The sequence below is a fragment of the Acinonyx jubatus genome, chromosome B2, assembly GCF_027475565.1.
Source record: "Acinonyx jubatus isolate Ajub_Pintada_27869175 chromosome B2, VMU_Ajub_asm_v1.0, whole genome shotgun sequence".
In the NCBI taxonomy this organism is placed as follows: Eukaryota; Metazoa; Chordata; class Mammalia; order Carnivora; family Felidae; genus Acinonyx; species Acinonyx jubatus.
The window spans coordinates 2,218,155-2,289,552 of NC_069385.1; the positions used below are offsets into that span (position 1 = coordinate 2,218,155).

At 51.9% G+C, this 71,398-nt stretch overlaps 1 long non-coding RNA gene across 1 annotated transcript; it reads left to right on the plus strand.

Moving 5' to 3' along the window:
* The first annotated feature begins 14,073 nt into the window (after positions 1-14,073).
* On the plus strand, positions 14,074-40,919 carry LOC113598580 (uncharacterized). The gene is made up of 4 exons (XR_003419185.2): positions 14,074-14,469; positions 16,557-16,703; positions 34,863-35,302; positions 38,436-40,919. It is a non-coding gene; the product is annotated as an uncharacterized LOC113598580 (long non-coding RNA).
* The last annotated feature ends 30,479 nt before the right edge of the window (positions 40,920-71,398 follow it).

A 71,398-nucleotide genomic window follows, 5' to 3' on the forward strand; every position in this document is an offset into this window, starting at 1 on the left:
ATCGACGGAGCACGAGCAATATCGTCATGCTGCGCGTTACAAAATGCCGATGGGAGAAAAGGCGAAGGAAACGTGAAGAGTTCACCACGTTCCTGCACCGAGGAAGGTCTGTTCCCCACTGGACCCACAGATTGATCCGAGCAAGGTTTTCTTTTCTTTTATTTATTTTTTTAATGTTTATTTTTTTTTGAGGGAGAGAGACAGAGTATGAGCGGGGCAGGGGCAGAGAGAGAGAGAGACATAGAATCAGAAGCAGGCTCCAGGCTCCGAGCCGTCAGCACAGAGCCCGACGCGGGACTTGAACTCGTGAACTGCAAGATCATGACCTGAGCCGAAGTCGGATGCCTAACCGACTGAGCCACGCAGGTGTCCCAGCTAAAACAATTTTTAAAAAGAGAACCAAAATGGGAGGGATCTGCCGGATGTGAATGCTGATTGTGTAGCCATAGTAATCAAAAACAGGGTGGTGTTGGGGGAGGACCGGGTCCATGGCAGGGAACTCAGAACCCAGAAACGGTCCCACACCTATATGACCACCTGAATTTTGGCGAAGTTGCGAAAGCGATTCAGGGGGGGAATTGACAGACTTTTGAACAAAGGTTTCTGGAGCGACAGGACATGTCTAGGGAAAATATGGACCCTGACTGTGATACCTCTTGCAAGACAAGTATGAAAGCATCATGGATTTAAACGCCAAGTGTAGAACCATAACATTTTTAGAATAAAATATCAGAGAGAACCTATACATCCTCAGGGTTTTAGAATAGAAACCAAGCGCATAATTTCTAAAAGACAAAGTGATAAACTGGACCTCATTAAAATTAAAAACTTTTATTATGCAAAAGACAGTGATTGAGGAGGATGGGAAGAGAATATTGAATAGAATTAAATATTGGGGTGCCTGGAGGGCTCAGTCAGTTAAGTGTCCGACTCCTGGTTTTGGCGCAGTTCGTGATCTCACAGTTTGTGGGTTCGAGCCCCTCATCCAGCTCTGTGCTGACAGCACAGAGCCTGCTTGGGATTCTCTCCCTCCCTCAAAATAAATAAATAGACTTTAAAAAAAGAATTAGATGTTTGCAAACCACATATCCAGCAGATGCTTTTTATCTATGAAATATAAAGAGCTCAAAACTCAACAGCAAAAAAGCAAGACATACAATTAGAAAACGGGTAAATGACATAGGCAGGCACGTCACGGAACAGGATACACAGATGGCAAATAAGTGCGTGAAAAGAAATTCAACGCCATTGGCCACTAGGGAAGTAGAAATCAAAACCACAGTGACATATTATATCAGAATGGCTAAAATAAAAAATAATGATAATACCAAGTGCTGGCAAGGATGTGAGAAACAAAACTTACTCCTACGTTCCTGCTAGAAATATGGCACGGTCCCTCTGGAAAATAGTTCGGCAGTTTCTTAAAAAACAAAACAAAAACGGGGGTGCCTGGGTAGCTCGGTCGGTTAAGCGTCTGACTTCAGCTCAGATCATGATCTCACCGTTCGTGAGTTCGAGCCCCGCGTCGGGCTCTGTGCTGACAGCTCAGAGCCTGGAGCCTGCTTCAGATTCTGTCTCTCTCTCTCTCTCTCTCTGCCCCTCCCCTGTTCGCACTCTCTCTGTCTCTCTCTCAAAAATAAACATTAAAACAAAAACAAAACTAAACACGCACTTATCATATGACCCAGTAATTGCACTCTTGGAGGTTCATCTCAGAAATGAAATCTATGTTCACACAAAGCTTCGTGGAAGCTGTGCTCAGAATAATCCCAAACAGCAAGCAATCCAAATGTCTCCCGACAGATGCACGGCTGGACAGAGGGGCACATCCACCGTGTGGGACCCCCAGGTAGCAGTACCAGGAACAAACTATGGATGCATACAACTTGAACGGAGCTCAAGAAAATCCTGCGGACTGGAAAATCCCAATCTCGAAAGGCCCACTGTCTTATCATTCCACTTATAGAACATTCCTGCTGGAACAAGATCCTAGAGACAGAGACCAGATCAGAGGTTGCCAGGAGTGAGGAATGGGGGGGCGGGGGGAGGTGTGGCCGCAAAGGACGGGCGTGAAGGGGCCGCGTGGGGGGGGTAGAGGTTCTGGCTCTTGGCTGTGGCAGCAGGTGAGAATCTATACCTGTGATAAAATTGCACGGGCCCGGACACGAGGCCCGCCTTCTCCGCGTGTGGTGACACGGGGCCTGGGGCCACGCAAGAACAGAGAATATTCGGGGGACACAGATGGCAGGGAGCCACGCGCACGGACCCGCGGACGCGAAACTGGCGAAATCGGAATGAACCGCGGCTTGCAACGGTGTGAGTTTCCCGGGGGTGAAGCGGCACCCCAGTTACACCGCGTGTTCCCATCGGAGGACACGGCGAAGAGCTCCCTCTACGTGGTTTGTGGCTTCCTGCGAGTATGTAATTATTTCAAAAATTGGAAAGAAATACCACCCGGGGCAAGAAGAGGTTACGTGAAGAGCACATTGTTGAGACACTGACCCTGGGGTGTGGGTCACCCGAACAGACCTCCTTCGGGTCCCCTCCCACCGAGTCTCCAGGATTCTAGGGCTCATTGGAGACGGAACGTTTGGGGAAGGTCTGTCCCCACGCAGGGAGGCCAGGCCCCGCCGACCAGGCTGGAATGTTCTTATCGTCCTCCTGTCTGGTTGGGGGCGGGGGGTGCCTGGAGGGGGCGGGGGGTGCCTCGAGAGGGCGCAGGCCCTCCCTGAAGTAACCCAGATGCCCTCAGGGAGGCCGACGCCCTCGGTCCCCGGCCAGGATGTCTGCTCACCTCCGTGTGTGTGCACTGGGCCAGCGGGGCCTGATTTGCTTGCTGAGGTCAAAGGCCCCACAGCCAGAGCTCTCGACGTAGCCGGCACGGTGTCCCGACAGCAGGACCAAACGGCCCTGCTCAGGCTCTCGGCCCAGCTGTAAATCTCAGAAGCGCCACTGACATGCATTTGAAAGAATTCTTTAAAGCTTTTGAGCTCCTAAAAAATTTGCCCGATGAAAACTTTGGCTTTTTCATTTCAATTTCCAACTTAGACGCGTTAGTAGCAGACTTTGTGGCCCAGTTATCGATGTCCACACTGTTGTTCACTGCAGACGTAAAAAGCCGTAACGCCGTCCCTGACGTGTTGTGAGGGCCGGGCCGTGCAGCAGAAAACCCGCGGTCCTTACCAAGGATACGTTTTAGAGTCTCCATCGAGGTGGGAGTCAAGACGTACAGGGCTCCACGCACGGTCCCAGCTGCGTAGCCGCTTGTGTGAAGACACGACCTTCCCCGACAGGTGGCCACGGCACCAACGGGCTGATTCTTCAAAAGGTGCCGCGCGTGACCGCGTGCTGAGTGCGGGGGGTGGGGGGGCCTGGGCCGCAGCTCCCTCCCTGGGGCAGACATCCGATGAGCGTGTTCCCAGCTTTTTCCTCGTGACAAAGGGAGGGACCCTCGGCTCTCCCGGACTCAGAGCCGTACCTGCCAAGAGGGGCCTGGGATAAACCGAGACAGCTCGGGGATCAGAGGGCACGAGGGTTCCGGACGTGGCCTCTGGTTTCACTAACCAGCTGGGGTCACACGTATACGCATGCGTGCATTCCACACGCCCCCACACGTGGCCTGCACGTGCCCATCCCCCCCCACACACACACCACCCCCCACACCACCCCCGACACATGCACTCACACTCCACACCACATTCCACACATGCACGAACACACACGCACCCACACACATACGTGCACAGATAGGCACCTATATGCACACGCGTGCACATGTACACGCACGTACACGCACGCACGCACAAGGCAGGAACAGAAGAATAAGACCGAAGGTCTCGCCAGCTGAGTTTTGGGAGCTCATGTGAAATCAGTTGCTGTGTCCAGTTGAATACAGGGCTTTGGTGCCCCTGGAAGATATGACTTTTGAGGCCCCGTGGAGTTATGAGGAGCCCCAGGAGACGTAAGATCCTTCAAAGAAGCTTCCAGCAGAAGAAAAGCCGGGGCTGGGGGGCACAGGGCGGCAGGTGCGGGGGTGGCAGGGGGGAGGCGAGGAGGCCGTGTCCAGGGCAAGAGGAGGGCGAGGGCAGAGTACCCCGCGGCCAGGGAGGGCTCGCCGAGGAAGGAGGCAGGACGGCCACGAGCAAACGGCAGCAGACGGGTGCCGGGGGCCGGGGGAGGGCGAGCGAGCCGTCCGACAAAAAGGAACGGTCAGTTCTTCCCGGGGAATTCTCGTCGTCCAGGCCGGGTTCGTGAATACGGTTGAAGATATGTTCCCGCATATTCAGCTTTAGTGACTAAACTGGGCACGTTTTCTTAACCCAGACACTCTCACCCTCGGAGAAAACACGAATTTGTTTAGTATTAGTACTAAATTCTAAATAAATACTATAAATCGTAAACACCAAATTAGTAGGATTTCATCCAAAAATGAGTATGAAGAGCCTACTGTGCTCCAGGCCCTGTGGTCGCGGAAGCTGTGTGGAACGGGGGAGATGGCCGGAACCTGGGACCTGCCCTGCCCCTGCTCGTGAAGCAGCCGCCTGCAGGGAAGCGGGCCAGCCGAGGGAGAGCGGGGCTTCGCGGGGGCCGGCGCAGCTCTGCGCAGGGCGGGAGGCACACACCGGACGGAGAGGGTCGTATTCGCACCACACCTGGAAGAGGAGCGTGCACGACGTCCTCGCCCGTCCCGCAGAAGCTCCACAAACCGGCACCCTAACACAGTCCACCCGTATCCCCTCCCGGTTCTGGACGCCAGGAGCTCAAAACCACGTCAAGGCCACCCTAATGACCTCGTCTTGGCTTGATCGCATCTGCAAAGACCCTGTTTTCAAATAAAGTCACATTCACAGATCCTGAGGGTTAGGGCTGGGGCTTATCTTTCTGGGGGAAACAATGCAGCCAGAGTTTGCTTTGATGAACAGAAGGAAAGGCATGGTCATAGTAAATAGCTAAATGGATGCCACGTGGTGTCCCACAGCTCCCAGTAAAGAGGTGGCCAGTCACGTTCCCGAGTTCGAGCCCCAGCTGTGCTGACAGCTCGGAGCCTGGAGCCTGCTTCCCATTCTGTGTCTCCCTCTCTCTCCGCCCTTCCCCGGCTCACGCCCTGTCTCTATGTCTCAAAACTACGTAAACATTAAAAAGAAATCTGAGTTAAGAAAAAAAGATGGCCGGTCTCTCAAATGTATCTTCAAGTTGAATGGGGGAAACGGATGCATACGTTGATCCCTAAATTCCACAACGGTGAAAGAATTAAACTTTCAGATAACCGGGGAAGAGCATTGCAGACGGAGGGAACAGCAGTGCCAGGCTCAAAGCTGCACCCCCCTCAGCGTTTTCAAAGACAGCCCTGGGGCTGGAGCTGAGGGTGGGGGGTCGGGGTACTAAGATGTGGGACGGGGGAGTCCCTGCAGGACGTTGTAGCGGTCAGACTTGCTGGACGTCACAGACAGAACGTGTTTTTGCAGAGACTGATGTTAACTCTGAGGGTCGGCACCCTGGGGAGCACAGGTGCAAGTGCCCCAATCCCCCCCACCCCTGCCGGACACCTCCTGCTGAGTGTCCTGCTGGCCCTGCTTATTTCTGATCACAATTCACATTTTGGAAATGACTCACTCTTTTTAAAAAAAAATTTTTTTTGACGTTTATTTATTATTGAGAGACAGAGAGACACAGAGCACGAGCAGGGGAGGGGCAGAGAGAGAGGGAGACACAGAATCCGGAGCAGACTCCAGGCTCCGAGCTGTCAGCACAGAGCCCGACGCGGGGCTCGAACCACGAACTGTGAGATCATGACCTGAGCGGAAGTCAGTCGCCTAACCAACTGAGCCACCCAGGTGCCCCAAGGGAATACTCCTTATTAAAACAATATGGGAAATCTGATATTGGAGTTTTGAGTTGCATGTGAAACTTCACCAAAGAGTTTGCATCAATAGTTTAAAAGAAGAAAAGAACAGGCATAATAGTAGCCAAGGAGACACCATGCAATGTCCTCTATTCCCAGCGCAGAAATGCCAATGACCTCAAATGCGGTCTCAGAGCAGAACAGGGGAGGGGTATGTAGCCTAATATCTAAATCCCTGTTTTTTCCATCCCGTTTTATGATTTTGTAACATCTTCCAGCTCGCTCACCTTTTCATTTGGAAATAGTTGACTCAGCGGAGGAATTTATCAAACAATCAAATCACATCTCTGCATCAGTGCACAGCGGGCTGTGGTCCTAACAGCCCTCTGGCTCCAGGGTGCTTGGTGACGGCCCAGTCCTTATTCAACAAGTCTCCATGGAGAATAGACTGTGTGCCCAGCTTGGTGCAAAGGTCTGGGGGTATAAACGGAGAAAACTCTTCCCTGCCTTCGAGGTCTACCTGAGTAGGTGAGAAGCAGAGCAGGGGTGAGGATTAAGTCAGCTCTCCAGGGTAACCGCAGATGCGCTTGGATTGGGGGACAGGAAGTTGAGCTGAGGGGGACGGCAGGGTAAGTGTGCGTGGGCAGAAACAATGTGTCTTTGGGGCGCAGCCAGGGTGGAGCCGATGTCACGCTTCCACGTTGTTCTGGGAAAAGACGACAGATCCAGGCTGAGGACGACTCCTGGGGACCCTCTATGCAGGCAACACTGCCTACCTCGTGTGTTCTCAGAAAAGAATGGCTTTGTTTCTCTTGCTTCTAGAAACAAAGTCAACTGCCTGCAGACACAAAACCGCCTAGAAATCTAAGATGACACTTGTCAAACGTGAAGTGCACAGATCACCCGGAGATCTGGCAGAAATGCAGAGTCGGACTCAGCGGGTCTGGAGAAGCCCCGAGATTCTGCGTTTCCAGCATCTCTCATGATGCTGAGGGGCCTGGCCGGTGACCCCAGAGAGGAGCCAGGCTGTCGCCATCAGCCTGCTCCACGCGCGATGAGAAACCAAGGCGAGAGGAAGCTTGGCAAAGGGGGGCACCCTGGAGCCAACAGCAGAACCGGGGTGAGGACCAAGGCTTCCCGACCCTCCCGTCAGAAGTCGCGCGGTGGACGAAACCCATGAGGGTGACGGGGCTCCAGCTCCTGAAAGTCTGAATCCCTCAAATTCTTGCTGCTCTGGAATAAGCCCCGAGGGTCTTAGAAACCAAGCTCCAAGACATTTAAAAATACTACAGAAATTTTATTTTCAGAGTTAATATCATGCAAGCTGTCAGAGCATCTCAACCTCTGCTCATGGGGTAGAGTCCCATAGAATTCACACATTTCTTTCTTTTTTTTTTTTTCAATCAAAAAGTTCCCCCACGTTCAACAGATGAACACCATGAAAGCGTATTCCAGGAGGTGAAAGTAACAGAGAGTAGGGGGGAGGCCAAGGAGAATGGATTTCTGCAATCTTTGCACCCCTGTTTCCCCCCGGGAGCGTCCCTTTCTCCCCGCTCAGCTCCTAACATCTTTTCTCAGTCTGCCTGGGAGGGCGCTGCCATCGGGGGACCCCCTCCAGGAGTTCTCGCCCACGTCAGCCTGGGCTAAGAGCGTTGACCTCCTCTGAGCCTCAGGTTTTCCACTTGGAAAATGTAAATAATGACATTTCGTACTTGGGAGGGCTGCTGAGGTGGATGTAAGTGCAGTGGGGTTTAGAGGAACTCACGTCCTCAATTCGAGACTGACCGACTCTGAGGCCTTGAGGATCCTGAGTCCACAAGGGCAGCCAACCTGAGTTCAAGGCCGCGGACAAAGGCACTCCTGGGCAATAACCCCCCTGGGGCCTGTGCACCTTCAAGGCTTCCTTAGTGGAACCAAGAAAGGATAACCCCAGACTGGGTCTCCACTGAAGGCTCAAATATCTCCTTACTGTGAGGATATGTTTTGAGAACAATATCCTAACTTGGAACTCAAAGGACAATGAAATTATTTTCACGGGCTCTGCCCCATATAGGAAATTAACAGGAGAAAAGATTACCTTTCACTTCCTTTGGACTGTAGCAGGCCAAACCATCCACTTCCAAAATTACCTGCTTGAATGTTAACAAAGAATGAGACACGGCATTCGACTCAGCGTGCGGCTGGGATTTCTTCTTGCCCACTTACTGGTTTAGGCGGAGAGTCTGATTTGACCGATTTACATTTTGGGGGCCTCACCCGTAAAGAATGCGGACAGTCCATAAATGACCATCTTTACGGGACTCGGAGCGAGCTCTCTTATTTTAAATGGTCATAAAGATTTATAGTTTTTGTATCATCGTCTATGGTGCTGTTATTAGCCCTGGCTATGCTTCCCTGATGGTGAAACCAGGCCCAGGAGGGCCAGCCCCAATTTTAATCCGATTCCTATGGGAAAACGCATTCTTCTGTGCGGTTTGCTTGATAACGAGGATTTCATTAACACGTTGGAAGGAATGTGAAGCCTGCCTGGTGGAAATTAGGCCAGAGGGGCCCTCCCCTCAAATAGCGGGTGTTCCCCCGTCATCTGGAGGGCCAGGCTGTAGCGGAATATGCAGATTCCCCTTGCGGCAAGGCTGGGAAGAAAGAAAAAAGCTGAAATGCGGGAGCGGACATGGGCACTGCAGGTGCACCCTCCCTGCCCCCCAGAGCCTCTGTGAGTAATGAATTATGCAGCAGGGAGGGTGGAGCCCTGTTCTCTGAGTCCTGGCCCTTGTCCTGGCTTTGCAGGGCCCCCCAGCCTGCAGGCCTGGGGGGGGGGTGCTCTCCCACACACCCCTATGGAGTCTCCGCCTAGAAGGGGAGCTCGCTCTGTGCGCAGCAAGTAGGATCAGCGGCCCTGGCGGCCTTGGCAGATCTGCTCCTTCAGCATCCAGCCGGGTGGGAGGCGCCTGGCAGAAAATAGGCTTTGTTCTATTATTTACAAAAAGCACCAGGAAAAAAAACCCCAGTCACCGAGGCTGCCTGGAGACAGCCTTCCGCGCGGCCCCTCCCTCCCCGAGCACAGCACAGCAGGGGTGTGGTGCTGCAGGGGGGCTGGGGGATGGTGAAGGGGGCATGTCTGCTCCCCGCAGCACAGAAGGTGCCTGCCAAACGCCCACGGGGTGCGGCACAGGTGTGTGTCCTGAGCCCTGGGACCTGGAGGAAGGCAGGACGCTCAGTGGGCTGGCCCACGCCCGCCCTGCGCGACCACCGGTGGCCCTGGCCAGCAGGAGTCCCAGAGGCGTTTCCTATAGGCCCGTGAAGAACTTCAGTCTGGACGCAGGGTCTGGATTTTGCGGTTTCCTTCTGAGAGTTAAGGCTGCCACAGTGAGGCTGTGTTGGAGAATGAGTCAGCATCTCTAAGTTATATTTCAATTTCCAGGGCAACGTAAAATCCCCCATTAAGGAGGAATCAGAAAATTCTTTGCCCTGAGGCTTGCTTCCAGACACGGCGTCTGCACAGCGGCAAAGAGCTAAACACAGAGCGACTTAGAAAGTCGTGGTTTGCCCTCAACGTTTTTCTTTTTAAACGTTTATTCATTTTTTGAGAGACAGAGAGAGACAGAGCGTGAGCAGGGCAGAGAGGGAGGGAGACACAGAATCGGAAGCGGGCTCCAGGCCCCGAGCTGTCAGCACAGAGCCCGACGCGGAGCTCGAACTCACGCACCGCGAGATCATGACCCGAGCCGAAGTCGGACGCTCCACCGACGGAGCCACCCAGGTGCCCCAAGGTTTTCTTTTTTGTAGACATAAACAAGCTTATTGAAACACTTCTCCATCTTGTCCTTTGTCCCAACAGAGAAGGGCAGAATTATTTAGATAACTGAAAGAAGGGAAAGAGAATGGAAAAGGGACAAATGGAGAAGAAAACAAAATGGAAGATGAGACAAGGATGTGGTCTGTGAGAGGACGGCTACCTCCTTTCGGATCGGGGAGTGGGCACACAGCCCAGGCCTGCCAGGACTATGTTCCATCCCTGCCTGGTGCTTGGCTCAGAAACGGTCATGTGACCAAGTAGATCCAATCAGCATCTGTCCTGGGAATTTGCTCAGAGCAACCAGGAAGGAGGTGAGGACCGTGAGCCTGGAGCTGGTGAGGACGCAGGGAGGAAACAGAGGGCTTACGAAGAGAGGAAAGCCGTGTCGGGAGAAGTGAGAAGGACACTGCGAAGGATACAGACATCATCTGAGCTCGCAGATCCAACTGTCTCCAGACTCTCGACGGTGGGAGTCAGGGCACGACACTCTTGTCCAGCAGTCAGTCCAGGCTGGAAATTGGCTGCCAGCCTCCGGCAGTCCTGGTCTGTCCAACCAGGAGGGGGTTTCCTTGCCTTTGGCCGGGACGGGCCCGTCAGCCGTGGCGCGGGCAGAGAAGAGGGTGGCCTTGTCCACTGCTGTTCGGACAAACCCTCCGAGGTTCACTCCGGAACCACTACTCCTTCAGAGAAGGTGCTGCTGGGGATCCTGCTTCGTCAAGGCCCCTGGCACAGCACCCGCTTGGCGGACAGACTTCGTAGCAGCTCGCCCACCGGGGGTTCTTTGCGACCAGACATGCGTCCGGTCCTTTCTTGTTTTCCTGGAACAGTAGCATTTGCTGCCTAAGGGTCACCTGGTACTTAGCAATCGCGTACAGTTTCATCTGCTTAGGGCAGAAATACCAGAGGTGAAAAAGAGTCACACGACCAGTAAACACGTCATTTTTGTTCACTGTCGTGTTACATTGTCGATTTGGAAGTCATTAGCTTGACGATCGAGCACTTCATCTCCAGGGAAATCATTTTTCCGGGATCCTCTGATGCCAGTGATGAAGGGTAGGAATGACCCCCTTCTAACTCCCTAAGGGGTAGACGGTGTTGTTTTATTTTCGGAAGCAAGATCTCATGGAGAATATATTATACCTTATCTCAGTTACGATGACTTAAGCAGCAATGAAACATTAATTCAATAAATAATGGAAATCTTAGTTCTGACTTCCCTTTTATTCAGTCGAGTGCCTACAGTCTCTGAAAAATGTCTTCCTGGAATCTTCTTAAACTTTTTGAAATACAACACCGGCGTTTTCAGAACACTTTTCAGCGTGCCAGGCATTGTGTTAGGTACTTGGATTCAGATGAAAATATTGCCACTGTCTCTGCCTTTCAGGGGCCAACAAGTTAATAGGAAGGGGGAGGTGCGACTGGGAGGGAGTTGTAGCTGCAGAACAGAGTCATGGATGTGAGTACAAAGTGCTCTGGGGGCAGATATGGGGCGGGGGAGACCTTGGACTTCGAACGCACAACTCAGCCCCTGGGAGAACGCCAGAAAGAGGGTCCCCGTGCCGTACCTGATCGTCGAGCAGGAGAAGGAAATCGAACCACTCAGGCCCGGGCCCCTGTTGTCAGCATTTCCGTGGGGCCGGATGCTGTCCCAGGACGTCATCAACGTGTGACCCACGCAGTTTCAGTTTTCAGGCTGCTGTGGAGGGTTCTGTCGCCACGTGAGTGAGTGGCCTTGGTTGTGACTGGCTTCTGCCCACAAATACGTAGCCTCTCTCCTTGAACTGGGAAATGCTGATGTTTTTAATGGGGTCCTACTAATGATGCTAAGTGCTGCTTTAAACTGTCACATCAGGGGCGCCTGGGTGGCTCCGTCGGTTGGGCGACCGACTTCGGCTCAGGTCACGATCTCGCGGTCTGTGAGTTCGAGCCCCGCGTCGGGCTCTGTGCTGACAGCTCGGAGCCCGGAGCCTGTGGTCGGATTCTGTGTCTCCGTCTCTCTGCCCCTCCCCCGCTCGTGCTCCGTCTCTGTCTCTCTGTCTCCAATACAAATAAACATTAAAATAAGTAAATTAGAAAAATGTCAAGTCAGACCAAGAGACATTTATTTAGAAAGCAAGCTTCTGTGCCTCCAACATCCTCAAGAGGAGGATGAAAATAATAATGGACAATGCAAAGTTTCTAATGTAAGAAAAATTCTTACTCTGATTCTAGATGTTTCTGGAAAAGTAGAGCATTACCATGACAGTCATCCTCACTAGAATATCTATGCGTGGGCACAGTGGGGAGGAGGAGGATAAATCATAAATGTTTACTGGACCCGCGGGGCACAGTGGAGCACAATGGAGCGCGGCGGGAGCTTCCCTGCGGTTGGGAACAATTACACAAGGTATTTGCTGCAGCATGGGCACCGCTGTGTGCTGTGACACTGAGTCACATTGTTAAGAAATACATCAAAATATGTCACTTTTGGTAATAATCGATCGATCATTTTTGTGGAGATGTAAGCACATTTTTATTTTTTAACTTTCAATTTAAAAAATTTAATGTTCATTTATTTTTGAAAGAGAGGATGATAGAACATGAGTAAGGGAGGGGCAGAGAGAGAGGGGGACACCGAATCTGAAGCAGTCTCCAGGCTCTGAGCCGTCAGCACAGAGCCCGACGCGGGGCTCGAACTCATGGACCATGAGATCATGACCTGAGCCGAAGTCGGATGCTTAACCGCCCGAGCCACCCAGCTGCCCCGATATTTTTATTTTTTAAAGTTTATTCATTTGTTTTGAGAAAGAGAAAGAGAGAGACAGAGAAAGACAGGAAGAGAGAGAGAGAGCATGAGTGAGGGAGGGGCAGAGACAGGGAGAGAGAATCCCAAGCAGGCTCTGCACTGACAGTGCAGAGCCCGACGTGGGACTCAAACCCGTGAACCCTGATCGTGACCTGAGCTGAAATCAAGAGTCAGACATTTAACCAGCTGAGCCACCTGAGCACCCCTGAGCACTGATTTTAAAACTCAGTATTAATTACTGTGGGCATTGAAGTAGGATGTGCAGAAAGTCCCAGCTATGCTGGGACAGGACCTATCGAGCAGGGGCCTCGGGTGTAAAGGGAAGCATGTGCAGCTGTGTGGTGTGTGAGGAGACAGCCGGAGCTCAGGCAGCTTTGTTGGGGCACGAAGGCTGCAGGAGGGCAGGTCCTATGCTCCGACCCCAGGGGATACCACTGCCCACACTCATTCGCAGCTGTCCTTCCCAGTGGGACAGAAAACAGGGGTTGATGGACCCCGGGAATAGAAGAGGGGAAGGAGGACAGCCTCGTTAGGAGTCGTGGGCATGGAAGGAGCACCAGCCGAGGAGTCAGGGCGACCGGCTGTAACCAGGCAGCGGGCACTGCCACCACCAGCTTCCCTCAGCGCAGCCCCAGCCTCCCCACCTCCCAGCTTCTAAGAGAGGCTCCCCCATGGCCAGTCTCCACCAGTCCGGTGACCGGTAACCAGCAAAACGGAAGAAGGAAGGCAGGTGCCAGCCAGGTCAGGGACGGAAAGCCAGGGGACGAACCAGGAGAAGGGGGCGCCAGTGCATTGGTCGCGTCAGAGGAGAGAGGCCGTGGCCAGAATGCGCGAGATGTCAGAAAAGCTGTGACTCAAGGGACAACGTAAAAGTAAGATGGAGGCTGTCCTGGGAGGCCCCCCCAGACTTATGTCCTTCCCGGAATCTCAGAACATGAGCTTCCTTGGAAACTGAGTCACTGTGGATGGAATTGTAGAAGTTAAGGTGAGCCCGTCCTGGAGAAGGTCGGCCTTCAATCCTGCGTGACCGGCATCCCATAGGGAGAGGGGGAGACCAAGGCAGGGAGCAGGGAGGGACCACTGGGAGGAGGACCTGGCGGGGGGACGGCCCTGCCAGCGTCCCGATTTTGGACACCACAGACGACACAGTTGTGTTGTTCTAACCACTGTGCTATGGCAGCCCTGGGGGGGTGAATACCGGGGGCCCTTCAGGAAACGCGGCTGGTGGCACCAATTCCCTCCAGTCCTTCTAGAGAGACTCCGGGGAAGCTGGCCGTCCTCCGACAACTGCTGGCTACGGATCTGTGTGGGGCACTGAGCCAGCCTGAGCCACGCGGGGCCCTGGCTTGTATTTGGGTTAAAACGTGATGAGTTTCAATCCTGTTTCACGGGATTATTGTGAGGGCCACAGAAGACAGCAGGTAATGCGTATAATGCGTTATAATGCGTACAGTGCGTTCTCAACAGCATGTCCTGGTTTTTTGTTGATTATTGGCAGCAAATAGGCACGCGTAAAATATCAAGTGTGTATTACATTTCTCTTTTTTTCCCTAAGGTTTCCAACAGGCCCTTGACGAAACCCAAGTGTGTGAACATTTTCTTCAAAGATGTATTTGCTGATATTACATAAAGATATATACACATAACGAAGGTACGTCTGCTGGAAACTCGGAAAAATCACAGCGAAGGGTAGCAGAATTGATCAACAGTGGCAACGTGAGTCGAAATAGTTCCAACGGCACAATCGATATTTGTCGTCTCCGCCGGAGGCTCGCGGTTACTCCTGGTTCCGGATGTGGAAAGTATGATGCACAATGGTCCGTTGTTATTGTATAATATAATAGAATCTTTTAAATTTCAGTTTCAATTTCTAGTGCGGTAAGTATCAGCAGCTTTGGGGATTGTCAGGAATGTTTCATGTGTAAAGTGGTCCCGACACCAAAATGTTGGAGCACGGCTGCTGTGACTTACCATTCTAGAAGTGGAATCGGGAGGCAAGAAAGATGTGCTCTTGCATTTTGGTAGAGATTGTCAAGTAGCCCTCATGTGAGTTCTGTCAACGTGCTTTCCTACCAATGATGGAGAAGGATGCCTGTGTCCTCAAAGCCTGGCCCGCAGGTCTTAGTAAGCTTCTGGATCTTTGCCCACCGGAGAGTTAAAAACACCCCCTCCTTGTAGCTTCATTTTGCGTGACCTTGAGTGGTTGAGAACCAGTGATATCTCCTTTTCGGTAAATTATCTTTTCATGTTCTCTGCCCACTTTCCCACTAGATCATTTGTTGATTTATTGATTCGTAAGCATTCTTTGTATGTTAAAGACATTGGCCATTTGTCTGCATGTGCCCTGTACTTTCTTCTCTTACCGGATCTATTTCTGGGCTTTCTATTCTATTCCAATGGTTTTCAACAACTGGACAAAGAAGAACTTTCTAGCCATTTGAGTTGTTGATCGAGCTGCCCGCCTCACTAAGACATGGGCATGTCCTGAAAGGCGTGTGTATGGAAAGGCTGAGCTAGTGGGAAGAAGTTCTAGGTTTGTATAGAAGGTTGAATTAGAGCAACTCTAAGGTTCGCTGAAATATCATAAAAGCATCTCAGATTTCAGAGCAGCTCACACCCAGGAGGCTTGGATGCCATTGCTGGTTTATACCAAGCCCTCCGCATAGAAAGGGCTCGGTGCACAGTTTCAACAAACAGCGTCAAGTGAGGCATTCAGCAAGGGCCCGGCAGCCACAGGGTCTTCCTCTGAAGCTAAGAGTTGGATGTGGAATAAAGCTGAGAGTCGTGCCTCTTCCACATGTGAGACCTGCAGCCAGAAAGGGCAAGAAACAGGGCCCCTGGGGGGTCTCCGTCGGTGGAGCATCTGACTTCGGCTCAGGTCACGATCTCACGGTTTGTGAGCCTGAGCCTCACGTCAGGCTCTGTGCTGACAGCTCGGAGCCTGGAGCCTGCTTCGGATTCTGTGTCCCTCTCTCTCTTTCCCCCCAAAATAAACAAACAAGAAAGAAAGAAAGAAAGAAAGAAAGAAAGAAAGAAAGAAAGAGAAAGAGGGAGGGAGAGAGAGAAAGAAAAGAAAGAAAGAAAGAAAGAAAGAAAGAAAGAAAGAAAGAAAGGAGAGAGAGAGAGAAAGAAAAGAAAGAAAGATTGATTCAGACAGGACTGTCTTCCACGAAGGGCCCGCTGGTGGCCGAATCTGAAGGACGGGATGACCCTCGCAGCTCTTGCCCAGGCTTGTGGCTTTGTGACGCTTGTGCAGGACAGGGCTGGCAGGGAGCTGACACACGGTCCCCGCTGGCCATCCCAGGGTACTCATCAGCCGACTCGGTGCCTTTGCTCTTCACGCTGTAACATCTCTGCTCTGCGACGTGCCTTCTAACCGGTTTCAGTCGTGTGTGACCTGAAACCGTGGCACGGTTTTGCTGCACACGTGAGACCATGTGTAACTAAGAATGCGCTCGGCGGGCCGCAGGTGATGCGCATTCCTGGCACTGTGACTGGACACCCTCAGTCCCTGGAGTTTCATCCACCCGGTGACTTGGGTCATCTGCAAATGAAATTACTTTGCTTGTTTTCTGGAACCCTCTCTGGCTCCTTCTGTTAGATTTCAAAGACCCAGCATCGAGATGCACAGAACGGGTGTTTAGAGTTTGCGAAAGTTCCCGGGAACTTTTAAGAAAAGTGCAGCCCACTTTTAAGAAAAGCCACTCGATGGTGCTCCCAAAGGCCCAAGGCGCCGCCCCGTGTGGAGAAGCCTGCTCGTGGACGAGGCAGGCGGAAACGCGACCGGGAACGTCAGACGATGAACCCGAAGAAGGTTTGCACACACCGCCCCCATCACAGGGCTCCCGGGTTTCTTTCCATTCTCATGCGTGGAAGGCATGGTAAATACCCACGACCGAATGAAAACGCCGCTGCGTTGACAACCCTCAGTGATAAGATTTCACCGTGAGATCACGGGCCATCAGCTCTTTTTCTCCTTTCTTGCGGCACAAAAGGCAGTGGTGAGCTTTTTTTGATGGGGTCTCAGAACTGTGCCCACCGCTGCAAAAGCCCACGTCTGCCCGTAATTATTCCACACTTGTTTGTCACTCGGTTGTCAGTTTGGTGGCTCATTCGTTCACTTTTCTTTTTAGGAAACGTTTAGTGGGCACCACCCGTGCATCGCGGGTGGTGTCATGGCTGACGCTCGTGACTGACACCAACTTACAGCCCGGGGACTCGGTGTATATTCTGATGGATGTCTGATGGACGATGAGGTCCTCGTCCTCTGTAATCGACAGGTAACTGAATTGGATGACGATGTGTAGCTGGAAATCTTTGGGCTTTGTAGAACGGCCAGTGCAGGTGACAGAGTGTTATGACATTTAGCGTTATGGGGTGATTTGTCTCCTCCCCAAAGAGGCATGTTGAAGTCCCAACCCCTCATACCTGTGATAAGGCCGCTGGAAAAGAGGTCTTCCCAGATATCACCAGGTGACCCTGAGGCCATTAGAGGGGCTCCTCATCAACATGCCTGTGTCCCAAGGGGACCCACAGGAAGAGGGCCGTGTGATAACACAGCAGACAGCAGTATTGTGGCTCCAAGCCGAGGTCCCAGGAGCACCAAGGACAAGGTCTCCTCCACAGCAGAAGAGGCAAGGACTTGCCCAGACCTCAGAGGTTCTGTCCACTCCTTGGCTTCAGACTTTTGGCTTCCAGAACCAATATACTTCCAGGTACTTTGTAACAGCCGCGGTAGGAAGTAGATACACTTAGTTGTTGTTGTTTAGTGTTTATTTATTTTCAGAGAGACAGAGAGGGCACGAGAGCAGGGGAAGATCAGAGAAAGAGGGAGAGAGAGAATCCCAAGCTGGCTCCTCACTGTCAGCACAGAGCCCGATGTGGGGCTCGAACTCACAAACCGCGAGATCATGACCTGAGCGGAAACCAAGAGTCAGACCCATAACCCACTGAGCCACCAGGCACCTGTTGGATACACCTAGTTTTAGAGCTGACATTCTGTGGCAAGACTGAAGGCCTTCTTAGTATACTTGACTTTTCTGGGGACACTGGGGTTTCTGGTGGCGGGTGAGGCTGGCGAGCTGAGCTGCTGTCTACTTCGTGGAGACCATGATGGCCACCTTCCTCCCAACGCATGGGTGCATGTGCTCCGTAAACATTAGGCGTCTATTATGGAGGACATACCACTCTCGGCTCAACTGATGTTAACACAAGTTTAAGCTATTACAGAATGCTGGCCTGACTTCCCAGCACCACAGTGGCAAGCTGGGAAAGAAAAGGTAATCAGGCCAGAAAGAAAAGATACCCTAAGAAATTGTCCATTTTTCATTCTGCTGGAACCACATTTTAATATCCAGAGGGCAGTTTGTATTTCTAAAAGGGTTTCTTGGGGGCATCTAGGTAGCTCAGCCTGTTAAGCGTCTGACTCTTGACTTTGGCTCCGGTCGTGACCTCGTGGTTCGTGGGATTGAGCCCCACATCCGGCTCCATGCTAGGCACGGAACCCGCTTAATCGTCTCTCTCCCCCTCTTCCTCTGCCCCTCCCCTCCACTCTCTCAAAACAATAAAATAAAATGAAATAATAAAAGGGTTTGTTGGATAATTGTAGAGCTATCATTTTCTGATAGAGAGAACTGTGTTCTTTCCTACTTTGACCCATTCTTTCATTCCACAAATGTTTACTGTGCACTAAGAGGCAAACACGGTATTGTTGGGGTTTTTTTTTTTTTTTTGCTGAAAATTCCAAAAGCAATAATAATATCTTAGTTTAAAGGTTTAAAAATAACTAATAACAGCTTCCTGACCAGAAGAGAAATGCCGTCTTGTGCCGAGGAGCTCAGAGCGTCGGGTGGGAGAACTGGGGTTGGACCAGCTCAGGGTGAGCTGATCTGTGCTTCATCAACCGGTCGTGGACACGGGCTCCTGGAACAGGGGGACGGACGCAGCCTGGGGGCAGTGCCATGAAGTGGCAGCCGCTCTGTGATACGCAGACACCTACCTCGGGCCCGCAAGATGGGGGGCGCCGAGACAGGCCCTCCATCTAAGTGACTTACGAGCAAAAAGCCGGCCGGGTTCAAGGGCAGTGCCAGGGGCTTTGGAGGCAGAGGTTTGGTACAGGAGTTAATGAACAGAAAGAAGGACGCTTGAAAAAGTCAGCTCCCGGCAACATGACCAGACAACATCCAGCCTTTGTGTTGGCTGCATCTGAGCCCCGTGGTCACGTTTCCAGATGAAATACAGGACACCCAGTACATGTGAATTTCAGACACACAATGAGTATTTTGTTAATTTCAGTTCGCGGCAGATGAGGCAAAGGACACGTTTTGGCCAAAGGCGCATTTGTTGTTTATCTGAAATTCACATGTAACTGAGCGTCCTGTGCTTTTTGTTTACTAAATCTGGCAACCCTACCTCCCGTTTCACATTAATCCCACAAGTGAAAAAATTCAGGCACAGACTAGCTCTAAGAAAAAAAAAAAAACGGACAAAACTGGGGGGGGGGGCGCGATTTTTATTTGAGGTGATTCACTGTATTGTTTACGTTGTATTTAACTTCCGTGGGCTTTGATTTTTCCATAAAGGAACAACTCCAGGCTGAAAACACCTGCCTCTAATAAACCCCCCAATCCATCATGAGGACAACAGAAACAAAATGTGTGGCAGCTCTCTGAGCTCCTGGGGAAATTGCGTTTCATAATCAAAGGTATTTATTATAGCAATTCCTCCCGAAGCCTGCATTCCTGAGCTCCCTGCTGGTATCTATCTGCGCGCTGTGGCCACTGTCTGCCATCACCCCCGGCACCACTTACAAGTCCCGGGAGGAGGCAATTATGGCCTAACCTTCCACCCTGGAGACCAGGGTTCAGCTCTGTTTCTGTTTTACTTCCCCTCTGGGGCCAGAACTGCTTTTGATGTGAGCTCTCTCCTTCTGCACACCACTGTTTGTTTAACCCATTTAAGGAAACTCTTAAACAAGCTTGGGAAAGATGCTACGTACACACATTTAGTGTCCCTCTTACGTCGTCCATCCATGTGCATTTAGAAATGCGTTCTGTCTTTCTCAGCCCCCGAATGCGACAGACCGTCTTCCGTGTCGTGTTTTCATTTCTGAACTCACAGTGAGAACTGAATAAAAATGAGGATTTTGATGGACAAGCACTCAGGCTCCTCGTTATTACTGCTTCCCTCAAGGACAGGGATTTGTACTGTTTGATTGCTTGAAGGTCATCGTGTCAGCTACATCCCTGTCTGTTCTGTCTGCTGCCGGTGCTGTAATCAAAGGTGGCTAAGCGAGGGCAGATTCTGGTTCTCGGAGCTCAGGAAATGTATTTCATTTCCTTCGGAGGTAGGTCTGTCTTATCAAAACAAGTGATCGCTTCGCCAAACGCAGCAACGAAACCTTAAAGAAATAGCAATCTAAAAGCATGATGGCCCACGTGTTCTACTCTTTAAAGAAGGAATTGTGGCTAAGATGAAAACCAAACACCAAAACCCAAAAACCCTGGGGCTTTGTCCAACACGGGAGTTAAGCCACCACCGCCCATCAGCTGTTTCTCATGGACCTTTGTGTGACTATAATGAGATCGGTTGTCAGGCTTCAACCTGGTTCTTCTGAAACAGCAGGTCACGTGTGAACTGCGACTGACCGACTGGCAGAAAGCCTGACAGACAGACAGACCATCAGTGGCAGAGGCCACATCATTGAAAACAGCCTCTCTTGGGACTGATGCGGAGTAAAGCCAACTATGAAGCAATAATCACCATTCCTAAGATACTTCTTAAAATTGATTCATTCGCCTTTTTTCATAGGATGGATTTCAACGGACTCTTTCTCTCCCCAAAATAGTATTTTTCAGGAACACGTGTCCCCTGGTTATAACACTTCCTTGTATTTCTTGACTTCCTTTTATAGAAGCAAAGTCCTTACTGACACATTTCCACTGCTAGCAGAGATCTTTATTTCATGTTTTAGTGGTCATTGCTGTCATTTTTGTCATTCTGAAGAATCCACCCAGAATTCCAGGAAATCAACACAAACTGGAAGCTCTTTCCCACACAGAAGATCCCCTTCCTCACGGGATGGCCTTGTTCCGCACGTACAGCACCCCCCCCCAACTTTTCTGTCTCTCTCTTTTTTTTTTTTTTTTTTTTTGCAGGTTAAGTAATATTTCCAATGCAAAGAGATGCCTCCCACTAGGCACCTGTAAAGGATTCTTTCAAAGGTCAAACCCTCTTTCTTCAGATCTGTATTTCATGGTCACCCTAAGTCGTCTGGGCCGTGACCTCTGGTGCCCACTCCTTTCACTCTCTTGAAATGGAGGCAGACCGCTGTTGGACCTTCCTGTTTGCATCAGAAAACGCTACCGTGGTGCAACTAATGACAAACGAAGACCCGTGAGTATCGTGTCCAAAGCAAACACTCAGGCTGCGTGCTCAAGGATTGGTATGAGCACAAAGAGTTCTAAATCCGGAAGATCTGTGATGTGGATCTCCACAAATACCACCCAATGGGGGTTGCTCCCTTTGGGTAAAACACGGAGACCATCGCAGAGCGGTCGCAGCTTCACACGGCGGGGCCTCACGCCCACAACTGGGCCAGCCTCACCGCCTCACCCAACTTATGCTCCTCTTCTGTGGCTTCTGGAACAGAATATAAGATTCTTACTACCCAACAGTAGACAAAAGCGTCATTTGGATAGACGTTTCTCCAATCCGTCTTCTTTATTCCCCCACTTAGCAGTATCTTTCCTGCGTAACTCCTTGTATTTCATCTGGATTTCTCGGTTCTCCCGTATCCGTCACCTCGGGGAGAGGGAGGGATTCGTGTTCTGACTGATTCATGACGGCGGCTAAGAAAGAATTGATGGTCCATCCCGACAGAAGCGTGGGATGCGTATGGGTTTTTTAAGACGTTGGAGAGTGCCTTGCATTTTTCCCTATCAACTCTCCAAAGGGCAGGCTGACTCCCCTTATCTTTCAGATAAATGACGGAGGCACAGCACACGAGCCACGTGTTCCACAAATCAAGACTCATCGCCAATCAATACTTCAGCCGACGCAGAATCCAACCTTCCGAAAGAAAGAGCAGGGATATTTGAAACTATTGTGCGGTGCTGGCTGATGTCAGGAGGAGCCCCCAGAGGCACTAGGCTGTGTAGCTTGAGGGCAGAGGCTGGGCTGTCTTCATCGGTGCACTCTCACAGGCTCCAGCCGGGCCTGACGCCCTCAGTGAATGTTTACTACACTGAGTTACATTTTTGAGATTGTGAGACCGTTTTCAAATCACATGTTTCTCCGAGATGGAATTATTTTTAGTTTCGTATTAGAATATTTAGTGAATTCTTATGGCTTGACAGTGATTGAGTAGCATTTGGGATGCATTTTCCCGAACCTTTATTCTGGTGGAAGTGAAATTTACTAAAGATTCAAGTCTGAGGTTTTTTTCATTTTATAATGCGAATTACTGTGAAAATCCAAGTCTTAAGAATCTCAGTAATTATCTAGGGGCACCTGGGTGGCTCAATGGGTTGAGCGTCCAACTTCGGCTCAGGTCGTGGGTTCGAGCCCCGCGTCGGGCTCTGTGCTGACAGCTCAGAGCCGGGAGCCTGCCTCAGATTCTGTGTCTCCCTCTCTCTCTGCCCCTCCCCCACTCATGTGCACACTCTCTGTCTCTCAAAAATAAATAGATAGACATTTTTTAAAAAAAAGAATCTCAGTAATTGTCTTTAATCCACAAGTCCCTTTCCCCCAAAATAATTAATTTCTGAACTAAAGATTCATGGGTGCTTCAATCATGTCTCGCTAAATGATCCCCAAAACACAGACTCTTGCTAAGTTTTATTTCAATACATAACCTGCGATGCCTTAAAATTTGGCTGTTTCTTTTAAGATTTATAATTTCAGATCATCCCGGTGAGGTCACTTATATGATGATCAAAAAGTACATGTGTTTGTTTTGGAAACAAAACCAATGACACAGGAACAGCACATTTCCTAATTTTGACTGACACGAACAGAAACAAAAATTACGGGCCACCCTTCACATGTCTTTACTACAGCTAAATTGACCTATTAAACCGTGTGCTTCAGATTCTCTGATGTGGTGCTTTACGTATCATGTGGAGAGAACAATTTTAAAGAGAGACTGTTGTTTACAGATCAGATCTTCACTTCAAAAATATTTAGAATCAGGGCACCTGGCTGTCTCGCTCAGTTACATGCCCGACTCTTTATTTCAGCTCAGGTCATGATTTCACGGCTCAGGAGTTTGAGCCAGGAGTCGGGCTCTGCACTGGACAGTGAGGAGCCTGCTTGGGATTCTCTCCCTCTCTCTCTGCCCCTCCCCTGCTCGTGCTCTCTCTCTCTCTCAAAATAAATAAATAAACTTAAAAAAAAAACTATTCGGAAGCTATGCAGGGGGGTTTGGGGGGGGGAGGATACGGAGAAATGCCACAGACTGAGTTGGGCTAACAGGTGAGCAGGCTTACTGGGGGGAGGGGAGGAGCTTCAGGAAGGACAGTGGGAAGTCACTTTACTCCTCTTTGATTTGGTTTCAGGAAATAATAAAACATTTGAAGAATGATAGTACTTGGGGGAAATGTTTTAAAGTAAAAGGAAATAAGTGGTCTTCCTAAAAATATCTCACAGTGAATCAGGAAATTATTGACATAATATTATGATAGTGAATGTGGCATAGAACTTGCTGTCTCTGGGGCTGCTCTGTGTTAGAACAGAGAAATCTCTCGAGCCCCAACGCTCAGAATGAGCCTCTGGACAGAGGGGAGAGCAGGGTTCCAGGTCGTGGGGCAGAGGAGACTTGGGGAGAAGTGTTACAAGTAATGTGTGCAAAGCTTTGAAAATGAGGTTGACAACTTGAACAAGAATCCCGAGTTCCTGTAGGCAGTGTGGGCACATCGTGCGGAAAGTGGTGATTCACCCGAAACTGATCTGTCAGTGTAACGAAGCCCAAGCAGACTCCCAAAAGGATCTTCCATGGAGTTTTACAAGTTGATTCTAAAACAAAACAAAACAAAACAAAACAAAACAAAACAAAACGAATGGTCAACACAGAGTGAGGGAACTTGAGTACGAGACGTCAACATTTATTATGAGCTATTGTAAATTGGATTAGGACCTGTGTGTCAAAAGAAAATACTGTAAAATCTCTAGTAGAAAACATAGGTACATTTCTTTCTGTCTTTGTGGTGAGGAAGGTATTCTTTTTTTTTTTTTAACGTTTATTTATTTTTGAGACAGAGAGAGACAGAGCATGAACAGGGGAGGGCCAGAGAGAGAGGGGGACACAGAATCTGAAGCGGGCTCCAGGCTCCGAGCTGTCCGCACAGAGCCCGACGCGGGGCTCGAACTCATGGACTACGAGATCATGACCTGAGCCGAAGTCGGACGCTTAACCAACTGAGCCACCCAGGTGCCCCTGAGGAAGGCATTCTTAAATAAGAATCAAAAGTGTTAACCACAAAAATAATACACTTGTTTCCATTAAAGTTAGAAATTCTGTTCATCGCAAGACAACATAGAAAAAACACAGACTATAAATGGGGAAAAAAAATATTCTCAGTGCATTTAACCTGAAAGAATCAGTATCAAGAATATATAAATACCTAAAATCAGTAAGAAAGTGATAAAGGACCCCGTAGCAAGGGGCAAAAGTCTACCAAGCATCTCAGAAGAGAGAGAACACAAACACCCAGTAAGAAAATTAAGAGGTTCTGGGGCCTCCTGAGTCATCAGAGAAACGCAGACCATGGGTTCTGATTCCATAGGGCCAGAGGGAGGATTCAAGAATTTGAATTTCTAGAGAGTTCCAGGTCCACCTGCAGTGCAGAGAGTAAACATCCGAACTGCCTGCTGAATGAGTATCTTTTAATACACAAAGTAGAAAATACGACGAAGTCTAAATGAAATGCTCCTCCTTAGGCGTGTGTGTGTGTGTGTGTGTGTGCGTAAAACAAAAACTTCAGGAGAACCATGAACACCTGTGGGGGGAGGGGTGGGGGAGAGGGAGGCACGCAGATGTGGTCATCAGTGTGGAAGGGGTGGGGTCATCGGGCTGGTGTAAGTTTTGGGTTTTCACGGCATTGCTAAAAATAAGGGCGTGTGTACATGAAATGAGTACAGGGGGCAGGAGAGTCGGGCATGAACCAGCGACAAGAAACGTCAAGAATCAAGAAAAGCTAATTCAATTATATGAGCTTGAGTTCCATTTGAAAACGAAGAAAAAACCCTATGGATGCAAGTAGTGAACGGCCAGCTGAGGCATTGCCAGCCCAATATTGGAGGGACCCGATGCCCAGTGCCCAGGACACACTGAAAGGAGACACGTCGGGACTGGTTCTGACCCAGACGAGGTGACTGCAGGCTACGGGCGGGGGCAGCTGGAGGCGGGGGTCACTGTGCCACGCTGCTTTGTCCTTCGGTCATCGTGGGGGGATACGGACGTCAGGTTCGAGGGAAGATGAAGGACTGGTGGGGGGACAGTCCTCGCTCGCCGCTTAGCGGCCCGTGCAGGGGTCTCATCTGTCAAAGAGGAGTCACAGCGCCTCCACGTTCGGGTCACCGTGGGCAGCATCTCAGGCGGTGGCCCGGCGGCTGCCTCCTAAACCGCAAAGCTGAGGACACAGCAACGCTCTCGATAAGGAAGAAGCAAGGGCTAAGCAACCTGCGTCCGCTGCGTCCGCCTGTGGAAAACTTATCTGATGGAAAGCTTCCATTTAATTCCAGCTCCGTTTATGACAGCGCAGACTCTGAACTAACACGCAGGCACAAAACGTCTCCAGTCCCAGTGGCTCGCACACCCCTCGTGGTGTTGCGGCTACTGTATCGGCTCCAACGACCTTTCTCCAGACAGTGATGCGACCGCACTGGAGCTGTTCCCTTGACCACAGCAGCCCCGGACCCCGCTCTCCTCCCTGGACTGCGTGCCCCCTCCTTTCTGGGCTCCAAAACACGGAGCTCAGCTCTCTGCGGAGGCTCCCTAGGACTGTCAAGAACAATTATTTTCCCAGTGAGGGAGAACTTGAACTTGGTCCTTCAGCTTTGGAACGCCACGTGTAGGCAGAACGTTCTCCTCGGGAGGGAGGGACCAGTCCCCCCTTCATTCCTTCGTGCTCGATGAGCTGCCCCCTCCCCGCGCTCCCTTGTGAACTCTGAACTTCAAACCTCCTTCTGTGACTTTGGCCGGGAGGTGTGATTCGGGGGAGCCACACTGTCCGATCTCTGGGGACACTTCCCGGCAATTCTGGTTTTCGGTGAGAGGCGGCAGCCTGGGGGAATGAGCCTCGTCCCTGTAGTGTCACATCCTTGGATTCTGTCTGCTCATCTCAATCCCCTCTTGTCTGGACTAGCTTCGTTTTGCCACGAGGAGCCAGCTCTCCCACATTTGATGAGTAGCACACGTTAAAATAGGAATTTCGGTGGCCACCGTGGTTCCCTGGAAGCCACGTTCCTGAGTGAGGTGAGAGCACCGCGAGGGACGGCCAGCAGAGCTTCTGGGAGTCCAGAACGGGACTTCCGCCTCTGCCTCAACTCAGGGAGCCGGCTTCAAACCCGGGAGCCCTGCGTGTTCGCCGTCGACCGTGACCACAGAGGGCTTGTGTTGGATCCTCGGGGCCGCAGGCTCCGTGGGGCGGCCCGCCTTCCCAGGATCCACGAGGACCTTCGAGGGTTGCCCGCACGGACCCCTAGGTGTCACCAAACTGTGTGTGCGCGTGTGTGTAGGAAGGCACACGTGTCTCTGCAAGCACACGCGGGTTAGCGAGAAAGGTGAGGGCAGTGGAGGGCAGAACGCAGACTCCGCTGTCCGCCTCCTGGGCCGGGGGCCCCATCCGAAGGGTGGGATCAGCAGAGGGAACGTGCCCCTCGTGGCTCTGGAGACCAGGCTCTGAGATCAAGGTGGCGGCAAGCCCGCTGCCTCCGAAGCCTAGAGGGGATGTCCCCTGTTGTCCCTGGAAATTAGACTAAGAAAACTGTTGACGTTTCCGTGGCCCAGTGTCAGTGCCCTTAAGGAGTTGCCTGTGAACTCTGACACGCGGTGCTGGGGGTGGTCCAGTTCCTGTCCTTTCTGACGAGGCTGTCCTCTTTCCTACGAGCCCGTGCGGTCACCCGGTAAATGCCCTCGGTGCCCGGGGTAGCAGGGGTCTGTCTGTTGTGTGCAAAGAACGCTGGCTGGCCCACAGCATCACCATGTCCCAGCTGTACTTGGGGAGACAATTCAATTAATCGGTTTCCATTCGGGTGATACCGAAGTAAAGCGTGTCCTACGGGCAGCCGGAAACTCGGGTGATACACACACTGACCGTACAGAACAACACGTGTCGGTCCCTCTAGGCTACAACGGGATAACACAGACGGGACAACTTGTAACAACACAGACTTATTCTGCATGTTCTGGTGGCTGGGAAGTCCCAGGTCAGGGCGCCAGCACGGTCGGGCGAGGGCACTCCAGATGGCCATCTTCTCGCTGTGTGCTTGCACAGCAGAGGGGAAGGGGGCTCTCTGGGGCCTCTTTGATAAGGACACTAGTCCCATCCATGAGGGCCACACCATCATGACCTCATCACCTCCCAAAGACCCACTTCCAAATACTCATCGAGGGGATTAACCTTTCAACTTATAAATTGGGGGGGTGGGGGCACAAAGATTCAGACCGTGGTGTTGTGTAAAAGTGCTTTGCAAACCAGAAATCATTGCACAAATCCAGCCCATTCCATTTGCAATTTCATACTGTGCTTTTAAATCCATCAAGCCCCCTCGACTTCAGGGTCCACGACTTCTGCTACCGTCCTTTGTTCTAATCCACAAAGCAGAAGAGTGACTCTCCTGGAGGGTGGGTCCCGGCCGGATCCTGCAGTCAGACCGGACTGCACCTAAGCGGAGGATTTGCACAAGAATATTCGTCTGGATGAGTGGTAAGGGTTCTGCTGGAGAGCCACTGCCTTAGCCACCCGTGACCGGTTCTGTGAGCGTCCACGCTGATGGAGGCCGGGAACGCTGTCCTGGGGCAGGGTCACAGTGAGGGGCTCCTGCCTGGGGAGCAAACCTGGCTTTCAGAGGAAACGTGTGTTGTGTTCTAAAAACGTACGAGCGTGTGGCACTCAACCTGAACATCCCGTGCCCCACACAAATACTCATGTGAGGCACCAGCCAGGGCCCCGCCTGGAGCCACGTTCTTGGAGCTCTGTCCTCGAGAGGAGCACCTGGGGTGCAGCGCTGACCTTTGTGACCACTCCCCTGTGGCGACTTTTCCTAAGCCACCAACAGTTGAGGTCTGACCCAACCCGACACACGCTGGGTCGGCTGTCTGGACCCTCTATGAAGGACAGTCCCGGGGCTCTGAGGACAGGAAGCCGCAGCAGAAAGCATATGGGATTCCGGCCAGCTCGGGTGGCTGTCACCGTGTCAACCTGGCTTTGGGGCAGGCCCCGAGCTCCCGTGTGCATCTGCCCGGACTCCCCGCTTCTCCATCTCAGGTAACGAGACAACAGTTGTTCACGGACCCACGCGCTGAGCGAGTCCCACGGAAAGAACGAGAGGCAGAGGCTCCTTTTCTCCCAGACGCTCACGCTACCGCGACCCTCACCCGACGGCACATTCGCGGTGGCCTGTGGGTGCCGGTGTCTGGGCAGTGTTCCGTGAGTCTCCCAAACACCGCTCAATAATCAGATGGCTTAGGTGGGGCTCGTGGTATCTTTACTTCCGTGATTATGAAAGAGATACCGAGGCTTACTGAAACTGTCCCAGAAACAGTAGTGCTGGGACCAGAACCTCGGTGGGCTGATTTCTGACGGATCCATGAGTTTCTGGAGTACAAGAGCTTTGTAAGCGAAATCTCTTCCCCGTCCATCTCCAGACTGATGGTTCATCTTACGCTAGCAGCCCAGACCGGGGCCAGGGCTCTTGAGCACAGACTCACCCAGAAGGGCGTTTTCCCGAGAGCCCGAAGAAATGGCGGGGAAGGACTAAGCAGATTGTGCTGTATTAGCGACCACGGAGCCACGATTGCGTCTCTGATATAACAAAGTGAGAACAGGGGATTTTGCATATACCATCTGTGCTGTTAAGTTAGCAGTTTTGAGGCCCTTATGTTATGTTAATGCTCTTTTCTTCTGTGAATATGTATTAACAGACGCACGTGTTTGTGTGTATATACTGGATGTGCGTGTGTACATGGACTTCCTTCAACGTCTATGTGTGTCTGTGCATACGTGTATGTGTATGCACGCACAGACACATATTCGCTTTACTCAGCTCTGTCACCTTCTGCTTTGCTCTTACAGAAACCTTAAATCACTTCTTATCGATAACGAGTGCTTTCATCAGATAATCTATTCCAGATGCCCTGTACTTGGTATCCGCATAATTAGAACCATTTGTTTCTCTCAGGGGTGGTTTCGTTTATAAAATGCTAGGGGTGTGGGCCACCCAGAACAACCTAGGAGTTTCCAAAAGACCGTAAAGTTCAGGCGCCGGAACAGTTGGTCAGGCACCCGCCCTCCTGCCCCCACCAGTGGGAGCTTCCATTCTGCACGACTCTGCTTCTCCAAAGACACCTCGCCAGGTGCAACGACAGCCAGCTTTCCCACTTCCCCAGACATCGGTCAGCCCTGTCACCTCCCACTTCTTTCCTCCTTCCCGGCAAAGCCTCCTGCACCTCGTGAAACCCGGAGACAGTGCGGTCTAGCCCCGTGCCTTTTGGGGTCTCAGGTGGACATGCGGGCCGGCTGTGCTGGGGTGGTGGCAGAATCCTGGGCCGCTTGGCCCATCTGTGGAGACCTGGCAAAAGAAACTGGGTGACTTGCTGGGGGTTTCTCTCTGAGACAGGGGTGTCTCAAGCCTCTGCGGGTCACTGGGCCCGCCTCCCCTGCACTGCCACGTGGCCTTCCGTCAACGCAGCACGGCTAGCCATTAGGGTTCCTCCAGATTGCTGAGGCATTAGGAAAATAGCGGATTTGTCCGTGACATACAACCGGTATTTGTGCAAAATGGTGAAATTTGCATGAGAAAGAGAATCGTCTGCAACAGATCGATCTGTAACAGAAAGAGAATCGTCCTTAACTAAGGTGCTCTGAACTGTCATCTTCCAAAAGAGGAACAGAGGCAGAAAGAAAATGTGCAAGACTGCGTGTCAGGGGTCACCAGTCACGGTCGTTAGTTGGGGAAAATTATGACACAACATTGAAAACTGAAAACTCAGGGGGAGCCTGGAGACCACCTAAAGCATCTTATTCGATGCCAGTGGAAGAAGGTACCCCGCTCGTCGAAACGCCAAGCGGAGGTGCAGCTAATTTTTGTAAGTATGTGCCAACAGCAAGAAAACCAGACCAAGCCTCTCCTGCCGTTGTGCAGGAGTGAGATGTGTAGCTTGCTGGCTTCCTCCAACGGCGATGTCCTGGCACTTACGTTCCAGGCTCCGTGTTGGTGCTGGCATGAAGCGCTTCCTCCAGCCCAGCGAAGAGATGGGCGTTCTCCATTCTCCACGAAATGCGGGTGCTGGGGAAGTGATTCCACCACGGGGGCCCGAAGAGGCTGGCTCCAGCCAGACAGGATGGTGGGAGGGGAAGGAAGACAGGCATGACTGACTTCCCAAGTGAACACGCCAGGGCACAAAGCAACCAGAGACGGGAGAGAATCCGGTTTTCTAGATGCAGATGACTTTATGTGCACGAAAGGAGATAGATACTAACAAAGCGTGAGTAAAACAGGGCAAACCCTTCCCCCCTTTTCTTAAAAATGTAAGGTGCCCCCTACAAGACGTGGACAGAGCCCACGACCTCTCATAGGATCTCTTTGCTCTCAACAAATACCCCACGAGATGAAGAGCTTAGGCTTCGGGAAGGATGAAGAGACACTGCTCAGCGATCGATCTGTAACAGGTTATTAGAGACAGCTGGAAGGAATCCTCCGGCAGGTGACCCGGATCCCGGGCACGGGCTTGTCCTTTGCTGGTGGAACTGTGAAGGCAGATTTCTCTGCCGAAAAGAACGAGCTGGCTCACTGCGATGCTCGTCTGTCTTTGGGATGCCCATCGCCTGCAGCCCCCGTCAGACCACGGACGCCCGCCTCCTTGTGTGCACGTGAGACTCATGACCTCCCTCTGCTTGCTGGCCTAGACTAGATCATTCACTCCCTTAGCAACCTCTGTGCTGCCAGGGAGTAGAGCTGGGGGTGTTTGGGAGGCTCGTTTCCTCCGAATGGCTGGGGATACGGCAGGAGGGTCGCGATGTGTGTCATAAGACAGATACGGATGGGATGTCCGCTATACGCGAGGCTGGCTGCATCCTGCCAAGTCCCGGGGCTTCCGGTTTAGGAAGACATTCACGAGCAGGGTTTGAAAACATCCAAGAGGCTTGGGCTGCATTATGTAGAGGATGTTATTTCTTTGTGCGACGCATTGACGTGAGCCTCTTAGGTTGTTGAAAGAACCTCAAACCCTCTTCCCCCATGGGAAGCAATTTCTCAGATTATAGCAACGATCTACCTGTGCAAAAATTACCCCGGTGCCTACAAGGCGTAATTACATGGATTTTCCTAAACGATGCAGATGTAAGGCGGGCTCAGTCGACCCTCGCTTTCTGACTCCCTCGGTGGAGGCGGCTGGGTGTCAGCAGCCCTCAAGGGGCTGGTCTGCTGTCGTGTCCCTCCCTGGAAACACCCTGTCTCCCTCCCCTTCCCCTGCGCAGCACTCCCACCCACGCCCCAGGCAGAGGCGCCAACCGGCAGGAAATAATTCGTCCGTCTTGTGCCTCAAAGCCACACTCATCCAAAACCTGACTGGTTTTTAAATGTCTATCTTGTCTGTCGGGCAGAGCTGTGCCTGGAGACAGACAGGATCAGGAGGGGGCTGCAGACAGTCAGAGTGCGGGGTGAGGACTCAGAGAAGGAGGGTTTCTTAGTGGGGAGTTGGGGGAGGTGGGAGGGGACCCCGGCAGACCCGGTGGTGGGGGGGGCTAGGATTTGTATTTGAACGTCGGCCATTTAACAGCCCCCACCAGGCGCCCCGGGAACGCCGAGCTTTCCTAGCTCAGAATTTATTTCCAATCTGCATCTACAGTGGTGAGTTACTATTTCGTGGTGTGTCCAAAAGACCATTTCACCATGGATCTCAGATTTTGTGTTTTTGAAGGATCCCGCCTCCTTGTCAGTTTTAATGATTTTATTATTTAATCACCCCTAGCGGGCTCCACTGCAATGACTCAGGGGTTTTAAATCGGGTCCATTGTTCAACAAGCGTGCGGGGGAAAGGAGCAGAGAGAGAGAGCTGTGGCCGGTCAGAGGCCACGGGCTTCCTGGAGGCGGCGAGGGGGTCGGCGGGGGGGGGGGGGGGGGGGCTGTCCTCCATCTGACAGTCGTCCCCCACGACGTTTTGGTTTTGTCGGCAGCCTCCCCGCTCAGCTTTAGCTTTCAAATCTCTCCTTCCCGATATGGAATCCACCTCCCTCCCGTGGCATCTTGTTCTCAGCCTCCGGTTGCCTAGGAGATGAGAATAGGGCCGCGGCTGCGCTCTGCGCCCGCAGCCAGGTGGAGGGGGCTTCTGCAGCGGGGGTGGCTCCTTCGCCGCGTTCCCAGGCCACACCACAAAAGATGGCTGGCCGCGACAAAAGCAGGACGCAGGCGGGCAGCGCTCCTTTGTCCCCCGCCTGGCTGCGTCTGCGACTGACGCATGCATAATTCGCCCGGCCCGGGAGACGCATTGTGCCTCCACCAGGAGAGGGGGTCCCAGGGCCAGGGGTCGGGACACCAGGCCGGTCCAGTTAGGAACACCCGGGCGTGTTTCGTATCCACGTAATGCGGAGTTCACCTTTTCTCATGTTGTCGAGCCGGGGAGAAAGTGCAGATTTCATCTCCCAGAATGACAATAACGCGGGATTGGGGTGCCTTTGTTTGTATTATTTATTTACTTAAATGTTTATTTAGTTCTGAGACAAAGAGAGACAGAGCAGGAGGGGGGCAGACAGAGAGAGGGAGACACAGAATTGGAAGCAGGCTCCGGGCTCCGAGCCGTCAGCACAGAGCCCGACGCGGGACTTGAACCCACGAACTGCGAGATCGTGACCTGAGCCGAAGTCGGACGCTCAAGCGACTGAGCCCCCCAGGCGCCCCTGGATTGGAGCACCTTTTAATCGAGGCATGCCACCCTCTTGAACCAGTCCGCGGTGTGTGTGAGGGTGTGTGTGAGTCAAACCAGCAAGGACGCTGGTGCCCGGGGCAGCGCTGTGTCCCGTGTGCCGCCTGCCTGCTTATCTCCCTGCATCCTCGGAGCTGCTTTGTCCTCACAAATAGAATTTGCAGACGGAAGCTGGGGCGCGCTTCACGTGTGCGGACGCCTCCTAGGGACTGACGGGTCTGGTTCGTCTCATGTCTTTCTTCCATCAACTTGTCACATCAGCCTCCCGGGCATCACCTACCGGGGCAGGCAGAGTCCTCTTTGGTTTTTAGACCCAACCAAACGAGAGTTCGCCTGCCTGATGTGCAGCAAGCCAGTGAAATAAAGAAGTAAATAAATGAATCGGACACGGAGCTTTGCAGTGAGGAAAGAGAGGCTGTCTGTTGGTGTGGTGCCCCTCAGAAGGACAGGGAGCCAATGCTCAAAATCCCGAACTCCCGGATGGCTTACAAGGGAGGGTTTTTTAAAGGCAAAATTTGGAGTTAGGGTCCCTGGGTGGAGTGGCGTTCAGTGATCGGTGGAGAGTGAAGTCACGTTCTTAAGGTGTCACCCCCTGTTCTTTGAGGGCAGCGAGCTGGGCTGGAGAGGGTCTGTTGGGCTTCTAAGACCGTGACTTCGAAAACCATCTATTGCTAGCACAGAGACAGTACATCCTGTGATTCCCGTGCCCGGCAATGTGGCGCGTTTACGTGACCGTAAGTGTTCCCTCGCTGTTTCCGACTACAGTCACCTTAACGACACACAGCTAAAGCCCTACCGGGGTGATCGGCAGTGACACACCTGTCACTGCATCGTTCCCAGACGGCCGCGTTCCCGCCCTGGTTTTCTGCGCTGTCTCCAGCCTGTGCACCTGCAGGCCTGGGCAGATGGCGACAAGAGACCCTGGAGAAAAGCAAAGTAGAAAAAGCCCTCTGTTTGGAAACCCTATGGTAATTCCGACTTGGGGGACCAGCAGCACTGTCGTTTACGGTTTACATTTAATAATTCAGGCGGAGGCGACCTTGCTCCTGACGCAGGGCACCCCGTTTCTGACTCCAGGCCACCGGTATTCGAGACGGTTGTCCTTTTTTTAAGAAACAATTATTTTTAATGTTTATTTGTATTTGAGAGAAAGGAACAGAGTACCAGTGGGGAGGGGCAGAGAGAGACGGGGACAGACTCCAAAGCAGGCTCCAGGGTCTGAGCCATCAGCACAGAGCCCGACGCGGGGCTCAAACTCACGAGCCGTGAGATCATGAGCTGAGCCAAAGTCAGACGCCCCCCCACCAGGCGCTCCTCTAGACAATTGTTCTTAAAGCCCAAGATGTCCCTCAGAGTCACCTGTGGGGCTGTGAGAGGGTTTATGGGCTCCCCATTGCCGTAAGGCCTCAAGGATTGAAATCTTCAGGTGGGTGCCCCGGAGGGGTGCGCACATCTCTACATATGGCACGTTGGCTCTATCGATCAGTTTGGGGAGAATTAACATTTTAACAATAACTACTATTCAAACCATGAACACGGTCTCCATTTAGTCGAGACTTCTGTAATTTCTCTCAGCAAGTATTGTATGTGCAGTGTGTTTTTTTAAGAGATTTTATTTTTAAGTAATCTCTACCCCTAATGTGGGGCTTGAACTCATCAACCTTGAGATCAGGAGTCATACACCCCTCCGACGGAGCCAGCCAGGTGGCCCCTCAGTGTATTTTTTTAGGCCTTTCAATTATTTTGTTAAATTTCTCCTTAAACATTTTTATACTATTATAAGTATTTTAAAACTTCCTTTTCCAATTTTTGCACTGGTAGTAGGGGGAAACGTCCTGGATATTTTGTTGTTGTTATATTTGCCTTATATTCCGCAGCCGTGTTAAATTACTTCGGGATCTTTTCGGCAATTCCTTAGAATTGTCTGCATACCTAGTCACGTCATTGGCAACTAAAGACAGATTTTCTTCTGCCTTACCAGTATGTATGTCTTCTGTTTCTTTTCTTGGCTAATTTCACTGGCTAGTCTTGTGTTGCGTAAAAGTAGTGAAAACGCATATTTTTGCCTTGTTCACGGTCTTAGGACGAAGTGTGAGTCTCCTAGTATTAAGTGTGATATCAGTTGTAGGCTTTTTGTAGGTGCCCTTTATCAGAATAGAGAAGTTTCTTTTATTTCTGGTTTGTGGGGGTGTGTTTATTTATTTACTTACTTATTTACTTATTTATTTATGGATGTTAAGTATGTTTTTCTACATCGGTTGAAATGATTATGTTTTTTCGTCTATTCTGTTAATAGGATGAATTCCACCACTGGCTTCCCACACAAGAGACCAGATCTGCCATCCTGGGATAAAACCCCGCTGATCACAGACAGAGGCCGCTGTCACCAATTTGCCTTCTCACCATTCCGCAGGCCAGAGGTCTGCGATCAGGTGTGGCCAGGGCCGTGTTCTCGCAGGAGGCTCCAGGGGAGGACCCTTCCTCACCTTCCCCAGATTCTGTGGTGCCCACCCATCCTTGGCGTTCCTTGGTTTACGACTTCCGCGTCCATCATACGTTGTTTGCTCTGTACATCTGTCTTCCTGAGACGTTCTCTTCTCCGCCTGTCTTCTGCCGTTCTTACAAGGACACCAGTCACATGGGACCAAGGGCCCACGCTAATCCAGGATGACCTCGTCGTAGTCTAACTAACTGCATCCGCGGAGACCCTATTTCCAAATGTGGGCACCTGCACAGGTACCTGGGGTTAGAGTCTCAGCACACGTTTTTGAGGGGTACGATTCAACTCACTAGAACCATGATATATTATCCTTTCTGTATATTTCTGGGTTCAGTTTGCCAGTGCTTTGATGAGAGTCTTTGCATTTATGTTCATGAGAGAGATTGCTTCGTAACCTTATTGTCTTACACGGGGTTGTCTGGATCTAGTGCGAGCATACTGCCGCCTCCGTAGGAAGGGGAAGGATCCCTCCTCTGTTTTCTGACGGTTTGCGTACGGTTAGCCACTGGAACCATCTGGAGTTCTCTCTGCTTTTAATTCCAGTTCAATGTCTGTTAGATATAAGGCCATTCTTTTTTCAAAACAAATTAATTCTTGCGTCGGCAGCGATGATTTGTGTCTTCCAGAGAATTTGTCGATCTAATCTAAGCTGTCAGATCTGTTGGCACAGTTGTTCATGACATTTCTTATCATTTCATGTCTGCAGCGTCTGGAGCAGTGTCTCCTCTCTTATTCCTCATACTGGTAATTTTTCTGGGTTTTTTCTGTTTTCCCTGATCAGTCTAGAAGTTTATCGATTTTACTGATCTTGTCAAAGACTCAGCTCTAGGTTTTATCTACTTTCTCTATCACCTTTCCATCTTCCATTTCCTAAATTTCTTCCCTTATTTTATTACTTCCTTCCACGTATCTAGTTAGGTTTCTTTTCTCCTTCTCCTTCTTCGCCTTCCCCTTCGTCTTTTCCTTCTTGCTTCTACATATGGGACATCAGCCACTGATTTTATAGCTTTCTTCTTTTAGGATATAAACATTCGTAACTTTAAATTTCCCTCTACTTACGACTTTAGCTGTATCCCAAGGGTTTGATATTTTGCTTTTTCATTATCATTCAAAATATTTTCTATTTTCCTTTGTGCAGTGGGTTGAATGGTGGCTCCAAAAATAGGTCCACTGTCTAATTCCCTGTGAATATCACCTTACGCGGCAAAGACGTAATTGTGTTGTGGGTCCCGGGAAGGGAGTTTATCCTGGACCTTCCAAGGGAGCCACGCACATCCTCGTGAGAGAGGCAGAGGGGGTTTGGACACAGATGAGGACAGAGGGTGATGTGAGGGCACACGGGGAGGGATGCTCACCCCACGGTGCCCCTGGGCCCCCAGGAGTCGCAAGAGGCAGGAAGAATGCTCCTCTGGAGCCCAAATTGAGCACCACCCCCATGGCTCCCTGCTTCCAGTCCAGTGAAACTGATACGGACCTCTGGCTTCCAAGACTCTTGTAACAGCCACCCCAGGAAACTAATGCACTTTCCGATCTTTTTAAATGTTTATTTCATTTATTTTGAGAGGAAGAGAGAGAAGAGAGACAGAATCTGTCAGCACAGAGCCCAACCTGGGCTCGCTCTCACAAACTGTGAGATCATGACCTGAGCCGAAATCAAGAGTCAGACCCTTAACCAACTGAGCCACCCGGGAGCCCCTCATTTTTTTTTTTTTTTCAGTCCATGGGTTATTCAGAAGTGTGTTGCTTAATTTGCAGATAGATGGCAATTCCCCAGCTATCTTTTCTGTTGTGTCAGAAAACACATGCTGTATGATTTCAGCCCTTTAAAATTCACGGAGACCTGTTTTACAGCCCAAAAGGCGGTCTCCCCTAATCCGTGAACGACTGTGATGCCTGTGTCAGCGGGGCGAGGCGGGGTGCGGTGTTTCTCAGGCCTCCGAGTGCTCGCCGTTTCTCTGTCGAACAGTCACGGAAGCTCAAACTGTTTCAAGTGTGGTTCTTGCACACGGCTTCCGGGGGCCTTAGCTCTTTATCCTGACGGCTTCTGCCTTCTAGCAGGAGAGTTTAGGCCACCAAAGTTAATGCAGTTACCAGCCCACCCCACATCCTTTCTGTCTGTGCCCCCATCTTGGGTCTGTTAAAAGTACAAACGAGAGGCATTTCCTTTAGCCTGTCAGACTCTTGCCTCAGTGGGACCGCCTGCAGGTGTCTCCCACCCACGAAGGGAACTCAGCCACACGAGGCTTGCGGGGACTTGCGGGCTGCCGGGGAGGCTTATAAACTGTGCAAAACACACCCCCATCCGTAGTTGGGTCGGCCACAGGGCTGCTGAGAACGGGGGGCTCTCTGTTCAATGACCTGGGGAGGTGTGTGGTCAAGCGAAGGGGACAGATACTTCTGCTTTTGTTTGCTTTCAATGCGGAGCCCCTGGGAGCCTGTAACATGCTTATGTATATTGGGAATCTTGAAAAAAACAACTCCTTTGACGGACCACACATTTTTTTAAAGCCCTTTGTGTGGCTCACACCCTATGGAATGTATTTTGTAGAAATGGCTCCCCAGGTTTCCTGGCGAACATTTCATTGCCTCTCACGGGAGTGGGGCCCAGGCAGGTCATCGATCTGGGGACATGGCATACGCGTGCCAAAGTGGCGATTCCTGAAAATTAGCTCGAGGAGGGACCGTGACTCAAGGTGTAGAGGAGCCTCGGTGGAAGAAAGCTGGGTCACATGTAGTCCTGTTACGGTGACAGTCCGCCTCTTCTCTGGAATATGCCCTCATATACTTTTCTTTTTTTTTTGTTTTTGTTTTTTTTTGTTTGTTTTTAAGTGTTTGAAAGTGTTTTCCCTTGTCACTACACCAGTGGAGACAGGCTGCCCCCGGTTTTTGCGTGAGGCACCGAGAGCCTTTTATGATTAGAACAAACTTGCAAATCAGCGGCCTGCAAACGCTGCCTGAAGGAAGTTTGGCATTTTTTAAATCGATTACAAAAGAGGAAAATAATCACCAATTGTCCAATGTTTAAGTATCAAGGGATTTCAGATAGATATTTGGATTTCTGGATTCTCTTTAAAAATGAACCCTTTTTGGGGGGGGGTGTTGGTGGCCGGGGACTCAGTGGCAGCTACTGGGGGCGGGGGTGGAAAGTGGGTCCATCCCGGAGCGGCCGGCCCTCCGTCAGCGGAGGCCTGAGAGCCCTTCCCTCCCAGGGTGCTTAATGGCAAGTGGTCACGAGCCAGACACTTCCACGCTGTGCATTTGTGATCTCACCCTGTCCCCGGCTCTGGGTCGGACCCCCTGTGCTGGGTGCTCGGCGCAGGGCGGCCTCCCTGTCTGATATGGGTCCTCTTCCTGCCCCGCCCCCCCCAGGTGGCCAGCACAAGGTGGCTCCTCGTGGTTGGGACCGAGGTGTCCAGAGGTCCCGGTCTTCTTGCCGGCTGTCACGGGCTGCCGTCAGCCCCCAGAGCCCACGAGCGCAATTACAATTTGGCAAAGCTCAGGACGGACGGATTAGGGAGCTGTTTGTTCCGGTAGTTACCGCACCCCGAGGGGTCACCCCCACCGCGGTCTCCCACAACGCCAGCTCCTGTCCACACTGCAGGATGCTTCTCTCTACCGCGATGGGCCACCCCTCCGAGGAGCATCCAACAGAGGAAATGGCCCCGGAGAGCCACACGTCCAGGAGGTACGTGTACAGCCGAGCGCAGGGCTTTGTCCCCTCATCAGGGGGGTGGCTGCCAGCCGCTGGCATCCCGTGGGTCACATCTTACAACCCTACAGGCAACACATCTTCCCCGTTGGCCAAAATAGCACTCAGGAAACGTCACTCGGGATCCCAGCTTGTGTCACTGCCCCCTCCGGGGCCCGGCCTCAAGCACATCACACCCTCATCCCTGGGACACACACGGAGCTGGGAAGGACACAACAGAAGCGGGAAGCTGGGCAGGCGGAGACAACACACAGACATTTTGTTTTGGTTTGTGGCTCCCTGAGCGTCCCTCGTGCAGACAGAACGGCCGAGAAGCATGCGTTTGGGGCGGTGCGGATGCCGCAGGGCCTCACGTCGGAAAGCAGTGTCTGGCATTGGGGGGGGGGGGGTGCCTTGAGCACCCCCACCCCGCCCCCACCCGTTACTCACCAGCCGTGGGACCTGTGAGAATCACCAGCTTTCCTCACCCGTGGCATCGTGGCCATAATCGTGCCACGGCGGCCAGCAGCCACCAGACTAGGTGACTGGATGCTGTGAGGACAGAGCCTTGTCTCCCACGCGGATCCGACCAATAAACCCTACTCTTGTGACCATCTCGGGAGTCTAATGCCTCTCGGAACGTATTTCCGGAAAAGGTGGGCAGTGGAGAAAGAATGGATTTTGGAGCTGGCCTCTAGGTCTGTGGGGAGCTTTCTTTCACTTTTGGTGGGGGTGGTATATTTCACTGAGGAATGCTTTTGCTTTCACGAAGAGTGCCTGGGTGGCAAATATCTTTCTTTTGCTCTCAAAGCAAACAAGAGTCTGGCTGAGTGTACAATTCTGATATTTCCGCTCTTTCTCTCAAAATCTCTGTAACCACTGCTTCTGAAATCGAGGGTCTCCACAAGGACCTCGGTGGCAGTCTGATGGTCTCCCCTCCCGCGTGGGAGCGTCGTGGAGTCGCCTTCCACGTGGGGGGATGAAGAGAACTCGCCAGCGTGCATGCGTGTGGGTGACTTTCCCCCGGACTCTGCCGTGACCCTCGCGTGTTTGCCAGCTTCGGGGGAACGTGCGCATATTGCCGTATCGTATATTCGCGCACTGTGTCTCCAGCGTCTGCACAAGCACTGCTGGTCAGCTGTCGCCAGTGCTTTGCAACAAGCCGCCCCACCCAATGGGGAACGATCATGAGCGTGTGCTGTCCTGCTCACGGGCTAGCACAGCCTCGAGCTGCAGGGCTGCGGTCAGCGAGGAGGCCTCTCCTCTGCGACCAGCTACTGCAGCCACGTCCTCCGGTGCCTACGGGAGATGTTCAAGGGCAAAGCAAACCATGTGGCTCAAATCAACACCAACAGGACCAAGAAATATGTGCTTCCTGTAGCGGGGAAAGTCCCGAGTCACACGGCTCAGGGTGTGGGTGCAGGGAGGGCTGAGCCTCAGCGACAGGAAAGTGTCTGCTCATTCAGAATATGGATGTGGGTTCCTGGTTAACATCACCCATGCCTCTGACTCTTGCCCCTGTGGTCTCTCTCTCTCTCCCTCCCGTCTCCCTGTCCCTCCTTCTCTCCCTCCCATCTTAATTCCAAGTGAATTGTATGTAGTAGTCTCCTAATTCTGTAATTTGGTTCCGAGCATAAAATCAGGAACAAAAATAAGCCATAAGCCAGGGAGAATTGTTTAATTTCACTACTAATCAAAGAAACGTGAATGACGATCCGCAGAATCACATTGTCAGCTGGACCCTGAGTCTGGGACCCAGGGAGTGCCCCTCGCGGGAAAGACACCCCCCATGGAGGGGTGGAGACGCCCCTTCTCTGATGGTTCTAGCCTGCTCCCCTCCCCCACGTCAGATGCCTGTTCGCCAGAGCCTCTGGTTGGTGCCAGAGAACCTTCCGTTTGCCACACGGAACCGGAGCCTCCACTCTTCGTGCTGAGATGGAGCTATCGGATCTGGTGCCACTCGTCCCCACACTTGACTACTGAGCCCTTGAGAGTGGCTGCTCCGAGCTGAGACACACGTACAATACCTCATCATGCACTTTGTACTCATTACACACTGACACGAGGGCATTTGGAGACACTGAGTTGCACAATATATTGAGATTAATTAATTTTAAAATTAATTTCAGCTGGGGCCCCTGGGTGGCTCAGTCGGTTGAGTGTCTGACTTCGGCTCAGGTCATGATCTTGTGGTTTTTGAGTTTGAGCCCCGCATCGGGCTCTGTGCTGATGGCTCAGAGCCTGGAGCCTGCTTCTGATTCTGTGTCTCCCTCTCTCTCTCTCACTTGTGTTGTGTGTCTCTCTCTCTCTCTCAAAAATAAATAAACATAAAAAAGCAATTTCAGCTCTTTCTACTTTTTTCACACGACTCCTAGAAGGTATAAAATTATGACTGGCCTGCATTATACTTCTCTTGGATGTCGCTGCATTGAAAGGTTTCCCACCTGCTTTAAGACTTTCAGACTTGGCCAAGGCCACTCCTAGAGCGTGTGTTTTGTTCTTAGCGAACAAAATAACTGTATTATGCTTGTCTTCTTGACCTTTTCTTGTACTCTACTTGACCTGCTGGTGTATTTTACCTTACAATTCTTCCTCTCTTTCAACAATGATGTATTTAGTTTTATCTTCTGTTCACTTTATTTTGAATGCGAAAGAGGAAATTATAGAGCAAGAAGGGATTATCTGTGCCCACCAAAGCGGGGGTGGGGCTGCATGCTTTTAAAAACCTACCCTAGGGGCGCCTGGGAGGCTCAGTCAGTTGAGTGTCTGACTCTCAGTTTCGGCTCAGGTCATGATCTCATGGTTCATCGGTTCGAGCCCTGTGTTGGGCTCTGTGCTGACAGTGTGGAGCCTGCTTGGGATTCCCTCCCCCTCTCTCTCTGCCCCTCCCCTGCTTGCTCGCACACTCTCTCTCTCAAAGTAAATAAATAAATGAAAAAAAATTACCCCCCAAAAAGGTCCTCGACTTGCCAGGGAACGTACAGTGTGGAGTGGCTCTCCCTTCCTCCGAGGACGACCTTCGTGCTCCAGTGAGAAGGCACAGCCCCCGGGACCCAGTGCCCCTCCGGGGCCTCCCCCAATCCGCACCGTCTTGCGGGAACCCAGTCTTCTAGGGAACTCACTGCCCTGAGCAGGAAGGGGAACCCCAGGAGCCTTCCCCCCACCCCCAGCTCCCTCCAAGGTACAGCAGGAGCCACTGTGTTTCTCCTCGGTGACACCTCCATCAGGAAACATCGGCAAGTGCCCATTGTCCCGCCCTCTCCAGTCCTCAGGGAAACAGTCCGGGTGGATGCTCATGACCACACCCGGCTGGGCAGTAAGTCCTCGGCCAGTGGCAGCCCACACCCCACACGGCCCCAGCTAACGTCCTCACGGTGGGCGCTGGCCCCGCGGGCTGGATGTGTGCGCCCAGGATAAGAGGTGGGGGGAGTCCCAGCTAGGAACACGCCTGCCCCTCCTCTGCTCAGCCCACGTGGGGAGGCCACCACGGGCTGTCCTGTCCCAGCCCAACGCGCCAGAGGGGACGAGGCCGTTCGGCTGCAAGGCGCGCTCGGCGGGTGATGTGAGCTCCAGCTTCCAAAGGGAATCGGTCACATTTCTGACCCTACGGGCTCCGGGCAGCACATTCTTCAGGACGGAGAGTCCCTCTTGGAATGTGAGGGGGCGGGAGGCCGAGGTCCCGATGGCTTTCACAACCTCTGTTTGGCTTTGGAAAACCTTTGACACCGGGGGCTGAAGGTCCTGTCATCAGCCCTCATTTCGGTCAGGCTCCTCCTGGTTCCTTGCGGGGGATTTGGGAAAAGGGCACAGGAAGGACCAAGCGGCTCACACACCCCGTCGGCTTGACCTTGACGTGATCTTCCTTTCGCTTCCATCTCTGCTTCGCACGCATTGAAAACCCGTCCGTCCTCTGGTGCCCGTGATCACCAGATCACGGCGAACACGGAGCGGGAGGCGCTGAGGGGCCCGAGGACGGAGGGCATGCAGGCGGACACGGCCTGCCTCCCCGGCAGGTGCTGGAGGCACAGTCGACACGAGGCCGGGGGAGGCGGGCCCTGGAGCAGACGGAGGCCGGGCTGCTGGAAATATGGGCCCCGCTGGGCTCCGGGCGGCCGGGCAGGGGGGAGGGTCCCCACCGGTTCTCGTGGCCCCCGCTCCTTCCTGGCTCACGGCCAGCCCGCCCGGTGTCTGTGGCCGGGGAAGCAGCAGGTGACCAGGACAGAAGACCTGTGCATGCCTGGGCCTCTGCTGATGTCGGGGGGGGGGGGGGGGCGGGGACAGATGCAGGGTGGACAGGGCAGACACGGGACGCTCAGGATGGAGAATGACATTTGCACGGGCAGTGATCTCACAGCCCAGCTGTGGGTCAGTGGATTTTATCTCTTCTGTCTGTGGTTCTTCCTCCTCTGGAGCGTCCCTCGGGACGGGCGAGTCGTGTGTCCACACTCTCTGGGTGCTCTAGCCGCTCCAGACCCTACCCCCCACCCCATCCCCTGACCCGGAATCCCTCTCGCTCCCTTGAAGTAGGCTCCGACGGGCTCCTCTTTGAGGCTGAATAACATTCCATTGCACAATACACTGCCCCGTGCTCACCCGCTGCTGCGTCGACGGGCTCTTGAGCCGTTTCCACCTTTTGGCCACGGCGAGTGATGCTGCTGGGAACGTGGGAGGGCACATCCACGTGCCGGTTCCTGCTTTCTAGAACTTTCGGGAACTCTCGGCACATGTGACGTGCTGCCTTTATGTCCGGTGTTTGTTAAACAGAGCGTTCCGCCTTCCAGATTTCTCCTCACGTTTCCCTGGAGCTCACGTGCCTAGGAGCCATCGGTTCCCAGTGTGGTGAGACTGGCGTGTACGTCCCGTCTTGGTGACAGGCCGTGTCCCTCTTGTAGACCGCCATCCACCAGGCGGGGATTCTTCCTCTCGTCCCCTCTCCACTGCTGTCTCAGCCGTGAATACGTCTATCTGTTAACGTCTGTCAGGTTCTGGGGTCCACGGGGTCGAGTTCTGGGGTCCGTGGCATCAGGTTCTGGGGTCCACGGGGTCAGGTTCTGGGGTCCATGGCATCACGTTCTGGGGTCCACGGGGTCGGGTTCTGGGGTCCGTGGCATCAGGTTCTGCGGTCCGCGGGGTCGGGTTCTGGGGTCCGTGGCATCACGTTCTGGGGTCCATGGCGTTGAGGTTCTGGGGTCCACGGCATTGAGGTTCTGGGGTTGTGGCATCGGGTTCTGGGCTCCACAGCTTTGCCTCGGCTTCCCCGGCGCCTCCGGGTCTGGGACTGAGGCCAGAGCAACGGGGCCTGTGTGCCGTTTCATTTAACCCTCGGGGCAGCGCCCAGATCAGTGCTATTAATCCCATTCACACGTGAGAAAATGAAGTTCAGAATTACTTGGTCCAGGCTCACATATGCTGCTTTGTGAAAAGGTTGAGACAAAGCCCGTGTTTACACGATTCCTCTTGGAAAGAATTCGTGAAAATTCACAACGCCCGTGACTTTACATCGGGAGGCTAACATGATCTAAAGTAACGACCAGGCGTGTGGGGAGAAACTCAGCCTAAAAGAAGAAAATGAGGAGAGATTGCAAATCAGTGGTGAGATTATAAATGAGTGCAAATTGCAGGCTCTCCTAAGAACCTTTGGGAGCCGGCCAAGGGGAATGTTTGTGCTCAAACTGAGCTCGGTTCTGTTCGGATCTGCGTGTTAACAGCCGTAGGACCCGAGCCCCCGGCGGGAAGGGGGGGCAGGAAGTGTCTGACCAGCCTCCCCACCTGCGTCCCGCGGGGGGCTGCACTGGGTCCTTCGCTCGGTGCAGGGCGGCCCCCCCGGGCGGCCACGCGGGCGAGGGGCTTACATGGCGCGGGCCCGCGGGTGAGGACAGTACAGTCCTGAGTGTCGAGGCAGTACAACAGTCTGCCCGGCTGGCGGAGGACGCAGTGACCGTCCCCTCCGCGAAGGTGTCAGCAGCAAGAGCGCTTGGGCCTCCGTGGATGACAGAAGCTCAGCGGGCAGGACGGAGGCGTCCTCGAGGTGCGGCCCAGAGGGGCAAGTCCAGGAACTCATCTCAGGTGACGTGGGGCAGCGGGGTAAGCTGGGTCGGGGGCATGAGGGGGGAGGTAAGGGTTGGCGTAGCAGCTGGTGGAGGGCGGGGGGCCGCCCGAGGGAGCCCCTGCTCAGCCTACCCAGCAGGGAGGAGGGGACAGTCGCTCCCATCATGCTCAGGGTCGCGGCTAAAGTGTGACTCAAACACGGGTGAATCTGGACACTATGCTGAGTGAAATAAGCCACTTGCAAAAAACCAAATACTGTGTGATTCTATCACATGAGGGACCCGAAGTTGTCAAATTCTTAGAGACAGAAAATAGAAGCGTACGTGCCAGGAGGGGAGGGGAAGGCAGACGGGGGAGTCACAGTTTAATGGAGACGGAGTCTTAGGGAAGATGAGGGTCCCGGAGACGCGCGGTGGTGACGGGCGCACAGCAGCGTGAACGCAGGCCAGCGCCCCGGAACGACATGCTTAAACATCGCGATGACGGTGAATTTTGTTATGTGTATTTTACCGCAATAAAAAAGTAGTGTATCGCTCTGTCATTTTTATTTAAAATATTTATCTTGGAGATCTTTCTTATTGATTCCTCAACTTACTAAGAAACAGATAATTCCTTGTTTTATTTTATTTTTATTTATTTTTGAGAGGGAGAGAAAGAGAGAGAGAGAGAGAGCACACACACACACACACACACACACGCACAAGCAGGGGAGGGGCAGAGAGACAGGAAGACAGAGGATCTGAAGCGGGCCCTGCGCTGACAGCAGGAAGCTGACGGGGCTCAAACCCTCGAACTGTGAGATCGTGACCTGAGCCGAAGTCAGACACTTGACCGACTGAGCCACCACATGCCCCGATATTCCTTATTTTATACAATTTCTTCTCCAAAAAGGAGAAAGGCATCAGGCTGACCATTTCTTTTATAAGCTTAATATAACTTTGCTTCTAACTAGATGCAGAATGATATAAAAAATACATAGATCAATTTCACGTACGAACAAACATCTATCGGTCAGTGAACCCACGGATTTCCAAACCAAACTAAAAGTAATCGGAAAGATCACGTCGTGATTGAACGGGGAGACAACTACCAAGATGCTTCTACATTAGAAAAGGCATCAATTTGTAAATCACATTAATGCACTTTGGAAGAATATTCCTGTGAGCATCTCAGGAGGTACCACAAGATGGGTTGATGAAATTGCATGGCAGCTTAGAATTCAAACTCAAGAAGTGGAAAGAAACTTTGTTGTTTTTGTTGTTGCTAAAAGCCGTTTACCAAACACCAACAGCCAGCGCACTCATGGAGAAGTACGAGACTAACTGAGCAACACTGGAAACAAGACTACTTAGAAATACGGAGGAACCCAGCAGAAGAAACAGTACGAGAGCTGAAAACATTTGCTTCTGGGGAGCCACGGTACTGTACCGACTGGGCCTCCGTGGGTGGCCTTCCGTCGGTCAGTACTGTAGCTCAGGTGCAAGGGGAAATTACTACTTTCGTGCCCTTTGACATGCGAGCAAGTGTATCTCAAAAAAAAAATCCCTAAAGTGGAATCTTTCAGGTCAAAAGGCATATGCATTCGTAATTTTGAGAGATGCTGCGAGTTACTCTCCAAAGGTTTGTGCCGGTTCACACGTACACGGTCCCGCACGGCATCCCCAGCGGCGTGCCGTCCGTCCGCTCCCACCGATCTGACGCAGCCAATCCAGGAGTGTAGTGTCGTCGACACTTTGATTATTGTGAATAAGCTCGAGCCCCTCTTCATAAATTTAGAGCCATTTGCATTTCCTTTGCTGTGAAATATCTGTTCGTATCTATGGGCTACTTTACTACTGGATGGTTGATTTCCTTCCTCCTTCCTTCCTTCCTTCCTTCCTTCCTTCCTTCCTCCCTCCCTCCTTCCTTCCTTCCTTCCGTCTCATCAGTTATGATCTCATATATTAGGAAGGTTAGCCTTTGACTGTGATGTAAACCACAGATGTTTTTCTCAGTTGCTTCTTTGTCTTTACTTTGATCTGTGCCCTCTTCCTTTTGCCGTGAAGATTTAAAAAATTTCTATGTGGTCAAACTTATCGGTCTCATCTTTTGTGAATTTGGGATTTGGGAGAAATATTTTAGAAATCCTTCCACATTCCCAATTTGTAAAGGGATTCTCTCAAGTATAACAAAGAACACGCTGTGTTTGAACGTGTAGACACAGAGGCTTTAGCCCCCCCAAAGTGCTTTTCAATAGTACACTTCTATATTTAATTTGCCCTGTGGGAATACCCATCTCTGCTCCTTTCTATGAACGTTTTTTGTCTCTTGAGGCAGATTTGAGGTCAGTAATCACTCAGCCGACAAGAGGAGAGCACTTTTGAAAGAGAAACACAGCTGGTTGAAATTTCATGGTAAGGAAGTCGCTGTGTGAAGGGAGAAGGGGGCGAGGGGAGTCCTTTGTCATTCAGGTAACAGGACGGGTTACGCTTCAGTGTCCCACATCCAGCTGCTTGAGGGCTCGCCTGCCTCGTCCTCTCCCAGGGTGCTGTGCTCGAGGGGCTCCGATGTGTCTCCAGTGCTGTGGACAACCTGGGCAACCCTCCTGTGAGTGGCCAGGGACGTGTGGACAGGATTAGTAGCAATAACGAGCAATTGGAAGCCGTCCATATGCCTGGGAAAGGGGAGTGGCCGGCAAGGTGGAGGCCGCTAAGTCAGAGAAGCAGATTCCTGGACCCTGCCTGCGGGTGACCTGAGGCGCTGAGAGGTTAAACCAAGGGCGACTTACAGACCAGCGTGTAGAAAAGGGTATTTAAAAAACCAGAAACCCAAAAAAGAAAAAAAAGTTGAATGGATGCTTCGAATGAATGAACCAAAAGGACCCCATCCAACCCCAAGGGCAGCGGTGGGGACAGCGGCCCCGAGGCCCAGACAGATTTGGGACCCGGAGCCAAATCCTGCCTCTGGGACAGCAGCTGTGGGGGGACGGTGCCTCGTGCAGAGGCGTCCCAGGTCCAGGCCGGATTCAGAGCCCCCAGACCTGCGGTCGCCTCCCCGTCCTTCTGGATCGCGACTCAGCAGAGGGGGCAGTCCATCGGAGCAGCAGTTTGTCAGGAGGAGGAGAGCAGCAGGCGGGGGCCCCTCCTCCTCCCCCATCACCCCCCATCGCCCTACCCGTCTGCCTGTCCCCAGGCCAGGCGCCGACCGAGGCGCAGAGTAGGGTTTGGTCCTGGGTCCTTCCTTCCCTCCTGGACGCTGTCCTCTCGTGCCAGTGGGACAAGGCTGTTCCTTTTCTACACGAAAGAAGAGGGTGCTTCTCCCGGACACACCTGCAGCACCGTCCTGTCCCCGTGGCCTGGGCACACCCACGTCAGGCCCCAGAAGGATGAGCCCCCGGAAGGGGAAGACAAACAGAGGGGATCCGGGTGGGTATATGGCACCCACATGGCACCCGCTGGCCCCAGCGCCACGGTCTGCCTGCCTCCGCCCCCTGCGCCCCCTGTTCCTTGTAGCCTTGGAGGGACCCCGAGTGCCGGACTCTGGGGGCAGGGGGCTGCAGGCGCAGGGACCGCACAGGCATCACGTTCAGTTTTTATTCACACACACCCTGCTTCCCAACCAGGTCATTATTTTGAAAATATTTTAATCCGGGGCGTCTGGGTGGCTCAGTTGGTTAAGCATCTGACTTTTGATTTGGGCTCAGGTCATGATCTCAGGGTTCGTGAGTTCAAGCCCCGCGTCGGGCTCTGTGCTGACAGCTCAAGCGCCTGCTTGGGATTCTCTCCCTCTGTCTCTGCCCCTGCCCTGCTTACACACACATTGTATCTCAAAATAATTAAATAAACATTAAAAAATACTTTAATCCACCGTTGATGTTAGTTTGTCATTCTTTAGAGACAATGTAAATATTGGAAGAGAATTCTAGTAAAACGCTTTCTCAAGACTCGGACATTTTGTTGTGCGGTCACGTGCCTGGTGGGAGCTGCTCTCGGGGGGCAGGTGGGGCTCCGCCTATGGGAGGCTCGCCGTCAGACAAGCTCTAACCCGGTCCTCGCTTCTTGCTCGGGTCCTGGGATGGGAAGCAGGGAAATGTCAGAGAAAAACATCAATCCCCGGGGCATGGGAAAGCGAATCAAATTTGAGACCGATCACTTCCTTTACGTAATTTAGACAGAAACTTGACCGTGGGCAGACTCAGTTTTTACATCTCCTAAATTTTACTTTCGATTCTGGAACATCACAGGGGCTTGATGTGAGTCTCTGGGGCTGTGGAGTTCGCTCGGCACGGCGGTTAATTTCACACGTCCACTTGGCCGGCCACGATCCGGGGTGCCCAGATTAAACCATCCTTGGAGGCTCTGAACAGGGCGGAAGAGGCAGGGGCCTTGCCCCCTTTTTCCTGCCCCGCTGCTTGAGCCGGGCGCCCCCTGCCATTTTCTGGGGTTCACCCCGTGGGCTCCCCGCTCCTCAGGCCCCCGCGCCCGCACTGAATGCACCCCAGCCTCCCGGTCTCCAGCTTGCAGACTCCAGATGGTGGGAATTTCCCACCCCCACGGTCCTGTGAGCCAATTCCTATAAATCTCCTTTCGTAATATGTATAATCTTCCACGGGCTCTGTTTCCCTGGAGAAGCCCCACTAACACACTCACTGTCCATCAGGAGGTGATGCCTGCCCTTCGGAGCACGTGGCTTCGCTCAGAGACCCTGGTGACAGCAGGGCCCCCAGATGTACTGAGTCAGAATCCCGGGGCGTGGCCTGGGTCCCAGACCTCAGAGACCTCTGCACAGAGGGCCCAGGGGCATAGCCCGGTTCGTGGGGCTCCTGCCCTCCGCCATGGTACGTTTCGTGGGTGTTGGTAGCTAGAATCAGAGGAGTTGGAGTCACATATGCCTTTTTAGTCTGCACGTGTATGTATCTAGAGCGTGCTGATAAATACCGAATCACACCTTTCCCAACAACATGTGCATACAAAACACCTATGCTGGTTGGAAGTCTAATGGTCTGAAGAGTGTGTCACACACGGTTTACATCTGATGACAAAGGACGCAGGAGGGTGTGTCATAGATCCCTCACGGCACACTTACTCCCACGGGATGCTCGCGTCGGACTCTGTGGGACCGTGGTCTGACTCGTGACATCACACGCCAGTCCGCTCCTTTCCCCGTAAAGTCGTTGTCGTTGACATGATCCGTGGTCTGCTCTGACACGCACGGGCACCGTAGGTGCTTCCACGGCCCACGTGGCAATCTGCAATGCTCACCCTTCTCCGGCACGTTCCTAAGTCCGGACAAGAGGCAGAATCACAAACCCAGCCCGAAGCTGTAGCGCGGGCCAGTCCCTGCGGAGCCGGCTCGTGGCTGATGTCAAGCGGCCAGCGCGCCCTGAGCACGCGGTTGGGACAGATGCGTGGTAGTCCCTTGACCGTCTCCCCAGAGACACCTGCGTGTGAGCGCGCTCAGAACCACGGACACGGACGTGTCAGAGAATCGCAGCGAAGGACGCGTTTTGTGTCGCTGTTCACTCAAAACCTAACTTACGTGATTGAAAATTTTTACAACTTAATTTTTAATAATGGCTGCATTAAACAACAGACATGCCCCGATCCTAAAACTCTAACAACCTTTGCTGCTGCTTTTACAAAAGATGAGGTGTGTAGACAGAAGGGCAGAAGGCGCAGAGGCTCGGAAAAGATGCGGAACTCTGGGGGTCACAACCCCTCTCGGATGGAAGGTCCTGCAAATGTCGGAAGAGGGAACGGTTTGAAGCGTTTCTTCCTAACAAGTGAACTCGCCTTTGCCGAAAAGGACCACGGCACTCAGCCCGACCGGCCATCCAGGCACAAACCCTGGAGGAAGACCTCCCTGCCGCTGTTTTCGACTCACGGTTTTTACGGCTGCAAAGATCGGGACCAGAAAGGAAGTCGGCTTGTGATCGGTCATCTTTGCAGGCGGCAATCCAAACGCCTCCCATTCCGGAGCCCCGCGCTCCCGTCGCTCTCGGCCCCGCGTCGGGAATCTGTCACCCGCCTGGGTTGCGTCCCTACCGGGCGGGGCTGGGGAACCGGCACCTCGGTGCCTCTGGCAGGGCAAGCACGCGTCCGCTCACAGCGCCCTGAAACGCGGCTCTCCGGCCCAGCCCTGCCCTGGCGCCCTGTCCAGAGGTGCGGCCAGCTGCTGGGACGCGGGCGCCACCGCCCCTCCTCTCCCGGAGCCGCTGCCATCTGTCACTTCTCCCCACGTTCTCCCAGACACTGCAGGGTCTGTAGCTCATGCTCACGGGCTTTTGTGTTTTGTTTTTCTTTTAACTAGATCAAGAGAGGAGATTAAAAAAGAAGGCCTGGGGCGCCAGGGTGGCTCAGTCGGTTAAGCCTCCGACCTCAGCTCAGGTCATGAGCTCACGGTCCGTGAGTTCGAGCCCCGCGTCGGGCTCTGGGCTGACCGCTCAGAGCCCGGAGCCTGTTTCGGATGCTGTGTCTCCCTCTGTCTCTGCCCCTCCCCTGTTCACGCTCTGTCTCTCTCTGTCTCAAAAATAAATCAACGTTAAAAAAAATTAAAAACAAAAAAGAAGGCCTTTATCATGGACCAGCCTGCTTTGCAAACAAGGCTCAGAGTGACCTTCATGATTTTCCTGTTGTGAAAAAAAAAAACAAACCCTCAGTGTCTGGGTCTTAAAGCTTCTCATTGCTGTTGGGGTCCCTGGGCTGTTGAAGGCAGAGCAGGGGGTTGGCTGCTCCTGCAGGACCGGTCAGGGGGCCGGTGTCCTTGTGGGGCATCAGCGGACCAGAGCGAACCACCCCCACCCCGCCACCCCGTCACCAGTACAGGAATTCTGCATTTTGACCTGCAGGTGTTCGGGCTCTGCAGAAGCAACTCACCCCAAGCAGACTTGAGGCGGTTGCCCAAATCAGAACGGCGATGTCGAATTTGCAGGATGGCAGATAACTGCCGTGACGGAAATATCTGCTTCCTGCGTCCAGGGTGCTCCATTGCCAGCACCAGGGTTCCTGGGAAATCAAGTTCTCAGCACAGGATTGGCGGGCACCCAGAGCCTGTGAGACCCCTGCACGCCTCTGCCCTGCAGCCCCCCTGCTCCCCCAGCCCGCCTCGGCCGCAGCTCTCTGCTCAGGCTCCTCGAACACCACTTACAAGCTGCCTGCACTGAGCTTTGAAAAGACGCACACAGCCCCCCGGGCTGTCGTTAACACACTCAGCCAGTGGGCCAATATCGCAGACGGGGGCCTGGCTTTCGTCACTTAAGTTACAGCGTAGTCCCCAGCATCTGCTCTGGTCTCTGAGACCCTGGAAGGGCTGTGAGCCCAATTAGCGTCACACGAACCTCTCATCGCTTGGATGGCTTCCCCTCTAACACGGTCTCTCTCGAGAACACAGCTTTAACGTGCACCTGCCGCTCTTTTGGTGGGGACGTTCCCGACCACATGACCTTCCTCCTGTAGCCAAGATGCTCCCACCTTCCACGACCAAGTTCTCGGTCCCCTCTCCTGGCCGCTCCACCCCAAGACCCATGCTTGCTGTGCTGTTGAAAGATGCAGTGATTGAAAGGGAAGCTCTGAATCCTTTTATGTAGGACGTAAAGCAGCCCGAGGGCCGGGAAAGTGGGAAAAAATTCTACTCTTCATCACTATTTCTGCTCGGTCACTTTACTGCAAAGTCATCCTCAAGGATCCTCTGGTGCAGCAAGCTAAGGAATCTGGAAACGCCTGCTGTAAAACTTCACATACACAGGCGCACAACGAATGTTAATCTTGGGAGGCTGTCATAACAAAGCACCCCACAGCAGGCGGCTTACACGACAGACATTTATTGTCTCCTGCTCCTGGAGGCTCCAAGTCTAAGATCCAGCCGTGGGCAGGGCTGGCTCCTTCTGAGGTTTCTCTCCTTGGTATGTAGATGGCCATCTTCTCCCTGTGTCCACAGTGGTCTCCCTCCATGCCTGTCTGTGTCCCAACCTCCTTTCCTTGTAAGGACACGGGTCACATTGGGCGCTGGCCCAGCCCAGTGAGCTCATGTTACCTTCATCACCTTTGTAAAGGCCACCTCTCCAAATACAGTCACATTCTCAGGTCCTAGGGATCAGGACTCCAACATAAACATTTAGGGGGACACAGTTCAGCCCATAACAGCACTTGATGATTTCTGACATCGACATCCCCGGATGGGACTATCACTCTAGCTTTCCACAAAAGGGAGAAAAGATAATGACTCCAGAGATGGCCTTGAGATTGCTGGGGACCCTGGGAATGAAGAGCCACACTGTGCCTTTGTCCAAAGTCCAGTCAGTGGGCCTGGCCGGAGCCCGTCACTGCCCAGGGAGGCCACACTCTGCCCCCACCTGTAAGTCTACACCCAAGGTGGCTAAAACCAACCTGAGAAGAGGCAGCTCTTTGTCCGGACCTGCCGGGTCCCCAGGCACAGAGAAGGCCCAGGGATGAACCAGCCTCCTGCTTCCTGTGTGCCTTGTGAGGGTGGACACCGTTTGTGTTTATTGTGTCTCCGTTTCTAGGAAATGCCGCTTCATGCCTTTTGCCCATTTTTCTCCTGCGTTCCCATTTTGTTATTCATTTGTAGGAGCTTTTTACATGCATTTCAGAGATTAATCCTTTATCATGCACATCTTTTTTTCTACATCTTTTCTTCTACTATGTGGGCTGTTTTCTCACTTCTTCAGCAGTAACTATTGAATGCGGTCGAATTTATCAAGTAACAATAAAAAGATGGCCCATCTAGTCTTGACATTTGGGAGCAGATCTCCCCATTCTGGCTGTTCTTTGTCAGAGCTGGGCTTGGCTTTTCCTGAATCTTTGCTCTTCTAAAAAGTCAGCCAGGCAATTTCCCCCAAAAGGCCCTCTGACACTGTGTCTGGACAGCATGGAGTCCGGGTGGCTCCCCCGCCCGGTCACATCTTCCCAGCCCTGAGCAGGCGAGCAGGCTTGTCACTCCGTACACTTCCTTCCTCACGAAGGTCTTCAGCTCAGTTTTGTATTCTCTACAGAAAGTTCTTGCACATTTTGTCCAGTTTACACCTAGGTGCCTTAATTTTCCTTGTTGTTGCTATGATATGCCTTTCAAATTATATTTTCAAACTACGTTTTTACTGCATAACGATGCAATCAATGTTGTAGATCTGATCGTTGACACTTTGTTAATTCTTCTGGGTTTCCTATATTGATAATCATGTCTCCAAATGATAAATTTGATTCTTCTACTCCAGTCCTTGCACGTCCTGACCATGAATGTGTCTCACTTGTCCCGGCTCTCACTTGTGAGAGCCCGGCTGTGAACAGAGATGTATGGATTTGGCTTGCTAATGCTTTATGTTACGTTTTTGCACATTTGTGCCTTTCTTTTCTTGTACTGTCCTCATCTGGCTTTGGAATCAAGGTTATCCATGTATCATGAAGTAAATTGGAATATTTTCCTTCCTTTTCTGTTTGTTAAAAGTCTTCATGTAATATCGAAATTAGGTATTCTGGGGATGTTTTGTAGAACTCAACTACAAAATATCCGGGCTTTGTGTTTTCTTTGTGGGAGGGTTTTTTTTTTTTTATTTTTTTAATGTTTTATTTTATATTTGAGAGAGAGAGAGCGCAAGCTGGGCAGGGGCAGAGAGACGGAGACAGAATCCGCAGCAGACTCCAGGCTCCAGGCTGTCAGCACAGAGCCCAATGTGGGGCTCCAACTCCAGCAGTGAGATCATGACCTGAGCCGAAGCTGGACGCTTGAGCAACTGAGCCACCCAGGCACCCCTGTGGGAGGGTTTTCAAAAGTAAAAGTTATTAAAGTATGACATGCATACAGAAAATACACAAAGTGTCAGCTCATGTAAGCAGCCAAGTCGGAAGCCCCCTGCCTCCCTGTGGACCCCACCCCACGGGGGTAACCATCATCCTCCCTTCTAACGCCATTAGTTTTCTTCTCTTCTAAACTTTTTCTAAATCTAAGTGGACTTATGAACGTGTAGCTTCTTTTGCTCAATCTTACGTTTGTAAGATGGATTCACGTTTTTGTTGACAATAATCGTTCATTTGCTCTGTTGCGTGGTGTTCCATTGTGTGACGGGGTCGCACTTGCTTATCCGGCACTTGCCTGTTGTGGATAGCACTGCATCAATATTCTCGTACACATTTTGGCGAACGTGTGAACCCATTTATGCTGGGGATACGTCTAGAGTAATACCGCATGTCCCGTGCGCGTATCCATCCTCCTTGATGGGCGCCGCTCACCACGCCCCCAGGCCCCTGCACTGATTTATCTGCCACCGGGAGTGTGTGAGACGGGCAGCGTCCCATGGGCCCAGCGACACCTGATGCTGCCTTCCCCATGCAGCTGTTCCAGGGGATGTGCTATGGTGCCTCACTGTGGGTTTAACACCCATGTCCCTGATGAAGAACGAGTTGAGGCACTTCACGTGCTTCCTGGCCATTTGGATATCCTCTTGGCGAAGAACCCGTTCAAGGTTTTGACCCGTATTTTCATCGAGTTGTCTTTTTCTTCACGATTTGCAGATTTTTTTATATTCAGGATATGGGTTATTTTGTGGGGCATGGTTTGCAAATATCATCCCCCACCGTGTGACTTGCTGTTATTCTTGTTTAACATGCCTCCAAACGGTGTCTTTTGAAGGACAGAAGTCCTGAGTTTCAACGCAGCCCAATTTATCTTTGTTTGTCCTTCCTGCTCACCATTTTTGGTTTGTGCATCTTATGTAGGAAATCTTTGCCTCCCCCAAGGTCATGAATGAAAGCATTCTGCTGTATCTCCTTTCTTTTCTTTTGCCAGGCATATCAAGCTAAAGAATTCAAAACCTCCCTGCCCTCAGGAGCGTACATTCTAGCAGAGGAGAAAAACAGGAAAGAAATAGACGTATAACATAATGGCAGGAAAGGAAGAAGGAGCAGAGCGGCACGTGAATGGGGTGGAGAGTGGACAGAGGGTGCTGATGCCGGATTGAGGGAGTGGGAGAAGGTCTCTCTCTGGGAAGCTGACGTTTGAGCAAAGACTGGAAGCAGGGAGGAGTAGGAGCCACGTGAATGTCTGAGGAGAAAGATGCTCCACACAACGGCTAGGCAGCGTGGGAGCCCTCTGGGAGCTGGCGCGGGAGCATCCTAGGAGCCACTGTGGGAGCACCCTAGGAGCTGGTGCGGGAGCACTCTTGTAGCCAGCATGGGAGCACTCTAGGAGCCAGCGTGGGAGCACTCCAGGAGCCGGTGCGGGAGCACTCTTGTAGGCAGCTTGGGAACACTCTAGGAGCCAGCATGGGAGCACCTAGGAACCAGTGTGGGATCACTCTAGGAGCCAACACGGGAGCATTCTAGGAGCCAACATAAGAGCCAACATGGCCTGCTCTAGGAAAAGCCATCTGGTCGGATCAGCCAACTTGCAGCAGAGAGTGGAAAGAAATGTGGCTGGAGACAGAGCGGCTATTTTAGACGTTACCCGATGTGGGCTAAGCAGTTTGGGTTGTATTTGCCGTGTGCTACTAAAGGCTGTGGAGCCCTGGTGAGACACGACCCAACTCATGTTTTTGGAAGAGCACCCTGGCTACTCGCTGGAGTTAAAAGGAATGAGAAGGCCAGCGTGGCCCCTGCAGTGGTTCGGGGGACGATGACAGTGTCTTTGGACTGGGTGGCACCAGTAGCAAGGTGAGTCTTGTAACTTCCCCGAAATACTCTGTTTTATCTCCCACAATTAGATCTCTGATCTGTGTGCGCAGGAACTATCTGTGATCTAATTGGCCAGGCCACATCGATTGAAAAGGTCACCCTAGAAGAGACCCCAGAGACATCACTTTCTCTACCGTGTGAGGACCCAGCAGAAGACGGCCATCGACCAAGCCGGAAGTGGGCTCGCCGGGAACCGAAGTGGCCGCATCTTCTCTGACTTCCAGCCTCCAGAACTGTGAAACAAGTGCCTGGTGGTTAGGCCGCCCCGTTACAGTATTTTGTCGCAGAAACTCGAATGAGATAGCAAACCACCACGTGGGTGGGGTTCGAGGACCGTTCACTCTGCCAAATAAGCCAGATACAAAAAAGTAGGCACTGAAGGGTTCCACTTGTCCGAGGCGCCTACAACAGGCAAATTCACAGAGACAGAAAGTAGAGGGGAGGTCAGCAGGGGCTGGGGGCGGGGGAGCACGAGGGGTGGGGTTTCCTTTTGGGCCGATGGAAACGTTCTGGAGTTAGAGGGTGATGACAGTTGCACTCATTTGTGAATATACTAAAAACACTGGATTTTACACTGTAAAACGTTTAAAATGCTGAATTTTGTGTGGATTTTGTTTCAAGAAAAATACCGTATTTATGAGACAGCATCAAAGAAGTGTATTTAAACTTGGAAACAGGGAGAAATTGAAGTGGTAAGCGGGATAGCCAGAAAGGACTGTCCTCCTTCCTCCATGCTTTTCTCGGGCAGGTCAGCCTCGCTCTGACCCTCTCAAGCGACCTCAGGGAGAAACGCGAAACAGGAAGAACCAGAAAACTGGGTAAGTGGAGGCGAGCACACAATATTCTTGAACAATCAGATGCGATAGAAACATAATGTACTGAGACGATCGAATGGTCTTTCTCATGCCTCCATGGAAATGGGCAAACCTTAATTTTTACAGCTGGGCAGATGGCACCTTGTGACGCATGTGTCCCCCGTGGAGAACCACTCGCAGACACACAGACCCCTGCCCCGTTCTGCACAGACTCCCTGCACCCGACGAGCCCTAGCCACTCCTCAGACCCCCCTGAAATCCTGCCTCCTGGGCTCCCGTCCTCAGTGAGACAAGGGACAGAGCATTCACTACCCTTCTGCGAGTCTGGCTTGTTTTTTAGTGGATAATTTGGCGACTATGAAATGACCCCGGAAGAGCCACCGCCTTCTCGGGAAGCCATCCTGTGTAAAGCACAGATTACAGGCCGGTTGGAGGGAAGAATCCTCAACCCAGAACTTAAAAATGCTTCACAGTATTGCCAGTTTGGATGCTTGATGCCTTGGTTATACAGATGAGATTCGGAATGAATCCCGAAGGCAGGGGACCCAGCCAGTTCTTTTCGTTGGAGACGTTAAGGCCGGTCGGCAGTCCCGTGCGAATAATTTAGCTGCTGTGTGGGGTGCATAAGAGTCCGGCCACTTAGCGTTTCCAGCCCTTTCCATCTAGCAGGCTAAACCGAGAGAAAACCAAGACCCAAAGTGCCCTCAGCTGATTCCAGGGTGATACCTGGAGGGGTGAGACGGCTCGAATGAGCACACCGGTCCACCATGAAACCCTTTTGGGGGTGCGGGCTATCAAACCCTCTAGGATGGGAGACGGACCATCACAACTGGAGACCCGGGATGGAGAACACCTCCCAACAGGCCAGCAGGTTCATGTTTCATCCACACGGATCACACACTTGCAAGTTTCTGAATAAATGGAAAATTACACGGAGGATGACTTTGGCACTCAAATGGCCTGAATGAGGATCCTCTGAAATACCTAATTAGTGTGTCTGCACACCCAAGGACAGAGACCCGGATGTTAAACTAAACCACCGAGTGGGATGCATATTTTGATTGGTGTTTAGAAGCCTCCAAAAGAACACTGACAAGATAACCACCTATGTAAGAAACCGACAAGACACTTACCGCAATCTCGTGACCAAACGGAGCTCCACATTACCAACTCCTGAGACGTGCTTCCCACCTGCTCTGCTTTCTTGCCCTTCAGATAAGGTGTCGGGGGACAAGGCACTGAAATCCAGCCTCCTTCTACCACACCAGGGCAGTGTGGCTCCGTGACGGGACCCAAGAGCTGGCCAGACCGACGCTGATACTCAAAGCCTGATAGGGATGTTGTAAGGTCATCTCCCCGAAGTCAGAGTGAGAACAGTGTGCCCAGGGCAGAAGCAACCTGGAGGCCTGTCACTTATGATGCAGTGCAGCTCCTTCAAGGCAACTGTCCCGATTCTACAAATCTTTGCAAAACCAGAAACGATTCACCCTCCTTCAATCCCCGAGTCTCCCTTATTTATCTCAGCAGTCGTGTAAGCCCTCTGGGAACTGTAATCTCCATTATTCCCTGTTCCTAAGATTGAAGAAAAAAAAGGGAAAAGAGGCCTTTTTAAAAATACAGACATTTGTATTTTTAAAATATCTGGGGGACAGCTCAGTCAGTTAACCATCCGACTCTTGATTTGGGTTCACGTCATGATCTCACAGTTCATGGGTGTGAGCCCCGAGTCGGGCTCTATGCTGACAGTGCGGAACCTGCTTGGGATTCCCTATCTCTCCCTCTCTCTCTGCCCCTCCCCTGCTTGTCTGTGTTCTCTCTCTGTGTGTCTCTGAAAATATATAAATAAACGTCATTTAAAAATACGAATGTCCATGGAAGTCCCCTTGCCCAAAATCCAGCCCAAGGCTTTGACTGGAATGTCATATTCAAGACAGACACGCATAGACTCAGATATAACCAGACAGCTTGAAGGAACTAAGGCTGAATTTAGGGAGGCAATTAAGCCTCTTGGAAATAGCGACCTGGCACCTTGCTTACAGGGTTCCCAAAGATTTACCAAGTGAGTAGGGAGGGTCCCTTCCTGACAGGCTCAGGAACCTCGGGATATTTGGGGGAATCTTGAGAAGAGAAGAAGTGACCAAATGCCCAGGTTGCAGACAAGTCTCATGGCAAGTATTTTGTTAGTTTCTAAGCCTTCAGAGGCTGTTAGAGGCTTGATCTGAAATTCCTTATGAAAAGTTCCAGCAAAGTGTGATTAACACACACACACACACACACACACACACACACCTGTATACTTACCCACCATTCTTGCTGTGTTTACGAAAATAATGAGGACAAGTCTGCTGAAACGACTTATTTTATGCACAAATTAGTCTTCATTTGACTGTTGTTGGGGAGCGAGAATTCCCGTCCCCTCCAAGGTCCTTCTGGCCAGACTAAGAATCAAGTTGACAAGAGGCAGATTCACAAGAGAAAATCTAATTTAGTCGTGCACATGCGGGGAGTCCACATGGACCTAGAAATTCCAGAGACAGCCAGGTAAAGCGAGGTGTGGGCGTCTGGGACGTCAGAGGGAAGCTATGCAGCCGACAGGGTGATAAAAAGAGCAGAGGTTTGGTGATTAGATGCTTGCCCTGCCACACACACGGGTCACTCGGATAAAATTAATCATTAGTAATAACCCTTACTCTGGGAAAGACACCCAACTGAGATTCTTCTAGTTAAGGAAGGGAAAAGTGAGCCCGTAGAGCCTCGATTGCCTTCGACTCAAAATGATCTTCACGTCAAAGTGGCCCATCTTGGGGCGGCCAGCCCCCTGCCCCTACTATCTTTGAAGGAAACGGGGCGATTTTAGAGAGAAAAAAATTATGTTTTAGTAACACATCTTTGTGGATGTTAGACGCTGGTTCTGATTAACTGTCTCTGAGTGTTTGCTGTTTGCCTACAACACCAGGCTGGGTCCTGAATTCTTCCGGTTTCTTCAAATATCTGGAATATCTGGGCTACGATTCTCTAAACTAGGGTTTCCAATGTTCTCCCTTTTTTTTTTATTGACTTGGAATCACTGAGAACAAAAACTGCCCTTCTTCCTGAGCCCTTGCAAACCACAGCTAGACAGCATGAGGTAGACTTCGGAGAAGTTGTCACAGCAGCCCACGAGTTTACACAATCCTTGTGTCCCTGTTGGACGGGCGCAGAGAAGGGTCACCAGAGACCTCCCAACTGCAGACCAGGAAAGCCTGTCAGATCACCACGGCTGCTCCCACCCCATCCGAGGACGTGCCCAGCCCCACACCTGGGGATTTTCACCGGTAGCACTCAGGACACAGACGCTCGGTCCTAACCTATATATTTTTTTTGTTTCCATAAGACAAGTCTTTCATTAACTTGTACCTGAACTTTGAGAGCCCCCCTGCCCTGAGAGGAGACAATGGCTCGCCAGCACGGACCTGTTCCCAAGACTGAGACGGGTTCGTGAGATGTGGAGCAGACTCCTTACCTAAGGTCCAGATAGAACAGTTAAATGCCAGCAACAAGGAAATACGGCTCATCTGTGATATTTCAGGGAGAAAACATCCGTTCAGAAGGAGAGACTAGTAATTCGTAACCGCACCACAAGAACTCTTCAGTGAAAATCTGTTCCACATATGGGACGGTCTTGTGGGGATGACGCCCACTCACGGCTAATTAAGTCAGAAGGCTCCATGTTGCTGGAAACAAGCTAATCAACCCAAGCGTCAGCCTTAAGTGACCTCGCACTCAGTCTCCGGGAAATATTAGCTAAGCGGTTTAGTTCTAAAATCCTTGGTTTAAATCTATTCTCAGGTTTCTAGCTATGACATTAACCTTCTTACTGTTAACATGTTTACCATATAAATTGTTAGCCTCCTGCTGTGTGCGGACTGGGGTCTATCCAGACCCGTGGGCTAACGATGCAGAACATCTGATACTCTGAGTGACGTGTATGGTTGTGCACACAGTTTGGCCACGGACACCAGACACGAGGAAACACCAGTAAAAATCGTTCCGTGGTAGGAACAATAACCGCAGTGGCCTCGCCACGGGCACCGTGTGGAGACAACCTGCGGTTCCCTGGGTTGCAGAGAACACCCCACCTACTCGTTACCACGCATCTGTCTGATGGATGGTTGCTCCCTGGGGACTCTGAGACTGGGCTCAGAGAGGGTCATGCCTTCTACAAGTCCCCCCGGAGTATAGATTTTGGGTTTCCTCCTGAGAAGAGAAAATCTGAGAGCAAAAGAAAATTTGATGGGCTGTGCAGAGGACAACGGAGGATTTATTTGCTTTCTTGGCATATTTGGGCACATATGTGTGCCCATCCACCTGTCCACGGGATGCTGACTGTCGTGCACGGAGGGCGGACGCTCTGCTCCTAAGACTCCACGGCAGGCATCAGCAGTGTCCAGGAATGGGGGTTGGGGGAAGGACAGGTTTTAGATTCTGAGGAGCCGTCAGGACAAGGGAGTGGGTCCTGCCCCGTGGAAGGGGGTCAAACACTGGCACCCAGGAGCTAATGGCTAATGCAGGCTTTGGGGTCCGGAGAGGCTGGCTTCAAGTCCCGGCTATGCTGTGTGGCTTCAGTTAACGATTACCCCCTCTGGGTCTTAGTTCTCATCTCTTAGTGGGTGTGATAATAGTTTTGTGCAGTAAATGACATAGGCTGCGTAAAGGGCCTGTGCTCGGATGCCCTTGATAGGACCACGGTGGCGGCTCCTACTAGGAGGTCCATCAGGGGGACGCACAGGGGCTGAGGGAGGTAGAGAGGATTCATATCTGCCGGGGATACACGGGGGCTGAGGGTAGAGCGGCAGGGAAGCCTCCGGAATGTTCTCTGAGACCCACCTATTTCCAGCACTTTGTCTTTCAACCATTCGGTCCCCTGAGCCACCCTGGGAGCAGACGCTGTTGCTATTGTGCTGTGTACAGTGGGGGAAACTGAGGCACGGGCGGTGAGTTTCAAGGCGAAAGCCACGTGCCTTGCAGGTGTCAGCTGGGACCAGAGCCCCTGACCCCCACTGTCCGAAGAGAGCCCGGCCGGCGGCTGTGAGGGCGCAGGGGCCTGGCCCCACAGGACACAGCAAGTGTGGTGAAGGGAGACGGGAAAGGACGGCGAGGGCGCGGCCCGGTGCACTCCATCTTCATCAGGCTCCATAATCGTTCCTCCAGGCCAGCTTGGTAGGAAGCCCTGATCTCCACTTTCATGCCCCTGCCCCGGGTGGCCGCGCCCCGGTCCCTGGAGGGCAGTGGGTGGACTTGTTCTCGCTGCTGGTGACACAGGCACCCGTCACCACCCGCAGTGCTGCAGGGAGAGCAGCCGAGAGGGGGCGCACGGCCGGACAAGGACTAGAGGAGGAGAGAGGGGTCTCTGCCTATAGCCACCCGCTGCCCATCTCCCACGACCCCCTTCTCCCTGCCCACCCCCCCCTCCCCACGAGTCCCTGGAGCCCTGGGCTGGAGGAGGCCTCCAGCACCCCGGCGGCAGTAAGGCTCAGGGGTCCCATCCCACCAGCTGCCACGCTGAGCCACGCCGCCCAGTGGATTAGGGAAGGTGAACTCCAAGCTGCGGGCCACAGCTCAGAAAGAGGAGGGAAGCCCTATGATGCTGGCTGGACACCCCTGGCCTTCTTCCCAAACACCTGAACCCCATGGCTCTGGGTCCGGACAGGCTCGGGCCTCGTCGCCCGCCCAGTGTCGCCGCGGGGAATGGGTTGAACAGCATATGTCTCTCTCAGCACCGGGTTCCAGTGCAGCGTTTGGACCTGGGCCCTACAAATGCAATGTCTAGGTTTGGATCCCCATCCCTGACCCATGACTTAGAAGATAGCGTTCCAGAATTGAGAACGGTCTGGGCAGGCAGGTACATCCAGCAGCCGTGGGCCCACACAGTTCCGGCTCAGCGGCCGAGGGGGAGGGCGAGCCTTCCAAGCTGAAGGCAGCAAGGGCCAGTGCTGGTCCCGGCGAGGGCAACAGACGGCCCGGGGATGTGCTCCCTCCCCATCCCCATCCTGCACCCGGGGGCCTCGGGCCAGGCTCATGCTGCCCCGTTTGTGATTCCGGGTGAGCACAGAGCCCTTAGAATGAAAGGCTTGGGTGTCTGCACCGAAGCATAAATAAACCACAGCGTGCGTGGGTGGGGGCGCGGTACGGTGTGAACCTTGCCACAGCTGGACAGGTCTCCAAACGGTCCTTGCCCCCGCAAACAAAGGAACAAAGGGTCCTGGATCGTAAACCCCCAACGAGGAGCTGAGCCACCCCTGTCCGCCTCTGAAGCATGAGTGCGGTTGGCCTGGATGCCATCTGGCATGTGATGAAGGTCACAGAGTTTGCAAAACACATCCAGATGGCTGCATTTGTCCCCGAGGAACACCCAAGTTTAGTGAAACTTCCGACCAATGCAAAAAAGAGCAGAGAAAACAAAACAAAACAGACACCCAGAAGCAATATCTTGTGGCCGCGCGTGGCTTCCTGTGGTCCTTACGCCACGATGCAAATCTTTCTTAATCAACCAAGCAGCATGCCGCAGTCAGTCTTTCCTCTGAGAACCGCAGGTTTCTTAGCAAGTATGTTTGGATAAACCATTTTAACACCTTTCCCGGGCACTTTCCCTATCCCGGGGTAGTGGGATAGGGGGATGATGTGAACATAGAAGCCATCATTGTACCGATTGGGAAACTGAAAATCTCCAGGTGGGTCCTTCAAGGGATTGTACACTGGTCTGCACTGGCCTGGTTCAGTCGCCCAATGATTCAAGGAAACACACTTTTTTCCCCACTCTCAGCTACAGAGGATAGTTAAATTTCAGAGAATTTAGCCCAACTGCCTTATTTTGTTTTGTTCGAGGTCCCACCACCACCCTTAGAAACAAAGGCTCCAGCCCACATTTCTGCACACTGCCTTCCCGAAGCACACGTATTTTGTGCGTAGACTCGGAACAAGTCAAATAGTCCCCTCCAAGTTCTGCTTCTAGTCTCCCAGAGTAGAGCCTCAGGGGGAGAAACCACATCAGTTCCTTGGCTGTTCCAACAAATGTCTCTCTGCACAGACATAGATGATAAATAGACACACAGATTTAGCATATGTAAACTACATTAGTGTGTATCTGACTGCATGTACTTTATGAAATACAATGTCCCTGGGGCAGAACACTAGTTTTAGTAAAACTCCCAAAGCCTTTGCCAAAGGTTCTATATAAACTAGCCCTCAGCCAAAGCGGGAAATCCGGGTTTCAGATTCCTGCTCTTTACCTCTGATTATCTACGATTTCTATACTCACTCCAAGTGTCTAGTATTGAACATCCTCCAATGAAACTATTATGGTAAACAAAAATTTATCTTTCATGGGGATATTTATATTTAACAGAAATAAGTGATTTAAATCCCGGAGAAAATTGCCGATGGTAGAATTTCCAAGGCTAATACACATTTTATTCCATCCATCCATCCACCCACCCATCCCTCCATCTACCCATCCATCCACCCATCCCTCTATCCACCCCTCCCTCCCTCCACCCCTCCATCCATCCATCTACCTACCCATCCCTCTGTCCACTCCTCCCTCCATCCATCCACCTATCCATCCATCCAAGAAGCCAGCCAGCCAGCCAGCCAGCCAGCTAGCCAGCCAGCCAGCCAACCAGCTACCCATCCATCCATCCATCCACCCATCCACCCATCCATCCACCCATCCCTCTATCCACCCTTCCATCCATCCATCCACTTATCCATCCATCCAAGAAGTTATCCATTCATCCATCCATCCATCCATCCATCCATCCATTCACCCATCCCTCCATCTATCCATCCATCCATCCATCCATCCATCCATCCATTCACCCATCCCTCCATCTATCCATCCATCCATCCATCCATCTATCCATCCATCCACCCACCCATCCCTCTGTCTACTCCTCCCTCCATCCATCCACCTATCCATCCATCCAAGAAGCTATCCATCCATTCATCTGTCCATCCATCCATCCATCCACCCATCCCTCCATCTATCCATCCATCCATCCACCTATCCATCCATCCAAGAAGCTATCCATCCATCCATCCATCCGTCCACCCATCCCTCCATCTACCCATCCCTCTATCCACCCCTCCAGGTGGAACACAGATCCATCCACTTATCCATCCATCCACTTATCCATCCATCCAACCAAGAAGCTATCCATCCATCCATCCATCCATCCACCCATCCCTCCATCTACCCATCCCTCTATCTACCCCTCCATCCATCCATCCACTTATCCATCCATCCAAGAAGCTATCCATCCATCCATCCATCCATCCACCCACCATCTGTCTGTCCACTCCTCCCTCCATCCATCCACCTATCCATCCATCCAAGAAGCCAGCCAGCCAGCCAGCCAGCCATCTATTCATCCTTCAATTCAATTAATACTATATTTATTGAGCTACTGTTTTGTGTCAGGAACTCTTCTAGGTACAATAATGAAAGTTTCTGCCTTACAGGAGTTCACTCCAGCTGAGTACTTTCATAAAGCAGTTTATAAAGCATTTTTAATTGTTTTATGAGAATCTTGCAAAAATCTGAGAGGGGTCTAGCATATTAGTCAGCAATTATCACAGTAATGCTGGTAACAAACCATCCCAAACTCAGTAGTTTCTAGGAACAAATATTGATTTTTATTTGCATGGGTCTCTGGATCAATAGTGGCTCAACTGCTCCGCACTGTGCTTGGCCGAGTTGGCTGGGTGGCCTGGCTCCAAGCTGCGGGCTGCCTTTAGGTCTGCCCCCATGTTATTCTGGGGCTGCAGCTGAAGGAAGGCAGCTCAGCAGGCATGTTCTTCTCTGGTGGAGCCCCCTAGTGAGCACAAAAGAGTGGGCAGGAGCATACAAGAACCTCTGAAGCTTCCTCCCAAAACTGCCACGTTGACACTTCTGTCCATGACCCGTTGGCAGGCAAGTCCCCTGGCCTCGCCCAATATCAATGGCCTGGGACAGTTTCTTTCTCATTTTCTTTGGGGAAGCACCACTAGCCCATGTGGCAAAGGATAGGTATATAATCCCTTACAGGTGATAGAAGAATTGGGATTACTAATCCAGCCTACCACACCAGGAGAAGTAGTAATATCCCTATTTCACAGATGAGGAAACTGAGGCTCAGCGAGACAAAGGGTCCGTTCATGGTCACATAATCATTAGTGTAAAAGCCAGGCCTTCTGGGTCCTAATTCGAGGCTCTTTGGTTATGGCACGATTTCAGCTGCATAAGCTGAGTGTCTTTCATCGACACCAGATAGGCTAGCTTCTTCTGCACAGCGCGTCCCAATGTTACGGATTCTAGAAGCCCCGACTCAAGCTGGTACAGCTCATGCCAGAAGTGTTTGTTCCTTCCCATCTGTGACCACTTGGAACTCGTGGCTGATGTGTCTTGTGAGTCACTAAATTGCCAGATGTCTCAGAGGTAGAGATAACGAGAACGTGGACCCGGGGGTGGAACACAGATCTGGGACAGACCACAGACAGTCCTCATCCCCACAGCAGTGCAGGAAAAGCGGGAGGAAAACCCAGAGACCCAAACATTCCAACACACTGGCCCATTAAAGGGTGCGCCCTGGAGGTCAACAACGAGGTGCTCGCGTTGCTACACGAAGCCCAGCTCCCCGAGTCAATTTTGTTCATGGTGCAGTCCTTTACGGAAGGACGCGAGGCATCCGTCAAGAGACATCAGCTTTAAAACACAGCAGCCTCCAGGAAGTTATTAAAATGCTTATCTCCCAAAGGCTGCACTGGTTCGGGGGAGGGGGGGGCGGTGTCGAGGCCCAACGGGAGGAGTCTCTGTCAGCTGCTGTTCCCGCCTGTGGCCCCCAAACCCCGTTTTGTCTGCCTCTTCTTGCTCCTGCTTGAGAGACAGGAAGGCTGGTCTCATTAGGCAGCAGGATCACTGAGCCAGGGTCAGCCAAGCCCTGCTTCAGAACCCAACCCCTCCCTTCCCCACCTCCCTTCCCGCTCCCCTCCCCCCCCCACTCCCCTCCTCCCTTCCCCCCCGCCCCTCTCCTGCCTTTCCCTTTTGTGCCTCTGGGGCTGAATTCCCCACTGCCAAGGACATTTTCTGTTGTATTGCTAATTAAGCAACCTCAAAAATGCCTTTCTGGCCGAGGAGGAAGATCCAACCCATCCATTCTCCGTGTAAATTCTCAGCTTCAGATCAAGTCCCCAAAATAACAGCTTTAAAACTTGAAACCAGACTCCAAGGCATGTTGGGAGTGGGTTTTTTGGACGCAGGGAGCTGGGCCTGTGCGGGGAGCAGGTGTGGTGCCTGAGACCACACTTGGGCCTTGCGTCCCAGGGGGAGGGGCCACCCGAGCAGGACGGCATCCCCCAGCCCCTCTATTGTACAATTTCTTCTGGCTGCCACACGAACTGCCCTTCCACTCGATTTCGGAAGCCACAGTCAGTACTTGAAATAATTAGCGTCTCGTATTTTATGTGTTTTTAAACTGGAAAGGCTTTAATTATTCAAATTTCGACTCAGCTGCCTCTCACATTTGCCTATGTGACTATGCCCTGGTCTGATCATTGGGAAGAGTCACGTTTTAGGGTTCCACGTTGTCCTTGGTGGGTTAGGAAATGTGCTGAGTTACAATATTCGCTGGAAGACGCGTAATGATCCACGTGAATGGGATCATGGAAAATGCGAGTGGAGTAGAAAGGGCGTATTACCACTGCGCGGTCTTTGCCAAGGCCTTTCAGTACATTTGCACAATTGCACGCTTTATCAAATGCTTCATTAATTTACAGGGTATGATTATAAACTCACACCAGTTTTGAATCCAAGGATGCCCCCCAAAATGACAGAGGTTCCAGTGGGTACACCTCAGATCTAGATGTTTCTCTCTCTATCATCAATCATGCCACGTTGACGGTTATGAGAGTTGTTTTAAGGCCGGAGCTGGGAATTAAGCCACGACGTTACTACTCAGGCCCACTTCCTAAAGTAAACCACAATTTATAGGTGTGGGCTGCATTGGCTTTGATATTCTGACACAATTAGGAAACGTAAACAGTTAGAAAAGGAATTGGCCTCCATTCTAAACCAAATGAATCCTGCCTTTCGAATTGAGGCTGTTTTGAGGCAAAGACCCCCAAATTCCCCAAATTGAACAGTAAGGACTGTAGGGTTATTCATTTGCTGAAAGCTGTACTCAGCATTCCAAAGGTGGAAACGCTTACTCTCTAGTTTAAACCAAAGACGGCCCAGTCTCACGTTCTGGTTCCTAATCCCCTAACCTGGTTTTCGCACAAAATGAAGAAAAAGCCAAACGCCCGCATTTTCGTGGAACAGTCAGTGCTCGTTCAGCGTTTTCAAGAGGTAGTTACACTGAGAATGAAAAGCCCACCAGTCCCGCGGCAGAGTCCTTGTGGAAGGGGTGTTGAGTTTAAGGCACGTTGACTAATTCTTTGATAACCCCGACGTGAGCGTGAGGGGGACTGAGTGATTTGCACTTGGCCAGTAGTATTCCGTGGAGCTAACCTTCCATCACGTCCTCGACTAATCACAGAAGGCCTTGGGCTCCCTCCCTGCTCCCTTCCTGGGAACACTCACCCTGGGGCCGCCGGCCGCCATGTTGTGAGGACACTCAAGCCTCCCCAGGGAGAGGTCGGTGCGGTGAGGAGTGGATGCCTCCTGCCCGCAGCCAATGAAGAACCAGGAACTCTTCCCAAAGGCCATGCAAATGTGCCATCTTAACAACAGATCCTCCAGCCTTCAGATGGCCTTGATGGCACCCTCGGGAGGGACTCTGAGTCAGACACACCCGAAGCCACCTAATCCTGACCTGCAGGCACTGAGGTAACAAACTTTTATCGTTTTAAGCTGCAAAAGTTTGGGGTAAGCTGTCAAGAAGCAGCAGATAACTAATACAGAAAGGGACAAAGGTATCTCTCTTCCCACCACCCCCGAGTTCACAGGAAAACACGGACGGAGCATGCACAAGGTGTGTGTTGAGTGATATGGGCAGGTCTGGGTTCTTGACGTTTCACTTAATTCAGAGTTTTCTTTCCCTTGGGTGTGCACGTATTACTTACACGTCCATGAACCTTTTCCCTTTTCTACTCATCTGAGAAATCCCCGAGGTTGACAGTGAGAAGCAGAGTCAGAATGCACAGGCACGACAAGGAGTGACCCTCAAACACTCCCCACCCCATTTTCCTCACCACATCTTCCTTCCACTCTTGGCCAAGGTTTTGGGGTTATCCATGATGAGGCTTTGGGGGTTTGATGGTGGGGTTCATGGGGTCTGGAGCTGATGGCCAAGAAAGAATTCCTGAAGAGTCTTTGGTGCAAAAAGGTGATTTTATTAAAGCCTGGGGACAGGATCCGTGGGCAGAAAGAGCTGCCCTGTAAGTGTGTGGGGGTGGGGGGTGGGGGGTGGGGGGTGGGGGGAGGGTGACTGTTTCATGGAGTCGGGAGATAAAGCCAAGAGGGAGTTTCCAAAGAGACTTTCACAAGCTCAAGGCTTCCTGGAGGCCTGGCTATGGTGAAGCCAAGGTTGTTTTTCCCTCTAGCAAAGGAGTTCCTGGAGACACATTTTACTCTGCCGGCCTCAAGAATTCCTCAGTGGGCTGCAGGTTATAAGGAAATTTAATTTTGTCTGCCATTTCCTTCTGCCTTTGTTTCCCGCATCACTTACTAAGTCTCAAGTTTAAGGTTGTAATACACTTCAGTCATCCAAAGGGGCCTTGGTGATGGATGAGTTTCAAGTAACTGTCAAATACTTCTATTTATCCTAAAACCCTTTATCGTAATAATGATAGCAATACGTACTTTATATTCTGAGATTCTGATACATGGTGCTATTGTCAAGTACCGAAACAACAGTATTTGAGGTATTATATATAATGTTGATATCATTATACCGTTATTTTTTACGATTTTTTAAGTTAAAAAATTAAAATCTAAATTCCTTACATTTTAAATACTTAAAACAATGACGTTTATCATTAAAATACTTTTCTGCTTGTTCTTTTTAGCAATGACCTCAGCAGACTCCCAGCTGATGTGAAAGAACCTGTGTCTTGGGGCGCCTGGGGGGCTCAGTCGGTTAAGCCTCCGACTTCGGCTCAGGTCACGATCTCACGGTTCATGAGTTCGAGCCCCGCGTCGGGCTCTGTGCTGACAGCTCAGAGTCTGGAGCCTGTTTCCAATTCTGTGTCTCTCTCTCTCTCCCTGACCCTCCCCCGTTCATGCTCTCTCTCTGTCTCAAAAATAAATAAACATAAAAAAAAAAAATGAACCTGTGTCTGAATTAGCCACTTTTCAGGTCTAATCTGGCTTTTCTGTGCGGTTTGAGACCCCACTTGGAAAGATCAGGACCAGTTTGAAACCTCGCTTGGAGAGATCAGCATAGGTTTGTAGGGACAGTTGTTGGTCCCGGGGCTGGGGCCAGCTCGGTGCCCCCCACACGGGTCAGAAGAACACAGGAGCCCAAAGCAAAGCCTTGGTTCTGGCCAGTTTGCCCTGTGCCTGTTGCAAAACAAAATGAGGACCCCCCCCCCCCCCCCAGATGGTTTACTTGTTTTAGGTGACCAATGGAAGACAAATCCTACTCCGGACTCCACAGCAAAGTATCAAGAGCTGAGGTGCGTAAGATTCTCTGCCTAAAAATTCATTCTTATTTTCTGCTAGGTGTCTCTTTCAGCCCCAGGAGATGGGAAGCCAAGCGAAAAGCCGTGAGAAGCCGTGGTCTCCAGCTAGCTCTTCTGCAAGAGGGTCACAGGTATGGGTGGCGGCTCCCTGGCTGAAATCCTCTGATCCTCGCAGATTTTTTTTTATTGTTTATTTATTTCTGAGAGCGGGAGAGAGAGAGTGGGGGAGGGGCAGAGAGCCAGGGAGACACAGAATCCGAAGCTGGCTCCAGGCCCCGAGCCATCAGCACAGAGCCCGACGTGGGGATCGAACCCACGGACTGTGAGATCGCGACCTGAGCCTCAGTCAGACGCTTAAGGAACTGAGCCCCGCAGGTGCCCCGCAGAAGGGAGGTTTTGACGAATAAATGGGACTGTGTATAGAAAGCACCTGATATTTAGTTCCCTACCTTTGTTTTTTATGCCCCCAGTTTCCATCTTTCT